At 38.9% G+C, this 72,089-nt stretch overlaps 2 protein-coding genes across 3 annotated transcripts in view; both read left to right on the top strand.

Moving 5' to 3' along the window:
• LOC121319504 (neurotrophin-3-like) overlaps nt 1–17,030 on the top strand; it is a 21,585-nt gene extending 4,555 nt beyond the window's left edge. The window contains exons 1-2 of one of the 2 annotated variants that reach the window (XM_041256992.1): nt 14,310–14,454; nt 16,189–17,030. In XM_041256992.1, the coding sequence (XP_041112926.1) occupies nt 16,210–16,974 (765 nt within the window). In that variant the 5' untranslated portion in view covers nt 14,310–14,454; nt 16,189–16,209 and the 3' untranslated portion in view covers nt 16,975–17,030. Of the gene's footprint in view, nt 1–14,309; nt 14,455–16,188 lie in introns of those variants that run through there. The other variant, XM_041256991.1, reaches the window with a different exon arrangement.
• Nucleotides 17,031–32,810: 15,780 nt separating this feature from the next.
• On the top strand, nt 32,811–47,021 carry LOC121319092 (trichohyalin-like). The gene is made up of 5 exons (XM_041256288.1): nt 32,811–32,859; nt 40,486–40,611; nt 41,304–41,372; nt 43,126–43,221; nt 46,724–47,021. The coding sequence occupies exons 1-5, from the start codon at nt 32,818–32,820 to the stop codon at nt 46,811–46,813; spliced, it is 423 nt and encodes a 140-aa protein (XP_041112222.1). The 5' UTR covers nt 32,811–32,817; the 3' UTR covers nt 46,814–47,021.
• The last annotated feature ends 25,068 nt before the right edge of the window (nt 47,022–72,089 follow it).

Here is a 72,089-nt window from a genome sequence, read left to right as displayed (position 1 = left end):
AAACCTGTACAGTATCTTGTTTGAATATCGTTTGTCATTCATACTAATTATGGAAATAAGAGCTGACTGGTAATAAGTACAGTAATAAGTAATAAGCCTTCTACCTGGCTAAATGGAGCCAAGATGCTTGGTGCTGCCATCTAGTGATACAGGAGGATATGCAATATTGCAAAATTACCTTGGATAATGGCACTTGCTAAATAAATAAATAATCTTCCAAAGATTAATAGAACGATGTACAATTTGGGGTCACCGAGGGTCTCCCCTGGTAATGGCACAGCCATGTGGATGCAGGGTGAGACATACAGTCAGGGGAGCACAGAGGTCCCAGAGTGTCTCCCCCTAGTAAAGGCATAGGGGCCAGTTATACATTTAGGGGATTGCAGGTTCTTGTCCTGGCTGTGTGAAGTTGCAGGTCTTTACTAGAGATTCCACGGGTAACATTGAATTGCGCCAGGGAGGCAGATTTGTCAGGGAGCCGTTCTTCTGACCTGCCCTACTAGACCCTAATTGCCGGAAGCCTCCGACATCTGCAAGACTGGTCTTAATCCTCTGGGGGCCCCTGGCTCCCCTTATCAAAATAAAATATGTTTAAACTGTTTTTCCGTAATTTTCTTGACCTCGCAGTCTATTGTATTGAGCATTTCCAGAGAATTTGCAGTTTGTTTGCCAATATTTGGTCAGGCTTAAACAATGATTTTAAACGTACAAATATGTCAACTGTCTAACAGTATACTTTTATTTTATGAAGTGCTATTAAGTGAGAATTGTATGGTTGATAAATGTGATTGATGTCAAAGTGAGCTTGTTTCCTCTGACTCGTAGGTTGAAAGAAATATAGTATAAACAGGACTGACTGTATCTAATCACAGAACAGAAAAAATGTCAGCATAATGAATGGGTTTCAAAGCCTTGGTTTTTGATTCCAGGTCTGTATATTGTGAACAGGAGCAATGTCCTTCAAACCAAGGTTGTTCTATCCTCTACTTCCCAGAAATTTGAGGGCCATGGTTTATTTGGTCTTTAGAAAAATGACTTAATTAGTTTTAATATCTTTGTGGAAGGGTGGTGGGTAATTCATTGCACACAGGAGACAGATAGATGAACTTGAAACACCGCACAGGTGCCCGGTTTTATTGGGTGTGGGTACTTCCACTTTTTAGCCCGCAGAGGGCGCTGTTGACCATGGTCTGCCTACCAATGATAGTAGACAGAACCACAGTAATACCAAAGGCGGTCCAAAGTTCAAAGTGCAGTTCAAAGAAAAATGGAAAATAAAACACAGTATTAAAACTACAAATAAAAGGTGCTGCACTTAGCAGCGTTACCCCTGTCGTTGCTACCCACACGACCTGGGTCACCGACCTACACTAGTGGCTCCCTCAGCCTACTATAAACAATACTTCGGGGGTCTGCCCAAGGTTTCCCCGCTACTACTATCTTTGTTTTCTTTTCTTTCGTATTTCTCTTTCCGATTTCTTTCTCCCAGCTGTTCTCGGTCCTGGACCAGCGATTCCATGCGCTCAGCATGGCTAAAAGGGCAGACCTGAGGGAACAGCAGAGTGTTATTTTATAGGGCTAACAATTCCCCCAAGACCTGCCTCTCAGCCACTCAAAGAGAGGGAAAGCCACACACCCTCTCTCGCACCTCTTCGTGTCACTGCCATGACCGTCAGACGGGTATTGGACGACTGCTGCCCTCCTCCTGCAGCACCGTGAACACACCAGCAGAGTCAATACAGATCTCCCCCTGTTACAATCCTCCAGATGTGAATGTTTGACAGTGACACTGATTACTTGAAAGCTATCAGGAAACTTCATGCTATGCAGTGCTTAAAAAGCCCTAATATTTTCCTCTCGGTTTCTGGTATGAAGATAATGTTTTTTGTTTTGCTTTCCATGTTCAGCATATTAATATAGCTTCAAATGGCATGTTCCTATATTTTGACAATCTCCCCTATCTTGGTATGGTGTCTGCATTAGAGTGGTTCGTATTGCAATACTGTGGGTTTCTTTTTTAGGAAAACTGAAAAGCAGCTCCTGAACTCCTAGTCAATGCACCTCAGCCCAGATTAAATCAATAATGAGGTCATCGCACTGGGAACCACTCAGCAGAAAAAGACAGCTGGTGTGGTTGAATAGATATACAAACTCCATTGGTTTGAGTGTATTGAAAACAAGACTTGAGAATCTGACTGTTCAAAATGTTCAGTGAAAATATACACACTCCAATCCACGAAGACAACTCAATAGTTTGGCCTCTTCATGCCATATAAAAGTTTACCATGGTAAATTAGCATGGTCATTTTGCAGTTTTTCCATGTTTTTGCTATGCATATATCACACTGTGTTTTGCCATGTTTTATAATAAGCTTTACCATACCTCTCTCTGCTTTACAATGCTTACTTATACTTTAACATCTCTCTGCTTTACCATGCTTTCACTGTACTGTATTACACTTTTGTGACCAGGATGACGGTAGTGGTGAAGTCAGACCCGGAAGAACACAGAAACCAAAACATGTGATGGCGGTGAACCTGAGACGCTATGGCGTCCAGCGTTTTATTAAATAATAATACAAACAAAAAGAGTTAAACAAAACACACAACATTGAAAATAAAGGCACGATGGCCAAACAAACAGACAGACAAAACAGAAAACTTATGTGGACGAACCCAACAAACAAGTACCATGCTGGTTCAGCCAGCACGCTGTAGCAATTGCTATATGATTTTAATTTAACTCTCCTCTCTCTCACCCATTCTCCACTTCCGAACACACAACCCTGAGTGGGTGAAAACATGCAGCTTTTATGCAGCTGTACCAAGACTTGATTGCTGATCAATCATTCAATTGGAGACTCGGTACAACTGCACGTGAATTAATAGAGTGCAATTTCCCATGCTCACATATTATTACATTTTACCTGCATGTGAAGTGCTATGCAATCCTCGTGCCTAAATGCAAACATACATTTTAAACACTCATGCTCGTAACCCATATTTATATCCTGTGTATTTTATACATAAACACCAACATGAACACACTACATACAACATAAAACACTAATAAACATAAAGGGGCGGGACACTCCACCACAACTTTACTATGGGAAACTTTTATAAGTGTTAGTTTATCATGTTTAGTTTTTTAATATGCTTTACTATACCACTGTGGGCTTTATGATGCTTACCTATGCTTTAGCATGCTTTCACTGTGCTTTATTACATGATGTGATGTTTTTACTATGGGAAACTCTACCAAGCTTTCTCTATACTTTATTACACTATACTTTGGGGATCTTTTATAAGGGATCTGTATGTGAAAACATGATATTGAGAGGACCAGAATCTGGATTGAAAGAGGTGCCTGTCTGTGTATCTAAAGTGCATGTGTCACCTCTGTATCATGAGAAGCACAGCTGGAATCTGGTAAGGGCATTTGTTAGCACAGGTTGGGATTGTCAGAAAACTGTGTTTGTGGTACATGCTAAAGATACCCTTATAAAAGTTTACCACAGTATTTCTGCACTGCATTTTTGCATTTCCCATAGTTATATACTGCATTTACTACAGTTTACCCTGGTTTGCCTGGTTTGCAGTGTTTTTTAATATGCGTTACCATATCTTGCTATAATTTACAATGCTTGCCAATGCTTTTACTATACTTTATTATGCAAACTGTGGTGTGTGGTGTAAATAATGTTGCTCTTCCTCTCCCAGCTGTTTGTCTTTACTGTGGGTGTGGGTTTTGAGTTGGCATTGGGCATTAAAGCAGACCTCATTAAAGTTTTAATTTCCTGAGGAGTCAGTCACAGCCCATGCTTCATTCATAAGACTATAATGAAGCTAGTTAAAAAAAGTAGTTACTGTACAAAGCTAATGAAAGAATCCCATGAACCTTTCCTCTCATGCATATCCTACAGCTGTGCGCTTTTGAAAGAAGCACATGTTGCAGCAAACATACTTTTCAATTTTAAGAAGCGATAGCTGGCACCATACTAGGTTAAAGAATGTTCTCCAGTTGCATGCCTGACTTTCAGATCGCCTGTTTCCTTTCCTACTGTAGGTCATCTCTACAGCATTTGTGCATGAAATGCAAAGCATGTCTGTCATTTGGGGAAGCGGCTGGTTGGGTAATAACAAGAAATAAGGTATATGAAAGGGCGGGGCTAACCTAGTTTTCATTTTAATTTTTATGAAAACACGTGTTTGCTATAACCGCATGCATGAAAACTACTTAGCGACTATTAAGTGTATGATAGCTGAGATTTAGGGAATTACTACATAAGCCATAAGCACTTTAAAGAAATGTGCTGGGATTATACTGTAAATATTTCTCTGGGACTAAGATATTATGCAATGAGAAAAGTCAAAACAATGACACCATAATGCAATTTACTGTAGACGCAGAACAGAACACGACATGTTCATTTTATCAGGACATTTTGCAATCCAGTCCTGTCCAGAAACAATGACAAAGGGCATGCTGTGATTGGTAAAGGAGTGCTAACCAAGATTTTAAAAGCCATTTTCTACCTCTTATTGGCAGTTGTAATATAAGCATTGGTCTGTTGCTTATTCTTTTGTGTGTTCATTTTGAAAATGGCAGATATTTCAAAGACCACGCTGTAGAAGTTGCTACTTCTTCCACCGTAGCTGCCATCAGACCATGTCATCTACTTAAAATAAATATTATAATCAACTTTAAAAGTGAAGGTATTAGTGGATTATGGTACCTAAGTAGAGTTTCAAACCCTGATCTTTCACAGTGTTGGCCTGTTTTAGCAAACCTTTCCAAAGCTGAAGAAATATGGAAACATGACAGACTTCTTATGATAATCTGTTCCTAATAACATTTTTAACAATAATAAAATAAACTCCTTCTCGGCAGATGTGAGGTTGAGTCATAACCTACAACACACCACATCACAGCACCTCACCCCACACAACACCACACCACACAACAGCACCTCACCACACCACACCACAGCACAGCACCTCACCCCACACAACACCACACCACACAACAGCACCACACCCCGCACAACACCACACCACAGCATAGCACAGCACCTCACCCCAAACAACACAACACACCACACCACAGCACCTCACGGCACACAACACCACAGCACCTCACCGCACACAACACCACACCACACCACCTCACCCCACACAACACCACACCACACCACCGCACCTCACCCCACACAACACCACAGCACAGCACCTCACCCCACACAACAACACAGCACAGCACCTCACCCCACACAACACCACAGCACAGCACCTCACCCCACACAACACCACACCACACCACACCACCGCACCTCACCCCACACAACACCACAGCACAGCACAGCACCTCACCCCACACAACACCACACCACACCACAGCACAGCACCTCACCCCACACAACACCACAGCACAGCACCTCACCCCACACAACACCACACCACCTCAACCCACACAACACCACACCACACCACCTCACCCCACACAACACCACACCACACCACAGCACCTCACCCCACACAACACCACACCACAGCACCTCACCCCACACAACACCACACACACAGCACACCACAGCACCTCACCCCACACACACACACACACACCACAGCACCTCACCCCACACAACACCACACCACACACACCACAGCACCTCACCCCACACACACACACACACCACACCACAGCACCCCACCCCACACAACACCACACCACAGCACAGCACCTCACCCCACACAACACCACACAGCACAACACACACAACACAACACAACAGCACAGCACACACCCCACCCCACACAACACACAGCACCACACCCCACCCCACACACACACACAGCACAGCACCTCACCCCACACAACACCACACCACAGCACCCCACCCCACACAACACACACACCACACCACACACCTCACCCCACACAACACCACACACACCACAGCACCTCACCCCACACAACACCACACCACACCACAGCACCTCACCCCACACAACACCACACCACAGCACAGCACAGCACCTCACCCCACACAACACAACACACCACACCACAGCACAGCACAGCACACACAACACACACACACACACCACACCACAGCACCTCACCCCACACACAACACACACAGCACAGCACACAGCACCTCACCCCACACAACACACAGCACACCACAGCACCTCACCCCACACACCACACCACAGCACAGCACAGCACAGCACCTCACCCCACACAACAACACAGCACACCACAGCACACACCACACACACACACACACACACACACCACACCACACAACCACACCCCACACAACACCACACCACACACACACACACACACCACAGCACACACACACACACACTCACACCACACCTCACACCACACAACACACACACAGCACACCACACAGCCACACACCACACCACACACAACACACAACACCACAGCACACACACAACACACACACACACACAACACACACCAACACACACACACACACACACAGCACCTCACCCCACACAACACACACACACACACACCACACCACACACAACACCACACCACACACACACACACACTCACACACACACAACACACACACACACAGCACCTCACCCACACAACACACACACACACAACACACACCTCACCTCACCCCACCACAACACCACACCACACACCTCACCCCACACAACACACACCACACCACACCACAGCACCTCACCCACACAACACAACACAACACACAAACACACACACACCACACAACACAACACACACACACACACCACACCACACCACACACACACACCTGACACACACACACACCACACCACACCACACACACACTCACCCCACACAACACCACACCACAGCACACAGCACCTCACACACAACAACACACCACAGCACCTCACCCCACACAACACCACACCACACACAGCACCACACCACACCACACCACACACCCCACACCACACAACACCACACCACAGCACAGCACCTCACCCCACACAACACCACACCACAGCACACCCCACACAACACCACACCACACACACACACAGACACACAACACACACACACCACACCACAGCACCTCACACCACACAACACCACACCACAGCACCTCACCCCACACAACACCACACCACACACAGCACCTCACCCCACACACACCACACACACACACCACACCACAGCACAGCACAGCACCTCACCCCACACAACACCACACCACACCACAGCACCTCACCCCACACAACACCACACCACAGCACACCACACACCACACCACACACACCCCACACCACACACAACACACACACACAGCACCTCACACCCACACACACCACACCACACCACAGCACCTCACACACACAACACACACACACCACAACACAGCACCTCACCCCACACAACACACACCACACCACAGCACACACAACACACACACACACACACACCACACACAGCACCTCACCCCACACAACACCACACACAGCACAGCACAGCACCTCACCCCACACAACACCACACCACACCACACACAACACAACACCACACCACACACCACCTTCACCCCACACACACACCACAGCACACACAGCACCTCACCCCACACAACACACACACAGCACAGCACACACACACAACACCACAGCACACACCTCACCCCACACAAACACACACACACACCACACCACAGCACAGCACAGCACCCTCACCCCACACAACACCACAGCACACCACACCACCCCACCCCACACCACACCACACCACACCACACCACACCCTCACCCCACACAACACCACACCACAGCACAGCACGCACAGCACACCACACAACACCACACCACACCACAACACCTCACCCCACACAACACCACACCACACCACCGCACCTCACCCCACACAACACCACAGCACAGCACAGCACCTCACCCCACACAACACCACAGCACACCACAGCACCTCACCCCACACAACACCACACCACACCACAGCACCGCACCCCTCACCCCACACAACACCACAGCACACCACAGCACCTCACCCCACACAACACCACACCACACACCTAACCCCACACAACACCACACCACAGCACCTCACCCCACACAACAACACAGCACACCACAGCACCTCACCCCACACAACACCACACCACACCACAGCACCCCAGAGTAGTGGTGTGTGTGTGGTGTTGCCGGTGTCGTGGAGTGGGTGTGTACACCACACCACAGCACCTCACCCCACACAACACCACACCACACCACAGCACCTCACCCCACACAACACCACAGCACAGCACCTCACCCCACACAACACCACACCACACCACAGCACCTCACCCCACACAACACCACAGCACACCACAGCACCTCACCCCACACAACACCACACCACACAGCACCTCACCCCACACAACACCACAGCACAGCACCTCACCCCACACAACAGCACAGCACACAGCACCTCACCCCACACAACAGCACAGCACAGCACCTCACCCCACCCACAGCACAACACAGCACAGCACAGCACACACAGCACAGCACCACACCACACCACACCACAGCACAGCACAGCACCTCACCCCACACAACAACACACCACAGCACAGCACAGCACAGCACCTCACCCCACACAACAACACACCACAGCACAGCACCTCACCCCACACAACACCACACCACACAGCACCTCACCCCACACAACACACACACACCACCACAGCATAGCACAGCACCTCACCCCACACAACACCACACCACACCACAGCACAGCACCTCACCCCACACAACACCACACCACACCACAGCACCTCACCCCACACAACACCACACCACACCACAGCATAGCACAGCACCAAACCCACACCACACACAGCACACCACAGCACCTCACCCCACACAACACACACAGCACAGCACAGCACCTCACCCCAAACAACACCACACCACACCACAGCATAGCACAGCACCTCACCCCAAACAACACCACACCACACCACACCACAGCACCTCACCCCAAACAACACCACACCACAGCACAACACCTCACCCTACACAACACCACAGCACCTGCAACACACCGCATCACACCACCCTACCCAACCCCGCACCGTACCGCACCACACCACTTCACAACACAAACAGTCTACTCTGTGAATGAAAATGTCTCTGGCACAATTACTACATGACCTCAGTATTTTCACAGCTCATACTTATAGAAGGAGACCCTTGTTTGGCTAAGAGTGGTCTTTCGGGGAGAGTAGCCCTTTAAAGCCCTTTAAAGCTTTCCTTCTGTTTTCAAAGCTGGACAGTCACTGGACAATTGGGAGTTCATATTTCATACTGTAGTCCCCATGCATATAAGGCATACTGAGTAACTAAGGGGCATTTCCACAAATTAGGCAACTCAGTCAATATTACTAAATCACCCTAATAATACATATGGGGTGTCATTTTTAAGATAATTATCAATAGTTATAGAAGATATGGCTTATTCATGGAATAAGTCAATGGTTTTAACACACATACACGAAACTTAATGGACCATATGATAATGATAATTGTGATTTTGAACTGCACTGTGATTTACTGAAAGGATTCTCCTGTTAAAAAACACTTGTAAGTAATTTTGTTAACATGTTCATTAAAATGAATTTTGTTAAAAGTTATATTTGAATATTTATACAGCGCTATTTCAGACGTGAACATCCATTACCAATACATGTATGCCCGACACTTACCTCTGCTGTAGTGTATTGATAAGGCTGTGATATAAGTACTATACATAGTACAGTACATACATTTGAATAATTTGCACTGGGGTTTGAGATCTTTCCTCTGTCTAAGTCACTGCAGAAAAAACAATAACAAATTCTCTAGGTTTTCTGTTCTGTATCACACTGTTATTGGATTGTTATTGTTGTGTTGCCTGTTTGACAACGTGGGCAATAATCCTGACACTACTAGAGCAGACATTTTGAAAAGAGCTTTGAAACAGACTTTACAGTTATAAGTGGAAAAGGTTGTCAGGACAATGAAAAGAAAAATGACAGGTACGTTATTTAAACAGTTGTAGCAACACCTGGGGACGGGTAACGTTAGATTTTTCAGAACCCTTCTACTTACTCTTTAACACCTTCTTTAATTCTCTCCCACTGTTTGAAAGAAACACAACATCTGTTAATTTAACAGAATTAGAACCAAGCAATAATTAAGATCATGATGTAGCTGCAGAATATGGCCTCTCTGTGGAAGACTACGAATTCCACAGGAACCTGCAAATAACGAGATTTCCGAGGAATTCCGTTATCCGCAGATTTGGATGGCCTCTACTAATGGCCTTCCAAGTGAATTGCTGCAGGAACTGGAATTGCACACACAGTGCTACATTCTGCTGCAGGTGAGCAGCTCAATGCATAGGTCAAATGTCAAGGGTCACAGGGACCCTTTCAAACACAGGATGAATTACTTCAGAACTCAGAGGAAGTGCATGAGATACTTGCATTCCTGTGGTATGCAGTTGGAATTCATTATGAATATGCAGCCATGATTTAAAAGTGTTACCCCTTTTGATATTAAGTTTTGCGGTTGTTTCTCTCAGTGCGGCCATAGAAAGGACAGATGAGGCTACGAGGAGACGGGGTGAATGGAACTTGATGAAACTGCACATGCATTGTGTCTAATTCAATCATGGTGCAGGTTTCATCCAAGACTATAAATACACATTTAGCAGCTGACTGGTTGAGGATTATATATATAATATATATATATATATTATATATATATATATATATTATATATAATATATATATATATATATATATACACACACACACACACACATATAGTACTGTGCAAAAGTTTTAGGCAGGTGTGAAAAAATGTTGTAAAGTAAGAATGCTTTCAAAAATAGACATGTTAATAGATTATATTTATCAATTAACTAAATGCAAAGTGAGTGAACAGAAGAAAAATCTAAATCAAATCCATATTTGGTGTGACCACACGTTGCCTTCAAAACAGCATCAATTCTTCTAGGTACACTTGCAAAAAGTCAGGGATTTTGTAGGCATATAGTCAGGTGTATGATTAAGCAATTATACCAAACAGGCGCTAATGATCATCAATTCAATATGTAGGTTGAAATACCATCATTAACTGAAACAGAAACAGCTGTGTAGGAGGAATAAAACTGGGTGAGGAACAGCCAAACTCAGCTAACAAGGTGAGATTGCTGAAGACAGTTTACTGTCAAAAGTCATACATACTGCATCAGCAAGGTTTCTCCCAGGCAGAAATTTCAAGACAGACAGGGGTTTCCAGATGTGCTGTCCAAGCTCTTTTGAAGAAGCACAAAGAAGCGGGCAACGTTGAGGACCGTAGACGCAGTGGTTGGCCAAGGAAACTTACTGCAGCAATCTGAATATGTCCAGCAATGCCATCAGCTCAGAATTGGCAGAAAACAATGGGACCCTGGTACATCCATCTACTGTCCGGAGAAGTCTGGTCAGAAGTGGCCTTCATGGAAGACTTGCGGCCAAAAAGCCACACCTCCGACGTGGAAACAAGGCCAAGCAACTCAACTATGCACGAAAACACAGGAACTGGGGTGCAGAAAAATGGCAGCAGGTGTTCTGGACTGATGAGTCAAAATTTGAAATATTTGGCTGTAGCAGAAGGCAGTTTGTTCACTGAAGGGTTGGAGAGTGGTACACGAATGAATGTCTGCAGGCAACAATGAAGCATGGTAGAGGTTCCTTGCAAGTCTGGGGCTGCATTTCTGCAAATGGAGTTGGGGATTTTGTCTGAATTAATGGTCTCCTCAATCATCATCGAGTCTATCTGGGATTTCATGAAGAGAGAAAAACAACTGAGGCATTTTGTTAATTGATAAATATAAACTATTAACATGTCTATTTTTGAAAGCATTCTTACTTTACAGCATTTTTTCACACCTGCAAAAAACTTTTGCACAGTACTGTGTGTGTATATATATATATATATATATATATATATATATATATATATATATATATATATATATATATATATATATATTGTCTGGGACTTAACTACGAAATCTTTACTTACCGATAGACTTGTATTCTTGTATTATTTTCAAACCCTTGTTCTCTTTACGGTAAGAAGGGTGTGGTAAGTAATTTTCGTATCTTAGATCTACAGAATCTAGTCTTTTTTTAATGTTCCCAGTGTTTTAGATCTTACTACTTCACCTGGTAAGCTATTCCATGCATTTATAACTCTCTTGGATAAAGCTGTCTGCCAAATAAATAAATAAATATATTATTATTATTATTATTATATATTATTATTATTATTATTATTATTATTATTATAATAATAATAATAATAATAATAATAATAATATAATAATAATAATAATAATAATAATAATAATTGCTTCTGTCATCTGTTCTAAACTTACTTTTACTCAGCTTCCATTTGCCCTCTTGTTCTCTCTGTGCTGAATTTGAAATTTAAATCAGTGCCTTGGGTTAACTTTATCTGGGCCATTTATGTTTATAAAGACTTCAATCAAGTTCTTTCTTTCCCTTCTTTTTTCTAGGCTGAAGAGATGGAATTATTTTAACCTGTCCTCATAGCTCCTGTCATTAGTCCTGGGCTCAGTCTAGTTGTCATTCTCTGTACCTTCTTGTGGCAAAGTGCCCCGCCCCTGGGGTATTTAATTGGTTGTATTGCATGTAGTGTGTTAATGTTGGTGTGTAGTCATTGGTACACGGGATATAAATGGGTCTGTGTAACGCGAGTGGTTTAAAATGTATATTTGTATTTAGGCACAAGGATTGCACAACACTTCAAGTGCAGGTAAAAAGTAATACTATGTGAGCACAGGGAATTGCATTTTATTAATTCACATGCAGTTGTACCGAGACTCCAGTTGAATGATTGATTAGCAATCAAGTCTCGGTACAGCTGCATAAAAGCAGCATGTTTTCACTCACTCAGGGTTGTGTGTTCAGGGCGAAGGAATGGGAGAGAGATGGCGAGAAAAAGTAAGTAATTGCTACGTCATGCTGGAGGGCCAGCATGGTACTTGTTTGTTTAGTGTTCCTGCTCTGTTTGTTAGAGTCTGTTTGTTTTGTTTGTCTATTTATTTTGGCTCAAGTGTCGTGTTCTGTTTTGTTCAGCATTTTTATTTTGTCTTTGTTCATTTATTAAATGCTGAGTGCCAGCAAGCTCTCAGCTTCACCAAAATTCCTCGTCTCTGTCCTGTGAGTTATTGTTCTGGGTCTGACGTCACCACTCGGCCAGCCTTGTGACACTTCTCCAGTGCAATGATGTCTTTTTTGTAGTGAGGTGACCAGAACTGCACACAGTATTCTAGGTGGGGTGTAACTAGGGCACTGTATAATCTTAGCATCACCTCTCCTGACTTGCATTCCACACTTTTCACAATATAACCTAACATTCTATTTGTCTTTTTAATTGGTTCACCACATTGGAGAGATAATTTTAACGATGACTCCACTATAACTCTGAGATCCTTTTCAAAGTCCTTGTCCCCTATTTCCATCCTGTTCGTTTTGTACTTATAACCTGGATTATTTTACCCAATATGCAATCTGTGCTCTTGAGCATTGTATTCAACTCCAGATGTAGAAATGTATATGCATGCCATCAATCTTCTATGTTGACGTATTTCATTTGCAATAATAGCAAGCAAGTTATACCAACATAAAATAACAGTAACCAAGTAATACTGCAAAGAAACTGCTCCAAAATGTATAATTACTATATATACACATTAAGATCGCTGTGGTTTGCTCCTGTATCCTTCTCAATGCGCTCACAGATGAAAGGATGAAAGGGATGTTTGCACGAAATGCGATTGGATAAAAATGTCACCAGACCCCCCCCCCCCAACCCCAATCTGCAAAACAAACGTTCCACAGTAAAAAAAAAAAAAAAACAACCTATAGAGCAAATATGTACGTCAGAAGATCAAAGGACAACTCATGGTCTAGATTTGTCTGGTTTGACGTAACAGTAAATTAATTTTCCCGTTTAGCTGGTTCCCAGATTAAACCGATTCATTGTCCCGTTCTGTTGTTTGAAGTTTGCAAACACCATTTTAAAAATGAAGAAATAAATAATAAATTGGCCTGGTTGTTTGTTTGTTATTTTATGGGGCGTACACTTTGTCCTCGAGGGTAGCACTGAAACAGGCTCGCCCTTTTCCACGCAATCCTCTCTATTTGATGAGTAGTATGTCGCCTTTAGCCATTTGGTTGAGCGTTGAGCCCTTATGTGCAAGCTTCTGATGAAAGACCTAAGCAGCAGGCATTAGGAAGCAAAGAGATCTCGTCTTACTCCAAAATATTCAAACTTGTTTCCATCCATTCACTGAAGTGGAAGTCAACCTATTTTTCTCTTGAAACGGTAAGCACATATTACATTTTTTTTATGCTATTTTCCTGCAAAATTGGCAAACACTCTGTAATATTTTTCTCTTGTGCACCCTCAGGACTAGTCCATGAAGAACGCAGAGAAATTGAAACACGCAGGTTATTTATGAGGTGTGCACTGGAAATGTTCCAAGTTACCTTACATCTCTGTTATAGACATAGTAACTCTACCTCTGCACCAATATCAAATGATGTGCCTACTTTTAAAATCCTTAAATTGAGAAAGGCCTTTGTATGTGAGGCACCTCATCTTGTGTATCCATTGCAGAAAAGCAGCCTCTTCACAATACCTTTAAATCACTCCGGAAAATGGACTATGCACAGTACTTTAGAATTGTCCTGTGTTTATGCTTTTATTGTGTATTCCTTTTAAGAATGCTTAAGTGTTTTTGTCCTGTTTGAATGATTTGTCAATTGATGATTTTGCTGTTGAGTTTATAATGTTATTATGCTACCTTCTCTTGCCAGAACCCCTTGAAATGAGACCTATATCTAGGGTTTTATCTTGGTTAAATAAAGACATTAGAATTTGAAATTTGTAGGTAAAGAAGAGATTGGATTCTTAAAAAAAAAAACTTCTGGGAGTTGGTGTCCCATGACTTTTTAATGAAAGTTTATCACTGAAAATGTTGCAGTTTTCCCATGCTTTTCCTGGGGTTATACTTTACCATAGTTTACCCTGGCTTGAAGTGTTTTTGATATATTTTACCGTCCCCCTCTGTGCTTCACAATGCTTCGCTATGCTTTACCATCCCTCTTTGTGCTTTACAGTGCTTCCCTATTTTTATCATCGTTCTCTGTGCTTTATAATGCTTCCCTATGCTTTACCATCCCTCTCTGTGCTTTACAATGCTTACCTATGTTTTCAATGTGCTTTATTACACTTTGAACCAATATTTCAAATTGCTTAAACCACACCTCGTTTACTTCCTGTCTTTCTGCTAGTTTCACATGTGCAATTTAGTTGTACTTCCTAGGCCACTGCGCTAATTCCCCATAGCATTACAACTGTTATCATTTGTTTTCTTCCTATTTCAAATGGGAAAGCTACACTTGCCAGAGGTTTGAGTTAAAAAGCCTCACTGTCCCAAAGTGTCCCAGTGAACATGCAGTCAGATGGTAATCCTTCCTCTAATCCACAAAGACAACTCAATAGATTGGTGCGTTCGTCCTTTATAAATGTTTACCATTGTAAATTTGCATGGTAATTTTGTAGTTTTCCAATGTATTTTCCTATGTGTTTTACTCTGTATATATCGTAGTTCATTATGGTTTGATTTTTAATATGCTTTACACACCACTCTGAGCTTTACGATGCTTACTAATGCTTTGCCATGCTTTCACTGTGCTTTATTACCCTTTGCAATGCTTTTTCTGTGGGAAACTTTACCATGCTTTCACTATGCTTTATTACATTTTGCTGTGATTTTTACTATGGGGATTTTTGATAAGGGATCTGTATGGGTTATCTGATAGGGATCTTTCACAGACCCTGATTGGCCTTCATTTTGGTCTACCTTACATAAGGTAATGACTGTAGTCAGTCCAAGATTAGTGCTAATCGGAATCTGTGAAACCCTCTGATCCTAATGACAGGCTTAAGACTGATTAACAGCAGGTGTCAAAAGAGGAATTAGCAGCACTTCATGATTATAGGGTTTGGAATTCTAGAAGTGTACCTCCTAACATTCTTTATTTTTATTTTCAGATCTTACAGGTGAATCTAGTGATGTCCATCCTGCTGTATGTGATGTTTCTTGCTTACCTCTATGGCCTCCATGCTACGTCAATGGATAAAAGGAAACTGCAGAAAGACCCGGTAAATTCCCTGATCATCAAGCTCCTCCAAGCAGACATAATGAAAAACAAACAGCAGCCGTCAGAGGACGTTTTTGACAAATACCAAGACACGCAGCAAGAGGGCGACATTCCGGAGGATGCAGGTTTTTTCGAAAGGAAAACGTCAGCCTACCAGCCGGTCTATAGCATTGATGCAGAGTTATTGAGACAGCATAAGCGGTATAATTCACCGCGGGTGCTTCTGAGCGAACGGCCGCCACTACAGCCACCACCTCTATATTTAATCGACAATTACGTGGGGGATTCTGAAATGAGGAATAAAACGAGGAAAAAGCGCTATGCGGAGCAGAAGAGCTACCGAGGGGAGTATTCTGTGTGCGACAGCGAAAGCGTGTGGGTCACAGACAAGTCCACGGCGATAGATATCAGAGGACATCAAGTGACCGTTCTAGGAGTTATCAAAACTGGCGGCTCGGACGTCAAGCAATACTTTTATGAAACCAAATGCAGGGCAGCCAACCCACTCAAAAGCGGCTGCCGAGGAATCGACGACAAACACTGGAATTCACAATGCAAAACCTCACAGACCTTCGTCAGAGCGCTGACCACGGAGAAAAGCACTATGGGGTGGAGGTGGATACGAATCGACACATCATGCGGGTGCGCACTTTCCAGGAAAATCAGGAGAACATAACTACACACATAACTTTCTTTTTGGATTGTAAATATAAATTATTCTGTTTTAACTTATATGAAATGCATGTAGTGTATTATTATTATTATTATTATTATTATTATTATTATTATTATTATTATTATTATTAATAATAATGTGGATATATTTGTGTTATTTATTAAATAAACTTTGGTCAGAGAGTAAGGGATATTCCAACCCACCCAGATAAAATCTTAAGGAGAGATGACGTGCCTTCAAGCTTAATGGTCAGTTTAGATTCCCTTTTTTATTGCGCAGAATTTGGTGAAGTTTTCTCAGTCATGTAAATCAGTATTTTTCTTCAGTATTGTGTCTATTTAATAATATAGTCCTGTTAGCTACTTACTTATAGTTATTTTCCAAAATCTTTATCTCGAAGGCCAAACTATACAGGGGATATTAAGAGTGTTAGGATACAGGATACTGTCCTCTATTACAGTGTCCATTTTAGGAAATCCTCAGGCATCACCCTTAATGAAATCAAGTATCAGGCATTCCCCACTTAAATCTCATGTATCAATACCTTCCTCTATCACTGCTCCTCAAATCAATCGTTAGACTTCACCCCTCCTCGAGTCAATTGTCACTCCTCCTCGAGTCAATCATCAGGCGTCAGGTATCATTCCTCCTCGAGTCAATCGGGGAGGGTGAGGGGTTGGACGTTGTTGTCTGAATCACCCAATCATACAAGAGCAAAAACACTTTCAGTGCATCCATTCGACGACACAGATGTCAGTGTTATGTAGAAATGAAATGATTGATTGATAATCCATCATTAATCATTTTAGATTTAATAAAGTGTGTGTTTGTGTAGGGACTGGGTAAACCCGGAACAGCGAAACTCACAATAAAACTTAAGTTTCCTATAATAACAAAATCATGTCTTCATATTTTCTTTTTTATATTTTGAATTCTAAAAAAAAAAAAAAAGTGGTTTACACATCAAATGTAACAGAAGACAATGTAAATTACACATATAAACCAGGTCTTGCATTATTGAATGGTTCCAAGGATTTTGCCCCAGCACATTACTTCTAATTCCCAAAACAATTGCTCCTTGAAGTGTCCCCTATTAAACTGCAGTAGTTTTGTCCTGGGCAATACTTCCTGAAAGCAGGATTTTGAAATCAAACATTCTATAGATACGCTGTATTATTACATTAGCTATTACCGTTCCAAAGCATTTGTCCCAGGTAAACACACACTTTATTAAATCAAAAAATGATTAATGACGGAGTAATCCTGGGGACCCACTGTGTCTGCTGGTTTTCATTCCAACTGAGCACTCAATTACTTAACTGGACCCTTCATTGAAATAATAATTTGCTTAATAAGACCTTTTTAATTGTTTTCAGCTCATAAACAGTTGCAGATTTCAAGTCAGCTCTGACATTTTATAAGTAATGTGAACTCTGAATCTCTGAATCTTTACTTCAGGAGTTATTTAAAGAAGGATTGGAAAAGTCGTTTTAAATTGATTCAAATACATATCCATACGCATTAACGCTTTCTGGATGGCTGCTAAAGAAACGAGCAGTGGTTTAAAACACTGTCAAGAATATCTAATCTTCTTTTAATCCATCTTCACATTTCTTTAAATAACTTGTGAGTTAATGCTTTGAAGATCTGGGCCCCTAGTCACAAGTCCATGGGACGTGTCCATCCAAACACCAACAAACCCCCCGGTGATGGAAAACTCCCATTGCATAATAAGTATCTGGTAATCTCTTAATAATACGTCACAGCCTGTTAAGATCCAATAAGTGCGGAACAGAACCCATGTCTAGATGTCACTCCACTTACATACTGTGCAGCATAGTTAAAAACAGACAACACTTTTTCTGTTTAACAGCAGTTGCTGCGTGCATTTTTCCTGTATGTGATTTCTAATGAATGAATGCTGGGTGTCACTTATTTTAACAGAAATCCTTTACATCTTCTGCACTTCCTGTGAGTTCTGAAGTCATTCCTTTTAATTCACGTGGATTTAATCACCCGTATTCATTCCACGTTCCTTTGTAGTAAACGATGTTGATCACATGTATAAGGCCTGTATTCATGCATGAATGAACACTCCTCACAATCCCCTGGTGGGAGTCAGAGGATATGAATTAGTGAAGAATATACACTATTTAGAAACATGGGAAAGGGGAACCTAAAGGTTTTTAAATCACATTGAATTAACAGGAGGCTGCATTCAAAATGAATGACTTCAGAACTCCGAGGAAGTGCAGAAGATATTCAAGTGGTATTCCTGTGGGATTCAGCAAGGATTCATTAGGATTTTGCGGCCGCTATTTTAAAGTGTTACCATTATAACATTAAGAGACACCCTTTACACCACGTATTAACTAAACTACCAGGATAGGCAACAAGCCCAGCTGTGGCTCAATCAGCTCGCAGTAAAACCATTTCTTATCACTACAGCCAAATATCATACAGTCACATTTTTGTCTACATATTACGGACAGATGTTCTCTTATAAACCCATGCTGAAATTGTCAACTGAGTAAGCTGTATAATTTCCTTAAAGTACAACATGGCTTAAAATTGAATTAATAGTTTTTTATACCTTGCAAGTGGTGATTTAGCAGGAAGAGTTCCATTTAGTTCCAATATAGCTTGGTGTCCCTATAGTTTGAGGGTAGGTAACTGTCCTGGAGGGCCATTCCATTCCAGTTTTAATGGATATAATCAAATGATTAATTACTTAAGGAACTGACCAGGAGTTTCATTGGTGCAATTTTAAAGGCCAAAGCTGCCTTCTCCCAGCTAAATCTAGCTTACAGGATGTAAACAAACTTAAGGCTTGCTTACACAGGAAGTATGACAAAATGGATAACACTCTGTGTTAACCAGGCTTGCAATTATTACTAGAGATTATACTTCTTGTAAGAGATTACCAGATACATATTACCAAAGCCTCAAGCCTCAACTTTAACCTTTTCAACATTTACAAGGGATTTCTAGACAAGTGAGATTGACATATTATTATTATCTGCCAACTTCTTTTGATTATTGCCCACAGAATATAATGGAGTGAAGAAACTGCTTTGTTAACAGAGACCAAGGAATTATATATTTTGGGGATAATTCAACATCTTTCTATGTATAACATATATTGTATAATGTTACACATGTGTATAACATTTCTGTCTGTCCAATGAAATGTGTACAGTAGCACTCAATCTCAGCTTGCTCCAGTATCCACCTGCCTATTTGCTGGTTCCATTTGTGGTCTACAACACAATGGCCAAAGCTGGTATGTATCTGTCACATTTTTGCATCATTCCCATTAATACATTTGTACACCTACCGCTAATATTCTGCTGATGATAATCTGACAGCCCTGTCTTATTGTACCACACGATTGGTGGACAGAGTCCCAATTCTTGATCTCGGTCTGCTGCCAGTGGAAACAAGCTGGACCTAACTTGTATATGGAAAGGAGACATATAGGTCTTCGATATGTTTTTTCAGTTATTAAACTACCTTGATTGAAATGTGCACATTTCAGTGATAAAGCGCAATGGGTGTAAATAGCATTACAGTAAAACATACATTTTGCTAGTCCCATCATACCAGCGCATAAAAAAATGTACAGGGCTTGAACACAAAATTAAAAACACCTGCAATATTTAACACACACTTTCGTGCAGATTGGTTGCAAGTTACATGTGTGGTATTCTGCGTTGCATAAAAATGGCATATCCCTGTTCCACTTGGACAGCAAATCAGTAGAGGGGTGAGAGGGGCGCTTGATTGGCAGGTGCTTCCAAACATAAGAGGAATCGTCTCAAAACAGTGACTCTTTCATCCTGGAGAACACTACACCTTTAGCAGATTTCCACCCCTAATCCATCTACCCTGAAGGAACTAAAGACTGATAACATGTGAGGTATGGTCCAAAACAATTTAAACAGCTTGTAGACTCATCACGTCAAAACAGTGCTGCTCAGTCTGCCCAGGTTAACCCCACATCCTACAGACACTGTTAAGGTGTGTGTTTCTAATTTTACATCCAATCAAATTGTACATAAATTCAGGTATGTGTTAGTGTTGTGCTTTATGGATATGTGTATGTGAAGAGGAGTGGTAGACAAGCTTGAACATTTTTTTTAAATACAGTATAAGGGTTACTTGTCAAACATGCCAAGAAATTGAAAGTGGCCAAACAGGCTTTCAACATATGGTGTCCCAGCTACCATTTAGTACTGCATTTCAGATCCACAATGTTAGATCCTGAAGTTGCTCTGTTTATTGTACACTGTGGGGCAGCTGCAATATGTCCATCACCAAAAACTATCGTGATACTTGCTGTAAATTGGCTCGGTGGTGTAACGCTGTAGGTTGGTCTCACCCCCAAACAGTGGGCATTAGTTTAATCCAAATCACAACAAACAAACTGTTGGAGAGAGAAACCAGCCCTGGATTCATGTATAATTATAGCGGTACCATAGAAACTATAATGTACTACAATGGCGCAGCCATAAACTTTGATTTATTTTAGGCCAAAGGACAGAATGGCTCTCATTATTTTCTATTGCAGATATGTCCAAGAGAGATAAGGGAGCTCTGTATGTCACATCACCAACAATTACAGCAAGTATTGACTGTTACCACCACATGTGTAACCCTTGACTAATTGGGTGAAATTATGTCAATTGTACCGCTTGTAAATTTGCGCAGTAGTTTTGCAGTGTTTTCTGAAAACTAAAATACTTTGACTTACCATAGGTTTACCCATGTGCTTTATCATACTGAGCTGTGATCCGGCTTTTTTCTTTACCATGCTTTCACACAGCTTTATTATACAGGGTGATGAGAAAGTAAGTTTGCCATATCATTGATGCAGTAAGCCTGCTTTCTATTCACTCTGTACTTGGTTATGCAATTACCATGACACACTGCAATTAAACTGTTATGAGGGCAATGCCATGACATCCCAATGCACTCTACTTCAGTGCTAACCAGCGAGGTATACTTTGGTTATGTTAACAGCTGTAATCAGTAAACAGAGATTATTTCAGTTGGTTTTATAATTGAAACAAAAAAAACAAAAAAAAAAAAAGATGTTTTAATAAGCATTAATGTCACATTCCTTTGAACTGTTTGTTTCGATCTCTGTGTGTGATGATAATTTATTTCACAGTTTTTAACTCAGCAATATTAAGGTTTGTTTTTTAATATGCTAAGAAAGCAAACATTTATTAGAAAATATTATACCTTGTCTGAAACTAATTAGGAGTGTTTTTTTTTTTTTTGTTTAGTTTAGTTTTTTTTAGATAATTGCACTGCTAAAAATGGTTTGATATTGTTGTTGCTGTGTTTTTAAAAGGCACAGCTCCAAATTATACAACTTTTGGACACATTAGGGGATAGGGCTGCACAAACCAATTATTATTATTATTATTATTATTATTATTATTATTATTATTATTATTATTATTATTATTATTATTATCAATAATAATAATAATAATAATAATAATAATAATAATAATAATAATAATAATAATAATAATAAAAAAATTAGTCATTTAGCAGATGCTTTTATCCAAAACGACTTACAGAGACTAGAGGGGTGATTATTTGATTATTCGGATTAAGCTCCTCACAGACAAGGGTCTTTGGTGTTGATCAAACTAATGTAACATTCTATTAGTGAAACAACTGAAGAAACAGCTGCTTGGGTTTGTGTGGATCGCTGTTCTCCACAGAGTAATAAAATCAGCATCATCACAAACCCCAGCAGCTGTTTCTTCGCTCTTTTCACTCTGACTGATAAATCAGCCCACTCGAACACCAGTGACCCTTAGATCAGCGCCTGATTTCTGTGAAAAGCTCTACCCCAATAATCTACCCCGATAATAAATTTGTGCAGCCCTGTTGGTTAAGTTTCTTATGGTCAGTATGCCCCTTTAAAATGTTGATGTGCCAAAAAAAAAAAAAGAAAGAAAATGAAAACGAAATGTGTATGTTCTTAGCATACAGCAAAATTATTTTTTAAAATGTTAAATACTTTGATTATATATATTATTTAAAGCTCTATGTGTGTCAGAAATGTACAGAAAAGACCTCTATTTTAGTACAGACATATTGTGTTGGATGTTTTATTGCACAGTATGTGATGATTATGCTTCCTGGTGTGTTTTCCTGTTTGTAGACTGTTGCCCATGTAATTTTCTCTTGGGGAGTACCTCCTTAAACCCCAATAGTGGCTGAAGTGCTGCAAACTGGTTTACTGTTTCGAATAGAAACATGCTTGCTTTCTGAGGCAGGGGCTGCCTCTTGTCTGTGTTCATTATTTCAGAATAAATGCATAATTATGTTTTATATACTTCTATTCCTCATTTTCTTTTTGGCATTGTTCGATAAATAATCTGAAAAACACCTGAAAAACAGCACATGCTAAACTGTAGGGTATTTTAGTTTTTTATGTCCACCTTTTAAAGACATTCTATTTTTGCCATCAGTTTTTTGCAGAAACATTTGGAACATATACTGTACCTGCAATAGTCTCCAAAAGTTCGGGATCACCTATGAATATCGGTATTCTGCTTTTTTTTTTTTTTCTCATTATAAAAGGATTGTTTCTTTCAAAATTAAATACCAAATACTTTTCTTTGTAAAATGTATGCAATTTATGTGTTTTTCTACACAAGCTGTATTTATGTAATTTTAAAACATTACATTTAGACTTAAGACTTAACAATATAGTTAAAGAGAACAATTAAATAACATGTAGAGATGCCAGTTAAAAATGCTGCAAAAAGTTACAAAGTAGCCTGTCATCCAATGAAGACAATGGCACTGATGGGTTAAGGTAAAAGCTAACAGTGACACTCATGGCTGGTTGCACAGACCCCTATTAGTACTAATCTTGGACTCTCCAATTCTACTGCAGGTAAGGCAATCCTGGATTAGTGAAACCAGCCCAAGAGAAAGAGAAAGGCAATCCTGGATTAGTGAAACCAGCCCAAGAGAAAGCTATTAGAACATGTAATACCACCAAGTGCTGTCAGCAGGCTATCAAAAGACATGGAGCGAACCGATCTTGTAGAAAGCAAGATAAAGCACAAACCACAGCAGACACCTTTTAAGACTGGTGTGAAATAAGACTTGATGAATTGAAGGCCCTCAGACAATCATCATATGGCCTAAAGCTATCACTGAAGAAACTCTGAGTGAAAGTGAGAGTTACCAGATTTCCAGATTTCAAATCACTGACGCTGTTGCAACCCTGAAGCTGATAAAATAACAGTATATAGTAACACAATAATAATTGAAAAATTCAACATAGGGTGTGTTTATTGCAGATCGTAACAGATTAGAAAACATATTCAGCTATTATCGGTTAAACATGTGATATGCACATAGTCAGAATGATTAAACAAACAATCCATAACATTGTTTATTTGATTTTTGAATGGTGCTAACACAACCAACTATATTACTCCATTGTGCTGAGCACAATGATTATTTTTTGTCTCACTGGGACAATCACAGTTTTCCCAGGATGTCTGGTGACACCAGTCATATTGGGATTGGACTGGGTGGAAGAGGGAAGATTGGTTTCACCTCAGTTTAAAACCTTTATTTTTATTTTTATTTTTATAAAGAGAAACAGCCATAGTACTGAAATGCATAGCTGGTCCTGGTCTTTTGCACGCTACTTTACATCCCAAAAGTTTCTCCAAAGAAATGCTTTTGAAGAAAGGAAAGAACAAGCAAATTATATGAGACGTTCTTCGGAAATTTTGCAGACAAAGAGAAATACATCTGGGCTGCACGTGTGAAAAAATGAGCAAGCATTTATTTTAAAGTGTTACCAAGATATTTCTCCAAGATGTTCACAACCACATCATACAATATATTCTGCTGGGTTTTTATCTTTCAAAAATACCACAGTTAATTATGTGGATGTAAACACCTTTAGATCTTGGTAACACTTTAAAATAGTGGTCGCAAATTCATAATGCATTGTGTCTGAATACCACAGGATTATTTCCTTTGTAACAAAGTATGTTGATGACATGTATAGGCATACATCATGATTAATCCACATCCTCTTACTCACCCACCAGGGGATTGTGAGAAGTGTTAATTCATGGAAACATGGAATGAATTTGGGTGATTCAATCCACATGAATTAACAGGGGGCTACATTCAAAATGAATGGCTTCAGAACTCAGAGGAAGTGCAGATGATATTCAGGTGTTATATCTATGAATTCAACTATTTTATAGGTTTTAGCACACTATCTTCACTGTGCATGGCACCTGATACACAGAAAACTTGAATGTTCAATCACCATGATAGAATAACTTCTGGACTGTACAGTGACTTAATGAGGACAGTCAAATTAAAATAAAAAGTAAAATGTGAAAAAAAAGGATTGGTATGCCATGATCACAAGATCATTTATCTAGGCAACCATTTTTTAAATTTACATTTTTTAAAGCTACAATTTTACTGAAATACATTACACTACAGAGAGTCACATCACACTTTGTTAGACAATGTTCATGCCCACTAAACCCCCTATTTAAAGGATCTATTTTGTGGCAGTTTTTAGACCTGCTGTTTAAATTAATTGCAAGACCCCTTAACAAATCAGATGATCAGCGGAGAGAAGGGAATAATGCAATAATGACACGACAGTGATAGCTGAGCCAGCTCTTTGCTTGGCGCTGACCCTGCACATTGTGTTACAGACCACATGCAATGAACACAATCATTTATCAAACTAGGTGTGGCGTCATTTTTATTATCAGCAGGGTGTCACTTTCAGCAGGTAGCCGATGAAATATCTGCAGTGTTTACTGTCATGGTTAAGCCACTGATAAACTAATGAGCTCAACCTCCAGAACTACTGGCAGCCTCACAACCACTGGATCTCCAACAGCTTGCTGCAGGTGAGTCCGATTCAACTTGTGCAATGAGTGCATTATTATTATTATTATTATTATTATTATTATTATTATTATTATTATTATTATTTTTAACTCAATTATAAAGTCCCTTCCAAACCCATGGTAAAAGCATAGCAAAGTGTAATAGAGCATAACGAATCATGGTAAGTCATAGAATAGCATTGTAAAGCACAGAGAGGTATTGTAAAGCATATTAAAAAACAAACCATGCTAAACTAACTCTCATAAAAGTGCCCCATGGTCAAAGCATAGAGTAGTGTAATAAAGCAAAATGAAAGCACAGTAAAGCATTTAAGATTTGTATAGGGTTATCAGATTTCCAGAGTGAAAAGCAATTCATTGAAGCTGTAGTATATATATATTTTGGGTTTAGGGTTTGCCACAAATAAAACTTGCTGTAGAAAGAGATGTTGTTTTATCTGAAGTGAGAAAGCATTGCTGAGCTGTAATATTATGTGACACAGATTGCAATTATAAAAGAAATAGGGTGACACTTTACATTGGATCTCTCTAATTACTGTGTATTTGCATGTAGTTACTTCGTAAATGCAAGTGTGCCTATACATAGTTACAGTGTTATTATGCACAGTTATAATGTGCTTAATGTGTAAATCTTTTTTCCACAATATAACCCTAACCCCCCTAAACCTAACCCTTTTGTGGTATAATTGCTTAAGTGATGTTGTATTAATAAATACAATGTGATTGTCTTTTTTTAATTTGTAAGCAATCAAGCTTTGGGGGGAAAAAAAAAATAAAAAAATCTATAGTTTTGAAAATGTTGCTTCATGCAGCTAAACATTTTTACATTTGGTCTTCGTTTACTACAAATTGATGATGATGATGATGATGATGATGATATTTCGCTCTTTTGGGTGCAAAAAAAACCTAGTCATTTTCTTACTTATAAATGTCATATCCTAAAATATATCGGTACAGTTGTGTTGTTCAATTCATAGATCAGGAAAGCAGTAAAGCAGGTTTTTTATTGTACATTGTATGTATATAGAGTTATTATTTAAATAAGGTTTCCTCATTTCTAAGCTGTACAATAACAGACAAAAAGGTACCAGATCAGGCACAAAAACCCCTGGGTAAATAACTGTCGAAGGGTTATTTGGTGCTACTTTGTGTATATACACATTGCCAGCTGTGGCCATCTCACCACTTGAGTGTTAGAGTTCACTGTGCATACTTAAAATGTTCTAAGATGAGTGTAAGAAATTAGCCATACGGCAGGCATTATGTCTTCATTCCCATGACAAAACAAGCCCCTCACTGCACAGTGCATTAGGCATGCGGTAAATGACAAGCTGTGTGTAGACCGGGAACAAAGGCAATCAAATAATACACCCCAGCCAGCCCCTGCTGACTCGTGCAGGGCGTGCTTTCTAGTAAAGCTCCTGCTTGAGGTCATGGAAAGAAGCAATAATCAGGTCTTTCACATACATACTGTGGCTCCGGGGCAAATATTCTGGGTGACCTGGGGTAGGATATTGGGGAGGGATCCTCCTGCACAGAGGAGGGGTAAGCAAGGTTCTGGTTAATATTTTTATGAGTCAGAGATACTTCATTGCGAAGAAAATATAAAAACTAGACAGAAAGGCATTTGTTTCTGTTTTGTTATTGCAGTGTTATTCAAACTCATTTATTATTTCATTAAACAGATTCCTGGTTTAGTTAAGAAGGTCATATTCATTACATAATCCTTTTTCCAAGATATAAATAGATAAATACTAAGATACAAGAGAAATATTGATAATACTGATAATGCTGTCCCTGACTCATAGACTTGAACTTCTGGTGTAACTTCTGGCAGACGCTTTCTAAACAATGCGCCTGCCTTTTCATTTGATGCAGCTGCAGTTTTTTAGATGTCACCACCCCTTTCTCTGATGTCTCCACCCCTTTCTCTGATGTCTCCACCCCTTTCTCTGATGTCTTCACCCCAAGCTGATTTAGGTACATCGAAAGGAGATTCCAAAGAATGTAGTGTAAATATGTTAAATGTAGCAGTTTTGTATGCTTTATATATATAACACTGTGTAACAAAATGTTTTTGTTCCTTCGTAGTAAGTGTTATTTTCTAATTGCTTATGCCTCAAAAGTATAGAAAATGGCTATTATTCCCCACAAACTTTGCTTTTGTGACCAGGACAGTGATATTTCAAAATATCACTATTTCCAATGGGAAAACGGGCAAATGGGTGTCTTTTCATTCACATAAAGTCAGAAAAAAACAACATATGAATCCAAATTAACATGTATTTATACTAAAGTAATACAAAGATGACTACAAAAGATTTAGAAGTGAGTAGTTTTTCGAGATTTACAATTATACTGTATTTAGTGTAATCTATTGTTTCCTGGCTGAAATTAAAGCTCTTTCCAGTTTTTGTTTTATATATCTCTACACCCTTTTCCTGCACGGAATCTCCTAAGTCAGACCCCTGGTGTTCTTTTCTCATTAAACAGGCATGCTTTGTTTAATCTTTGTTCTCTTTAAAACCATTGACCAAATCCTACATCCAGCCACTGACAGATCCAACTCCCGGCCATCCTCTCCTGTTACCTGTCATGATTTCTCCTCTTTCTTTCTGAACAAAATCATCCATTCTACGCTCACCCACCTCAAACCCAGTTTACTACTTGATCATCTTGATGCTCCTACAGTTGCCCCTCCTGCCCTCTCCTCCTTCTCCCCTCTCTCCATTGCTGATGTTTCCGGCTTACTGTTGAAATCAACTACTGCCACGTGTGCACGACCCCTGGCCTACTAACCTTGTCCATCTCTATGCTTCTGATCTTGCTCCCTCCATTAAGCACACTCTCAACCTGTCACTGGATTCTGGCTTGGTTCCTGCTGCCCTCAAGCTTGCCAGAGATACACCGGTACTCAAAAAACCCTCCTTTGACCCGACTGACTTATCTAATTTCAGTCCCATCTCCAATCTCCCTTTTCTCTCAAAAACGCTCAAAGGGCTGTAGCCAGTCTGCTGTTGAAACATCTCACAGACAACAATCTGCCTGAATACAGTCTGGTTTCCACCATAGATCATGGCATTCTTCTTGACCACCTTCAGAAGTATGCTGGAATCTCTGGAACCTGTCTCTCCTGGATGTCCTCTTACCTATCTGGACTCAGTCACTTGTGGTGTCACCCAAAGATCAATTCTTGGGCCCCTTCTCTTCAATATCTACATGCTTCTCTTGGGTCACCTCATCAGCCAACACAGCCTCATGTTTCACTCCTATGCTGACGACACCCTTAAAACTCGACCCTGGTAGCCCCTATGCCATGGTCCGGCTCTCGGCTTGCATTCAAGACATTGAGGCCTGGATGTCTGCCAATTTTCTTCAACTGAATACTAATAAATCTGAACTCCTTCTAGTAGGATCTAAAACTCAACTTAAGAATCTCAATAGAGCTGTGTGGCAAAGTCCCTTCTCCTGTGTGTATTTTGTGTTGTATGTTGTGTGTTAATGTTGGTGGATAGTCATTGGTACACTGGATATAAACGGGTCTGTGTAACACAAGTGTTTAAAATGTATATTTGTAGTTAGGCACGAGGATTGCACAGCACTTCACAGCAAGTAAAAAGTAATAATATGTGAACACAGGGAATTGCACTTTATTAATTCACGTGTAGTTGTACTGCAACTCCAATTGAATGATTGATTAGCAATCGAGTCTCTGTACAGCTGCATAAAAGCAGCATGTTTTCACTCACTATGGGTTGTGTGTTCGATGAGTGGAGAACGGGATTGGAGACGGAGGTAATAATAATATTAACAGTAATAATAAATAAAATATCAGCTCCCCGTGTTTATTTAGTGTTAGTCCGTCTGTTTATTTTGGCTACCAGTGCCGTGTCCTGTGTTTTTGTTTGTCTTACAACCGTTTATTTTCTGTCTGTCTGTGCACTATTAAATGCTGAGCGAGACCATTCGCTCAGCTCCACCAAACTCCACCTCTCTGTTGTTTATTTCCTGGTTCCTGTTTCTGGTCTGACGTCCCCCACTCCGGCCGTCTTTATGACAAGCTGCAATGAACTTTGGAGACTGTCTAATACTGCCTTCCCAAAGAGTACGAAGCCTTGGTGAATTTCTTCACAGCAACCTCTTCTTTGATGCCCACATCTCCGTGGTTGAATCTTCCCTCTACTATCTTCAAAACATTTCCAAAGTCTGCCCCTACCTTTCCCTCCTAGATGAGGAGATACTTTGTCATGCATTTGTCTCCTCTCGACTCGACTACTGCAACTCTCTATATGATGGTCACCCGGCACTCACCATAAACCGACTGCAGCTACTTCAGAATGCTGCTGCCAGGATCCTTACCAGATGCAAAAAACGTGATGCCATCACACCCTGCCATTTCTCTGTATTTGAAGTATTATGGATTTTATTGTTGTTACTGCATGTTGATGGTAATGGTGGTCCACTTTGAATAAAGATTGATTGATAATCTAGGCATCAAGGAAAGGCAAATGTGTGTGATATGCCTGTAGTAATTGCTACATTAAACAGGAAATGCTTATTTGAAGTCATTGCTGCTCAAGGGGGTGCCACCAGTTACTGAATCTAAAGGTTCACATACTTTTTCACACATGGATACTGAATGTTGAATCATTTGTGGATAAATAAATGTTGAAAAAGTATCACGTTTTTGTGTCATTTGTTTAATCAGGTTATCTTTATCTATTATTAGGACTTGGATTAAGATCTAATAACATTTTAGGTTTGAAATATGTGATGGTACGGAGTTCACAAACTTTTTTTCAGCACTGTATATGTATTAAACATCTCAAAGCACCAGTAGACTGAGGGCTGCGGAAATGTATGGAGATATAATATGTTATTCCCAGAACTACCGGAACTGGCACTTTAACCGTCATAGTAAAAACAGTGAGTTTGATCAAGCTGCTGAGCTTGAAAGCTTCGGGTTTATTTTGAATAGCTACAACAGGAGACTTTTTCAGATTTGTTTATCAACAATGGTAAAAAATAATTTTATAGCCCAGCATTTTTATAAACTTTCAACATTTTAAACGATGAAACCAATCATAACTCCCCTTCCAACACCACCCCCAAGTCTCGTGTTGTAACAGGTGTCCCTCACGTGTACCAAGCAAGATGCTGGTACATGTTTTATATGCATTTTAATACAACGGTTCTAAAGATCATTCTGGTAGTTCTCAATTTATATGTCTGTCCAGAAGTTCTAATGTTAATTACCCCTATTTTAAAATTAACCATAATGTGGTATTGAATCTTTGTACAGGGTGTCAACGTATATTTGTACAGTAACTACTGACTGCGAAAAATGTGAGAGGCACCTCCTTGGTGTTTGAAGTACAGTACATAATCGCATTGTTATAGCACTTGCTTGCATGCCCTCTGTCACAAAGACGGCCGGAGTGGGGGACATCAGACCAGAAACAGGAACTAGGAAATAAACGACAGAGGTGGAGTTTCGTGGAGCTGAGCGAAGGGTCTCGCTCAGCATTTAATGAATTAACAGAACAGTAAATAAAAAGGTTGTAACAAACAAAAACACAGGACACGGCGAATTTGCCAAAACAAAAGAGACAAACAAAACAGACTACACAGACAAACACAGTGAGCTTCTATTTTACTTTACGTTATTATTTTATTATTACCTCCGTCTCCAATCCCGTTCTCTACTCACCGAACACACAACCCTGAGTGAGTGAAAACATGCTGCTTTTATGCAGCTGTACCGATACTCAATTGCTAATCAATCATTAATCGTGAATTAATAAAGTGCAATTCTCCGTGCTCACATATTATTACATTTTACTTGCACGTGAAGTGCTGTGCAATCCTCGTGCCTAAATAAACATACATTTTAAACACTTGTGTTACACAGACCCGTTTATATCCCCTGTACCAATGACTATACACCAACATTAACACACATATAACACAAAATACACACAGGGGCAGGCACTTTGCCACACCCTCTAAAAGCTATTATAAGCCACTTATGAGAGTATAGATCTCACACTCAGAATGTCAATGACAAAGCATTTGAAATATTTAAAAACAGATTCAATAAGTTAATCTCAGGTTTTTATCTGTGTTTTTATTTTGATTTATTGACTTATAACATGTTTGTACTATGGGTGGCTTTCTCTTGCACTCCAAAACACTTAAGGCACACAAGGAATTGAGCAATTGTTCAAACTGTTTCTTCTTAAAATACATTTGAGAGGGACTCAAGTATCACGAGGAGGAAACTGACAATTTGGATGACCAGATTCAACCTGTCAGTACATTTGCAACCCTCTTTCGTGTACCTCATTGCAAAAATAAGAAAGTCAGCATAATTGTATTTGTGGGACACATATGTCCCTTGTTCCTTAACAGGGTAAAGCACGTGCAAAAAATGCACTCTAACTTCATTAGAGGTAACCATCACCTCTAAACACACTGATAGAGTACTTTCCCTTGCACTCTCAGCTTGATCAGAGGCAGAAACATAGAACAGGACTTTAGAATCTTAAAATTTGCTTTAAACGATCCTGTATCTAGCATGTAAGAACCACAGCATAGAACATTGATGATTAATTTTTGCAGTTTAGCTGTGGTCTGACAAAATGTACGATTGTCTTTAAAGCTTAATTTTTAAATCAACAGCACCCCTTGCTGTTTTGTGTAATGCATTTTCTGCTCTCTTTTGCCATCTTGTGGTAGGACTAATGAAATGCAGCTGATTCAATGGTGGTAAGAAAAAACAGGATTGCAAATCTGAGGCATTTCTGCACAACAGGTGAATACCGGGCTTTGGCTACCACTGTAGTCCCATTTCATTATTGTTGCTTCAAAAACTGCTTTATTTCTTTATTTAGGAGCTGACACGATGGACCACACAGAAAGATTTGAAGGGATTCTGATGTCAAAGGTGAGATACCAGGAGCAATTGAGATAGGTGGACCTACCACAACACTGCCAATTGGGTGTAGCATAGGCATGGTGGGCAGCACGGCTGTGGATTTGATGAAGTGATCTGGAAGTGCCATTCCTCTATGAGTTCACCTCTAATTCACTGGTAATTTGTTAAGTTTGGTAATTCATTAACTGTTAACAATCAGCCTGCTATCGTTGCTGTCCCACCTTTGTAATTGAACCTTTGTAAGTTTATATACACTACAGAATAGAGCCTTGCAACCTGACCCAAGCTGACGAGACCCGACTATAAGTGTCGGGTTCGGGTCGGGGAGGGTGTAGTTTGTATATTATAGTTCGGGCTCGTGTCGGGTCAGTGTGTTATCAGTGCGTGGATTACAGTATTAATTTTTTCTCTGTGTGCAAGTGCTTCCTAAAACTCACTCCCTGCTTCCTGATAATTGGGAATAGACTACACAGAAGGTACTTCATTTCAACTGCGTATATTTGGAATTATGGTATTTGTGGAGATGGTCGGATATGCAAATATTTCACAGGTCTCAGGCTTGGGTCAGGTTCGGATTGGGTTTTCAATTTAGGCCTCTAATACAGAACATGAAAGTAAGAATTCACTTAAAGTTGAATTATCGGGATAGCCCAATGTGAAAGATTTTACTTCATTTTAAGGTTCGTAGCCCCTTTTAAGCAGACCCAGACACAAGAATTGAAGTTTTTATAGCACTTTCGTACTGTTTTCGTACCACAAACAAAAAGGTTTACACACCTCGTGCTGGCTTACTCCCGCAGCATTCTGGGGAATGTAGTGTCCCCACTACCTCTCCTCTCCCTAATCTGCCACACACTACCCATAATATGGTTATTTAAAATGAGTCAATGTTTACTTTACTGCAGTACTAGAATATAAGAACATAAGAAAATGCTCACTTAATTTTCCAACTGTGTCCTCTGCTCCTGGTTAACTATAAGCCATATTCACACGGAAAATGCTGGATCAGTACCGGCTCTGATGCTGCATTTCGTTTTCTTAATTCACCATTTACACACAACGATATTGCGGGTTCAGTGTCGGCAATTTGGCGGCTTTAGGTCAATTAAAGGGTAGATGGAGATGTCTTCTTAAAAGAAATGACACGTTGCTGTTTCGTGCTGCATTTTGCACAATTAGAGCACTGTTTCCAGACTGGGAAAGGGAAGAGAATTGCTAAGGACTGCACCAACCAGAGCAGGAAAATGACATTTTCAACGGTGTCTCAGCTAGCGATATATGGGACGCCATTATGACTTCACTATAGTCTAATGTGTGATTGCCCTGTGATGGACTAACGTCCAACGGGTTAGGCTACATCTCGTCATTACCCTCTAAAGCGACTATTGATAATGTATAATGTGTGATACTGCAAACAGTGTTTGTTTTTTTTAAAGTTATAATTAAGAACTTTTTACCACAGTTTTTTTTAAACACTTTTTGAAAACAAAAAGTAAATTTAGAATATTTCTTTAAAAGTTCATACTTTTGTTCTTTAACGAATTTGTTAAAATTTGCATAAGTAATTGCTACACAAATATGTATGCAAAATGTAAATAATAATAATAATAATAATAAAATGTTGGTTTTAATGTTATATTTCAATGCAATGCCTTTTAAAATAAAAGTAATGAATATTAATCAACAAAAACAAAAAATGCTGCTAGTTCTTAAGAACCACCACAAAATATAGCTATAAACAGAGAGCCGATTAGCAAATCGTGGGCAGGATTGCAAATTCCATGTTTGCATTATTTTCTATAATGTCTATAAACCTTCACATAAACCATAAAATAACTTAATAACAATAATCAAACATCTATAAAATAAACCAAAGGCTATATGTGCTGCAACTTATAGCATTCTAACTTTTTGGTGTATTCTATTTCAGAAAAAGTCGGTAATTTGTATTAAACCCCTAAAGGCCAACATATTGCCCCAACAGGAGTGTTTTAAAGTCGCAATAATAACAGTTCTGTGAGCAGTGTTACAAATTGTTATTTTAACACGTATAAACATAGTAGTGCTGTCTGTCTTAACAAAACATCACCGCCTGAACATCTTAAATAAACTGTGTGCATGGCAAGCGTAGGAATGCTTATTAATAAATACATTTTAAAAAATTAACAAATATAACGGTATTTTTCTTTTACTTCCTAAAGATTAACAAAAATCAAAGTTTCTTCATCACCCTATCCATGAAGCTTGATGACAGAGGTGTGGAAGCTAGCGGCTAGGATAAAGTCAGCCTACATTGTTACTGTGGTATGGGAGATGGGGTGAAAGTGCGTGGTGTGTTCGGTGCCCCAGTGGAGTGCTGAACTGTGTTTGGTGTGATGGCATGTGAGGGTAGGTGTTGCGTAACTCGTAGGATTCTTGCAAGGTAGGTTGTTAGTAATGCATGGGGCCATGCTGTGTAGACTGTGCAGTAGGATGTGCTGATGACAATATATTTGCCAATATATTGGTAACAGTCTCACTTTAAATAATTCTCATCTCTCTTGACAATTGCATTTCAGCCTCTCTGTTCTGCCGTTCTACCTGGATTTCCCATTCTCTTGCTTCAGTGTCGAATTGCTTCATTATCACACTGGAAACCGCTTCCACAGCTTTGTTCCAGCTTTGCTTCTTTTTTTATCTTCTTCTTTGGCGGGACAACTAATGCTAGAAAATACACAACAATATATATATATATATATATATATATATATATATATATATATATATATATATATATAATATTATATATATATAAACTATACAAAAGTATAGTTGTTAATTTAAAATGTATTTGACATTATACTTGCAGTTATGCCATTCTGTACAATGTAACGCTAACCTTGATAACCAAAATCATGCAGCAGTCTCTTGACACAGGGGTGGTACCGACAGACTGGAAAATTGCAAACGTAATACCGATCCACAAAAAGGGAAACAAAACTGAACCAGGTAACTACAGACCAGTAAGCCTGACTTCTATTGTATGCAAACTTATGGAAACTATAATAAGATCCAAAATGGAAAATTACCTATATGGTAACAGGGTCCTGGGAGACAGTCAACATGGTTTTAGAAAAGGGAGATCGTGTCTAACTAACTTGCTTGATTTTTTTGAGGATGCAACATCGACAATGGATAATTGCAAAGCATATGACATGGTTTATTTAGATTTCCAGAAAGCTTTTGACAAAGTCCCGCACAAAAGATTAATTCTCATACTGAATGCAGTTGGGATTCAAGGAAACACATGTACATGGATTAGGGAGTGGTTAACATGTAGAAAACAGAAAGTACTTATTAGAGGAAAAACCTCAGAATGGAGTGTGGTAACCAGTGGTGTACCACAGGGATCAGTATTAGGTCCTCTGCTATTCCTAATCTACATTAATGATTTAGATTCTGGTATAGTAAGCAAACTTGTTAAATTTGCAGACGACACAAAAGTAGGAGGAGTGGCAAACATTGTTGTAGCAGCAAAGGTCATTCAAAATGATCTAGACAAGATTCAGAACTGGGCAGACACATGGCAAATGACATTTAGTAGAGAAAAGTGTAAGGTACTACACGCAGGAAATAAAAATGTACATTATAAATATCATATGGGAGATACTGAAATTGGAGAAGGAATCTATGAAAAAGACCTAGGAGTTTTTGTTGACTCAGAAATGTCTTCATCTAGACAATGTGGGGAAGCTATAAAAAAGGCCAACAAGATGCTCGGATACATTGTGAAAAGTGTTGAATTTAAATCAAGGGAAGTAATGTTAAAACTGTACAATGCACTAGTAAGACCTCATCTTGAATATTGTGTGCAGTTCTGGTCACCTCACTATAAAAAAGATATTGCTGCTCTAGAAAGAGTGCAAAGAAGAGCGACCAGAATTATTCCAGGCTTAAAAGGCATGTCATATGCAGACAGGCTAAAAGAATTGAATCTGTTCAGTCTTAAACAAAGAAGACTACGTGGTGACCTAATTCAAGCAATCAAAATTCTAAAAGCAATTGACAGTGTCGACCCAAGGGACTTTTTCAGCCTGAAAAAAGAAACAAGGACCAGGGGTCACAAATGGAGATTAGACAAAGGGGCATTCAGAACAGAAAATAGGAGGCACTTTTTTACACAGAGAATTGTGAGGGTCTGGAATCAACTCCCCAGTCATCTTGTTGAAGCTGACACCCTGGGATCCTTCAAGAAGCTGCTTGATGAGATTCTGTGAACAATAAGCTACTAATGACCTCTCGTTTGTAAACTTTCTTATGTTCTTATGTTCTTAACATTTAACACAGCACATTTTACACATTTGAAACCGATGATAAGCTGGATTCACTGGTAGTGGGAGTGTTGGGTCTATCGGAGCTGACAGAAAGGGTAGGCCTATATGTGGGTTCAGGTCTCTCAATCTTTTGGCCCACATCTTCAGTGCTGTCCGGGTCTTCATTGTTGATATTATCTCTCTCGCCAGCAGGATTATTCACAGTGGCGGTGCTACTATCTTCATCACGAGTATCACTCGCTCTGCCCTGGGCATACCCTAACCAGCCACCCACCAAATTGGCAGGAGTGGCACTTGGTCTGTAACCCCAAATACTGTCACATAAATCATAATGAACCCATCCTTTGGAGGCTCGGCCACTCATCTTATTTAGGTCTTTTATTTTATGGTATTTAGTTTTCAGTGATTTTAACTTAGGAATGACTTGCTTTTTATTATGCACAACACTGCATGTCATTAACTTTTCTATTATTGTGGAATGCACATTAGCATCTCGCACAGTTCCATCAAGTTGTGCATTTATCTCTTATTCTGCTCTGATGGTCAAGAGCGCCCTTACTTCGTTTTTGGACCCAGTTGGAAATTATGTTTACTTGGAAGAAACACCTTTTTTTATATATTTTTTTTTTGTATTGCATAAACACAGAAATATAACAAGAATATACAAGAAGAGGTTTTATTTTATAACATCACTAAAGAAATTACATTAACTTTATACATTGCCAGGAATATTGCGTTCTCAGCTTTTGAATAAATTGAATAAATCAGAAACAGCAGATGTTATTTTTACTTTCCCATTTTTAATGGTCCTGATGGTGCTGATATAACGCAGTGTGGTGGCTGTGAGGGCATTGCAGTTTACAATGAAAGTAATGCGCTTCAGTACCTGCACTGAACCTCCTGCACTGAACCACCTGGAGAGATGGGTCAGTGGTGGAATAAAGTGTGGCTGCATTTTACCGACATTTCCCATTTACACTTCAAGTGATACCGCATCAGTGCCCTACAGACACGACAAATTGCTTCAGTATAAACATGCCTTATGTCAACTCATTTTAAGATTTCAAAGACTTCAGTCATGATCCTCCCCTCCTAATTCTTCTTTGTTCTGGTTTAAACAGACTACTTTTAATCCCAGGGTTAGTCACTCTTCTCCCCTGTAATCAGTGTATTGGCTGGAATGTGCCGAGGGTTACCAGCGGCATCTTGGGAGGGAAGGGTAGGTTTGGGTGAAACCAGCTGTGGTCCATTGCAATCCTCTTTGGAATTTAAGCAAAATGGTTCCTTCTGTTCAAGATTTGGCCAAGAATTTAAAACAACTCTTGTTTTAAATACATTATTTATACTTTTTTTTGTAGTACAGTACAGTACAGTTCAGTAAAAGTTCACAGTAAACCCATCTCAGTAGAAAGATTGCTCCACAATTGGTCATTTACACTTGCTCCTGTTGACAGCAATGCAAAGTCATGTTCAACATTAAGGCCACCCCTGTATTCAGTATTAAAGACACTGTTAAATTACCTCTCTATAAGAGCATCCTGTAAAACTACATTTTTGGTCCCATAATCTTAATTGAATTTCCAAAGAACCATCCCTTTCCAGGGGGCATCAAAGAGCCACTAAACCCTGGGCAGGGAAACATCAGCGTGCAATTGTTAAAAAAAGAAGGTAAACATGGAAGTACCTACATTGTTACGCTATAAGGATGAGACCATGTTTCAAATCTTAACAATGTTTACCATTTATTAGTTGCAAATCCCCACATTGCATTCTACACTGAACTTTATTGTTTGGATACAGTACGTGCCGCTAGTATTAACAGAGACAGGCAATTGATCAGATTACCTGAACTCCTGGAGAGAGCTCTCAGACTGAGTCACTGATGATCCACGATGGTTCTAGAGGTATTAGAGGCTTCTCTGTCTGTGTCGCCTCCATGCCTAGTTTTTATACCATATGGGCTTAAGAGCAGGGGTTCTCAAACTGGGGGTCACAGGGGTGTCTGAAGGGGATCGCAAAGTATTTGGTAGATTCAACTTTCTATTTTTTAATTAAAAAAAAAGAAAAAAAAACAGATTATTACCTTTATCCACATCGACTTACAAGAACAGCATGTCCGCCTTATAATATTATTAATTAGTACATTTTCTTTCCTTCATATCTGTGGGACCCACCTATACCTTTATGTAACCAGGAGTATACTGCCATTTTTGGAGGTTACACACCAAACTGTGAAAGGTGAACGGTGAGTCACTTTAGAATTGGATATGATAATTATTCTGGAGTCAATCATTTAAGCAAAGAAGAGTCCATCTCATATGAAAAAGTAATAAACTAACTGACCATTTTACAAAGACAAGCTTTTTTTGTAGATGAGTTTCAGTATTAGCAAACTGCATTGAGTAATAATATGGATCGGTTTTTGAAAAGGCCTGCTTTTTCTATTGAGTTGGGGTTTACATATGCTGGATCCGTGACTAACCAACAACCGCAATGTGTTCTTTGTGGTGAAATAATTGCTCGTGAAAGTATGAAGCCTTCAAAAATCTACCGTCATTTAGAAACCAAGCACCCTCCCCTGAAGGAAAAACCAATTGATTTTTTCCAGAAGTTAGCGAATCTAAAAAGCAGCAAGATGTAATTTTTCAAGCAAGCAGTGTGAATACCAAAGTAGGATATATTGTGTTTTTGCATTTGAATGTTTTGCTTGCAGTTTAAAATGTGTAGATTACAAAATTAGTCTTTGAGTGCCAATGCACCTTTAAAGTGTGTGATTTGAATGTTTTGAAATCATAAATGTGTTTAAAAATACAGTTGTATATGTTTAGATTTTATTTATATGGAAATTGGGGGTTGCAAGTTGTTCACCCTCAGAAAAAGGGAGAACCCAGATGGAAAAAGTTTGAGAACCCCTGATCCAGAGGCATTGAAAAGCTTCTCTGTCTGTCACCTCTGTGCCTGATATGTATACTCTAGTAGGCTCAGAGTAATTATAATATACATGTTATTAATATGTTACTCCACTCAGGTGCAACCAACCACTAACTACTTTTTTTTAAAAGTTACTGTGATTGACTTTTTGTCATATTTTTCCCATATATTCTTACATTTTCTTAATCACTTCAATCATTCTAAACCAAAGTTACCTCAGTAACTCTACTTATGGCTGAGTCACTTTCAACAAACTGGTTTAACATTACCAACGTCACCAAGGCAGATACTCATATTCAGAGGTTTAAAAGAAAGTCTTTCTTTGATTGGTTTCCATCCAAGAGGTAAACAGAGATGGAATTTAAATGCTGTTGCTCTTTATTCTATATAGGCAATGAGAGCCATTTGCAAAGAAGAGGACTACGCCTTTTTGAGAAGCTTGGATGAGAGACGACACGTGTTGTCAGATGAAATCCAGCAGGTTCAGAAAGAACTGGAGGAAAGGCACGAGGAACGGGTACAAGAACTGATGACTGTAAAAGCACAAACGTTTTAGAAATCCCCTTTTATTAAAATCTAATGTGTTCTATATTGGATCTATGACAATTTATCGCCAACAATTCATGATTTATTATAGCTCTATTAGTTTTTAGCACAGCTTTTATGATATGTTATGGCCTTAATCTGTGAGTTATTGTTCGTGATGAATTGTCGCTGGTGATTAATTGTTGGTGACGAAAAGCTTGTGATATGAAAAGTACGTGACAAATTGATGGGATACCTTCCAGGGTATCTGGTTTGGAAAATATAACACAAAGAAAATTATTGACACTAAAGTAAATATATTATTATTATTATTATTATTATTATTATTATTATTATTATTAACACTAGTATAGATATCTTGATATGCACATTGTCTGAGTTTCTAAAGTAATTCATTTTGAATTCAGCCTTGCTAATTCATGTGGATTTAATTACCTGTATTCATTCCATGTTCCTTTGTAACAAATTATGTTGATCACATGTATAAGGCTTGCATTTACAACCTTTTACTTGCCCACCAGGGGATTGTGGGAAGTGTTAATTCATGCATGAGGGAGTGGAGGGCAGTCACTGGAACACCACAGTGCTCTTAGAGAATGTGGTTTGTGTCAGTGGAAACGTTGTTATCATTAATATTAGGGGATCTACCTTTGTAACCTTTAGGTCCAGCGAAGGAACCAAAGGGAGCGCAGAGAAAAAGAGAGACAAAGAGAACTGGAAGAGATGCAGAAGGTAATTCTGTCAGGACCACTTACTGCAATCAGGTTTTGAGTTGAGCAATGGTCAAGGTAGATGAAACCTACCATAACTTGGTAACACTTCCGTTTAGGCATCAAATACAAGCAATGAACAATGCATCTATAGACGTGTTATAAAGGATGTTATCCCACTTACAGGTTATTTAGAACACAGCTGCTAGAAACCTAGAAAAGTGACCATGTTACCCCTGCCAGCATTTTTACATTGGCTCCCGGTGGAATATGGAATTGATTTTAAGACTTTTCTGCTAACATATGAGGCCCATAATGGTCCAGCACCTGTTTATCTGCAGGAGTTGCTGATCCCATACCATCTTAGCCACTCTCTGAGATCACAGGATGCAGGGCTGCTTCTTGTTCCTAGGGTCACCCAAAGTAATACAGGAGGCAGGGCTATTTCCTTTACAGCACCAAAAATATGGAATGCTCTGCCTATATTTGTCAGGGAAGTAGATATTGTTACAGTTTTTAAATCAAGGCTGACGTATTATTATAAATTGGCCTTTTTATCTTAATCGGTTTAAATGTAACTTAGTTGTTGCTTTTATTGTGCTATTATTGCATCATTGCATTTTATCTTACTTTTTTAGTTTTATAATTAGTAGTATTATTATGTAAAAGTGCATATATGTATGGCCATACTGGCATCTTTACGCGTATATATATATATATATATATATATATATATATATATATATATATATATATATGTGTGTGTGTGTGTGTGTGTGTATATATATATATATGTATATATATATATATATATAATATATATATATATATATATATATATATATATATATATATAATATATATTATGTAATGATGCTTTATATATATATATATATAGATGCATATATATAATATATATTACACTATATTTCTACACTTTGATAATAAGCTGTGTTTTGTTTAGTTCTTTGAGAGACCTCTGTATAAAGGCGTTACAAAAATCAAGAAACTCTATGGAGACATATTTCCGCAATATATTAAATTTAATAATTTATTTTATATATTTATTTATTTATTATTTGTACATATTTGTTATTTATAATATTATTATTATTAATTAGTCATTACACTTGTAATTTATCATTGACATTTTGCTGTTAATAATACAGGTAGTTAAAAAAATTGAGCATTTATACTTGAAAATTACCCTTGTAGGGGGTGTGCCGAGTAGTGAGCATAAACAATTATGCTTAACGAGTGTACACAAGGTTTGTATCTCTGCAAACCTCCTGCTGTATCCTAAATAAATTCTTACTGGTTTGCTAACTAAATATATTGATTAATTCTCAAATCTGTATTTTTTATAATAGTATATTTATATATGGTTTAAAACAAATCTCCCTAATGCCTTAGGTTTTGCAACCATTTCAAGAAGCTGCTTGATGAGATTCTGGGATCAATAAGCTACTAACAGCCAAATGATCAAGATGAGCCGAATGGCCTCCTCTCGTTTGCAAACTTTCTTATGTTCTTAGTAGTTGGCATGGTGTTTTGGTATAGACCCTCGTCTTGACATTATATGTAAATGTGGAAGTCTAACTGTTTACTATTGTGTTTCTCACAATCATTTGTGGAGCTTTTCTTAACATGTTTAGTGCCATCTAGTTGCGGAGCCAGAAGGAATGTTTAATTGCAAATGCACTAAATGAGCAGGGACTCGTCTTGCTGGTTAATATGTAAAATAGTTTGTATTGAGTGTGTATACTCTATCAAAGGAGAAACAGGAGCAGTGGAGAAACCAGGCAGCTATAAAGGCAGCTGCACAGGAGAGAACCCTCAGAGAGAGAGCCGACCGGCTAAAGCAGTTTCGGGTAAGGAAACAATATGAGTTGTATCAGCATTGACAATGATATGAGGTGACATGTGTATCGGCATTGACAGTGATATGAGGTGATGTTTGTATCAGCATTGACAATGAAAGGCATCCTGGCTCTCCACACAGGGCTGTGTCAGGCCAATCCCCTGTAAACAAACACAGCCGACCAATCCCCAGCTCCGATTCCCTGTAAACAAATACAGTGGCAGCGTGTCACAGGCGGAGTGTCTGTCTCTCTCCTGCAAACACATGCATGCATCTTAGAAGCCAGTGATAGTGCACTCTCCCTGTTACAGGGGTGAATTCAAGGCTGGAGAGTGGAAATAGCACATACATGTTTAAGTTAAGTGTGTCAGACTAAAAAGAGTTTTAACTGGTTTTCATGAAAGGGTTTTTTGGGGATACCTTGTGATGAATAGTCGCTCGGGGGTCGCTGCGAGGGGTCCTTGGCAGTTGTCTATCAGTGGGAGGTTCGGGTGCCAGTTCGATGAGAGACCCCAACACACAGACATGCAGCATGTCAGGGAATTCAACTGATTTTATCTCATGAGTTCTACATAACTTCTGTAGTAGTATCAATCATATACACATATAGGTGCTGTCTCTACATCCATAACATAAAGGAGGTACCGAGCAACACAACGGGTCACCCATTTACACCGAATACTCTCTCTCTCCCACTCCCATTAGAATCAAAACATAATCGCCACAACCTTTTTATAAGATCAGCTGAATATGTATATAAAATACACTAGCTTCCTAGACCAGTGGTCTTGAAAGCCTGTATATTTTTTATACACATTTAGGTATCACCCAAACAAACATTTGCTGTACTTCTCATAATTGAACCAAGATGACTTCTCTATTCTACAGACAACTGTTCATGAAACCTTTCAGCCAGAAAATATGAAGGATAGACATGGTTTCAATTAAGCAAAGCAGTGGTTGTGACAGGGAACTTTAACCTTAGATCAAATGACATAAACATCAAGCATATTATAGGCGCTTCCAATACCAGACCAAAATCATCAATCGAATAGAGAGTATCTTATTTTCATTTGATAAAGAATACGTCCAAAGATCAGCAAGAACTGGTTTTATAGCTTACCTCAATCCATTAACCCCCGCTGTGCACCAGTCTCCACCTGCTTCTTGGCTTGTCTAACGGAGAGGGCGGCAACCCTTCCCCCCTGCCCATGGCTTCCCTACAGTCAGCCTCTCCACTGATCTGCAAGCTAATTTATGGGTAGAGGTACCTTGAAAAGCGAGTCCAAAAGGCCAAAAAATGTTGTGTAAAATATGTTTAATGTTGTCTATTGTTTTAGTAAATAATCTATGGCATGCGTTTTTTGAGTGAACTATGTTAACAAGCGGCATATGTGTGACCAAATGTGATGGCCATCATGACTTTAACAAGCTCTGATCTTGTGAAACAGATACTGTTTTGGTTAGCCATGTCTAAATATTAAAACAGACTCAGACACATTCAAAGGCAATCCTTCTTATAAATGTGAGACCAATAATAACTGGGTTTTTAAGCACGGCTTCTGAATTCAAAGAAGTAAAATGTGTTTTGAGAATAGGGCCCTTTATTCTTTAAGGATAGAGTAGCTTTTTGGAAACTTAGGAAATAACAGCTTAGGTAGTTTTTCATGGGAGTCTGCACTACTGTTGTGGAAAAAAAAAAAAACATTCACCACACTGCTGTGCCATTAGCCAGCACCAACTAATAGCCTAGATACTAGCCTACCACCTCAAGTCCTTAAGTGGAGTGTACCTGAGCCCTAGAAGTGTTTTAGAGCATATTTAGGCTGAATAACCAACACACACCATGTGCCTTTATGGAGTATACCGCTTAAACAGAAACTTGACATAATTAACAGACCCCCAAGTTTGAAAGAAAACCTGTTTATTGTGGAACCATACATAGCACTGGCAAAACGTGAGTGTGGTTAATATGTTGTGGTGCAGCCCTTTACCTTCTACACTGTGTAACTACTGTGCAAATACACCATAATAAGAGACACATAATGAAAAGTGTTACTGCTGTTTAGGGTTAAACAGACTTTCTTTTTCTTACGGTATATTTGTTATATAAACTTCAGTGAATGTGCATGGAGTGCAGTGGTTTTCCACTCATGAGAATAAACAGACCCTACATTGGCATCCTCATTCATGCATTTCTACTTAATGAGCATTTGTGAGGTTTCCTCTATAGTAATCTACTATTCTGGATATACAGTGTGCATATGAATCACAGTTCCTTGAAGACACATTGATACGAACCGCATGCTGCAAGCAAGATATAACAGCCTTAGGACCAAATGAACACCAGATGTTTTCACTATGCTGAGAAAATAGTTTCACATTTTGTGGCTAACATTTTACCCTAATCGCATGACTGAATACTGTAAATCCCACAACAATGAATTATTCAAACATACTTTGGCAAACTCGAAATTACACCCAAGACGTGTGCTTGACAAAGGGATCTATAAACAGAAATGCAAGTCAAGCGAAATTCGTACCTATCATTAATGTATATTTACACGTTAATTCTGGGGACATCCCAACATTCCAGCTTGTCTCTTCCTATCAGATTCAGGTCAATTGTCCTAAGAGTGAACTCCTGATGAACTAGACCAGTTTGAGATTTCATTTTCAGATCAATATTTTCATCTGGCAGCTGGCAAATTCACTAAATCCAGCAGGCTGAGAATGCAAGCTCAGATGCAAGCGGTTTGTCAAACAACACTCCTGCCTGGCTTCAAATGAGCAGCCATGGGCTGGTTCAGCTTGTTTTGTGAGGATCACTACAGTCTAGTGAAGTCAGAGCCTCAGGAGGTAAAGCCTATTGGCCACTTCAATAGCTGTCTGCTGTTTAGCTGTCTTTTACCCCTGATTTTCTTCCTAATTTAGAATGTCAAATAATTTTTCACCTCACCGTGTAATTCCCCACCACTCAGGAGAACTGAAGCTTCAGTGGACGTCCTCCGATCCCATGACCGAGCCAGCTTCCTCTTCTACACACAGGAACTCGAGACCTACTGGCCAGCCCTGCAGATGTCCGCTCTGAGCTCACTAGGTGCCTGGCTGGTTGGGTCCACTATAGCGCGATGAGGAGAAACAGTCGCTGCCGGTTTTCCCTCCCTAACTCGCAGGAACACGATGCTCCCTCTGGAATCCCCAGCGAAGACTGGCGACTTCACAAAGCCAGGACCCGAACCTGCACTCCTCCGACTAAATCTCCATTGGAATTGTATTCATTTTTCTATGGATGATATTTTAGGATATGTCGTTTTAAAATACCATTTTCATTGGTTTGCAATGAGTGTTATTGTGTGCTGTCTCTCTGACGTCTTGGAGGGACCTCCTTGGAAATGAGAAGTACATCTCACTGGGTTTACCTGCTCATTAAACTTGAAGGAATTGAATTGAGTTTTAACATAAATCTGAAAACTCCTGTATTCTAATTGTAATGTTTAAAACTTCCGCAGGATTTTCAAAGGCATGTCCTGGAAGAGGAGCTTGGCCTGTCTTCTGGAGCAAACTCAAAGGAGGTAGAAGACTTGCTCTTGAGAATTTAGCTTCATTCCCGATGATTAGAGGCAGTCCAGATCTATGGATAACAGAATTCCTTGGAAATCACTGGATTTGCAGGCTCACGTGCAATTCATAGTCTTCCGCAGATTCACCATATTCTACAGCTACATCTTCATCATAATTAACATAAATAGACTGCTTAAAGTGATCTGAAATATAGAACTTCATTGTTTTGTTAAATTAACAGATGTTTTGTCTCCTTCAAAAAGTAGGAGTGAATTAAAGACTGGAGTTGAGGCTTTGAAAATGTGTCTCAATAAGGAGTCTCATGTGATGTGATGTTTTTGTTTGACAGTTTCTAAAGATCTTCCTGACACATATGCTTGTTATTTTAAATTGGAAGCACTTAACCATTGCATTGTTTGATATCATTATGTTTACTTAATTTACATTTTTATAAGCCATTATTAATACAAATGGTAAACACACAAGATGCACAACACTCCGCAGATACCTACTTAAAATGTCCTCAGTTTTTCTTAGACTGTCTCTACCGATGATTCAAGTAAAGAATAAGGATGATGTGTTAACTACAGAGCTCTTATAGTGAGTATCAAATAACAAAATACACTATAAAAAAAGCTGTGATAAAGATATTGCATGTATGCATTAAAAAATTGTATAATATTGTACACCTAGAGTAATTAATCTGTTCACCCTTAAATATCCTTATTGTTTCTTTTTGATATTATGTTGTAGATCATATAGACCTTGTCATCACAAATAGATACCATTTGACAGAAATCTATGCAGTTTGGCATATTTAGCAAATCAACTATAAATCTATCCATTCCTTGGACCAACAAGATTTACCCCATGCAGAGATGGAGACAATACGCCTGGCTTTGCCTTGCGACAGAGATCTATATCTAACACTTTGAATCCGCAAGTCACTCATGAAACAAAAGGGTTAATCAGGAATATATTTAAACATATTGTATATAATGCTGCGATATGGACAGCACTGGTAACAGGATGTGTTTCTTGTAAACACTGCAGTGTGTTCTGTAATGCTTTCATTTCAACTGGGGAAGGTTGACTTTGTTCCAGCCCTGTTCTAAATTGCTTAATTGAACCAGTCCATCCAAACTCTGAAGCAATTATATCTCATTCTGCCTGTTAAACCTGGAATGGAATAGCCCTTCAGGACTGGGACTGGGACTGGACACCCCTGGGTTAAACAAAGCATTTTAATGAGGAATCTAACAGAAGTTCAAGCATGTGGCTCTTGCTGGTAATTACCAGTGAAAATCTATTAATTTCCTTGGTAAGTAGTTCCAGGTGCCTGAAACCGTATACAGTCAGCACTCACATATCCGACCCTATAAAATGTTGACTTGTGATGGTAAATGCGTGTGACGCATATCTGATTAGTTCATTTTGCCCCATTCCAACCCTTGTATCTTTTTTGTGTTCCCTGAAAAACTGACAATATGAAGAATACATATCTGAAAGGACCGTGTTTTAAATAAGTAGGCTTGCATTTAGATGCACTATATTGGTTTTGTTGGTACAGTCCTATATTTTTAACAGAAGTAGTATTTTAATTCAGAACAATATGATTCTGAAAATATCCCTTGCCAAAACTAAAACGACAACACGTTAACTGTAATGCAGTACATACTTTTAAATCTGGTACGTATTGTAGCGGCATGTAAAATGTCCCATTAACAACCCAACAGCAAAATGAAATCTAAATGTTATCCATGCACAGAACTGCATACAATGTAAAAGGCAATGCAAAATCATTAGCAAAACCAAAAGATTAAAAAAAAAAACACAGTTCCCCGAATTAAAACAGTATCCAAAGTAAGTATTCAGAATTGAAGAATACAGTGCTTGATAAGGCCCTAATGTCACAGTTTACTTGTAAATGAAAATGCACAAAAGCAACAACAGATAATAAAAAAATAAATAAATGTGTCACAGCATCTAAAACTGTTTAATGATTAACTGCTGCATTACCCTGGCTTGTCTCGTTCGCTTTGTTTTGGCTGCATTTTCGTCAGGTGAAACTGGAGGAAGCGCTGTTTAACTGCCCAATATTAGACAGACTGATTGTTGGGGCTGTGACGGATATTCAGATACATTTTAACATTAAAGAGATGAGCTTTGTATCAGTTAACTGGTGTCAGAAATTGAATGTGATGGGTAATTGCATTAATCATTATAAATATAATGGGGATTGATTTTATTAATACAAGGACGGTAAAATGCGACTGACGTATCTGGTTAACGGATATCCAAGTGCTGACTATAATGTATTTTATTTTCCCATCAAGTCTCATCTCTTCCTTTTTGGCAATCCAATTTAATGGAACAAAAGCATTTTTTAAAAAACATTTCTTAGTTTTCCACTTCACCAGTTAGACTATTCTATGCATAAAATAAGTGCTTCTCACTGTACCTTAAGTTCTGAACTTTTACTTAAATTCCAAAGGCTATGTCCTCTCGTCCTACTTTCTGTGTTTAGTTTGAAGTTAAGTACTTGGGTTCACCTTAGCTTGTGCCATAAAGTCCTGAGATCACCCTACATGTAGGATGGAAATGGAATGGAATGAAATATGGTAAATAATTACCCAAGGTAACATTGTAAATGACATTGGTTAATAAGAACATAAGAACATAAGAAAGTTTATAAACGAGAGGAGGCCATTCTGTCCATCTTGCTCGTTCGGTCATTAGTAGCTTATTGTTCACAGAATCTCATCAAGCAGCTTCTTGAAGGATCCCAGGGTGTCAGCTTCAACAAGATGACTGGGGAGTTGATTCCAGACCCTCACAATTCTCTGTGTAAAAAAGTGCCTCCTATTTTCTGTTCTGAATGCCCCTTTGTCTAATCTCCATTTGTGACCCCTGGTCCTTGTTTCTTTTTTCAGGCTGAAAAAGTCCTTTGGGTCGACACTGTCAATACCTTTTAGAATTTTGAATGCTTGAATTAGGTCGTCACGTAGTCTTCTTTGTTCAAGACTGAACAGATTCAATTCTTTTAGCCTGTCTGCATATGACATGCCTTTTAAGCCCAGAATAATTCTGGTCACTCTTCTTTGTACTCTTTCTAGAGCAGCAATATCTTTTTTATAGTGAGGTGACCAGAACTGCACACAATATTCAAGATGAGGTCTTACTAGTGCATTGTACAGTTTTAACATTACTTCCCTTGATTTAAATTCAACACTTTTCACAATGTATCCGAGCATCTTGTTAGCCTTTTTTATAGCTTCCCCACATTGTCTAGATGAAGATATTTCTGAGTCAACAAAAACTCCTAGATCTTTTTCATAGATTCCTTCTCCAATTTCAGTATCTCCCATATGGTATTTATAATGCACATTTTTATTTCCTGTGTGCAGTACCTTACACTTTTCTCTATTAAATGTCATTTGCCATGTGTCTGCCCAGTTCTGAATCTTGTCTAGATCATTTTGAATGACCTTTGCTGCTGCAACAGTGTTTGCCACTCCTCCTACTTTTGTGTCATCTGCAAATTTAACAAGTTTGCTTACTATACCAGAATCTAAATCATTAATGTAGATTAGGAATAGCAGAGGACCTAATACTGATCCCTGTGGTACACCACTGGTTACCACACTCCATTCTGAGGTTTCTCCTCTAATCAGTACTTTCTGTTTTCTACATGTTAACCACTCCCTAATCCATGTACATGTGTTTCCTTGAATCCCAACTGCATTCAGTTTGAGAATTAATCTTTTGTGCGGGACTTTGTCAAAAGCTTTCTGGAAATCTAAATAAACCATGTCAGATGCTTTGCAATTATCCATTATCAATGTTGCATCCTCAAAAAAATCAAGCAAGTTAGTTAGACACAATCTCCCTTTCCTAAAACCATGTTGACTGTCTCCCAGGACACTGTTACCACATAGGTAATTTTCCATTTTGGATCTTATTATAGTTTCCATAAGTTTGCATACAATAGAAGTCAGGCTTACTGGTCTGTAGTTACCTGGTTCAGTTTTGTTTCCCTTTTTGTGGATCGGTATTACGTTTGCAATTTTCCAGTCTGTCGGTACCACCCCTGTGTCAAGAGACTGCTGCATGATCTTGGTTAGCGGTTTGTAAATTACTTCTTTCATTTCTTTGAGTACTACTGGGAGGATCTCATCCGGCCCAGGGGATTTGTTTATTTTAAGAGCTCCTAGTCCCTTTAACACCTCTGCCTCAGTTATGCTAAAGTTATTTGAAACTGGATAGGAACTGGATGACATGTGGGGCATGTTGTCAGTATCTTCCTTCGTAAAAACTTGTGAAAAGTAATCATTTAATATATTTGCTATTTTTTTTTCTTCATCTACGATTTTGCCATTTGTATCTCTTAAACATTTAATCTCCTCTTTGAATGTTCTCTTGCTGTTGTAATATTGGAACAACATTTTGGAATTGGTTTTAGCTCCCTTAGCAATGTTTATTTCTATTTCTCTCTTGGCCTTTCTAACTTCCTTTTTGACTTGCGTTTGCAGTTCCGTGTACCTTTTCTGCGTACTTTCTTTTTGGTCCTTTTTAATGCTCTGTAAAGTGTCTTTTTTGGCTGAATATTTTTTTTAATTGATCTATTAAACCATTTTGGCAATTTAGTTTTACATTTAGATTTGTCTACTTTAGGGATGTAATTGTTTTGCACCTGTAGTGCTACATTTTTGAAGAACAGCCATCATTTTTCTGTGGATGTTTTCTCTATTTTACTCCAATCTACTTCTGTTAGTCTCTGTTTCATACCTTCATAGTTTGCTTTTTAAAATTGTAAACCTTAGCTTTAGTCATTACTTTTGGGGTTTTAAAAAACACTTCAAATGAGACTATGTTGTGGTCTGAGTTTGCCAGTGGTTCTCTGACCTCTGTTTTGGTTATTCTGTCTTCGTTATTTGAAAAGACTAAATCAAGGTATGCCTCCCCTCTAGTCGGTGCCTTGACAAATTATGTTAGGAAGCAGTCTTTTGTCATTTCCACCATTTCAATTTCGTCCTTCATGCTACCCACCGGGTTTTCCCATTTTATATGGGGGAAGTTGAAATCCCCCATTAGTATGGTTTCTCCTTTGCTACACGCATTTCTAATGTCATTGTATAACAGATTATTTTGCTCACCATCTGAATCTGGCGGTCTATAGCATGCTCCTATTATTATGCCCTTTTAATTTTTGTCCGTTATTCTGACCCATATTGATTTGGCTTTATTTTCTTTGTCCAGGTTTAACACCTGGGCTTCAAGACTGTTTCTTATGTAAAGCGCTACCCCTCCTCCTCTTCTGTCCTGCCTGTCTTTCCTATACAGTGTATACCCACAAATATTATATTCGTCCCCATCACTCTCAGACAACCAAGTTTCTGTAACACCTATCACATCATAGTTACTTGTTAGTGCAGTAGCTTCAAGTTTTAGAATTTTGTTTCTGATACTTCTAGCATTTAGATAAATACATTTAATGGTTGTCTTACCTGAGTTGCTGTCCTTGTTTTGATGCGGTCTCCCTTCTGTTTTTTTGTTGATTTCTCCCCCCTTCCTTTCTAGTTTAAATGCTTCTGAACCTGCTCGAGGATCTTTTCTCCAAGTAGACTGGTTCTGTAATGGCGGGTTGCACTTGAGTGGTAACAACTAAACAACTACTTTAGTAACAACTAAAGGGCTAAATTCTATTGATAATTATTAGGATAACAAAGACTGTAGTCACATATGTTCTAAGCCCATATGATATAAATACCGGGCATAGAGGCAACAGACAGAGAAGCCTCTAATACCTCCAGAATCATCAGTGACTCAGTCTGAGAGCTCTCTCCAGGGGTTCAGGTAATCTGATCAATTGTCTGTCTCTGTTAATACTAGCGGCACATATTGTATTTAAACAATAAAGTTCAGTGTAGAATGCAATGTGGGGATTTGGAATTAATAAATTGTAAACATTCAAATTTGAAACACGGTCTGGTCTCATCCTTATAGCATAACAAAAGTAGTTAATCCCATGTTTACCTGAATTCAGAAAACCTTACACTGGCGACTCTGAAACCTTACATATGTGAGCTTCTCTGAAACTTCTCAAGTGCAATTATGTCTTTTTTAGTAGTGAGGTGGCCAAAACATGACACAGTATTCTAATCTGGGTCCAACTAGAGCATTACAGTGACTAAATATCACTTCCCTGGACTGGTATTCCACTTGAAATCAAAACTAACAAGAACCAAGCAAAAGGAAGAGGACAGCAAATGGGAATGGCTGGTTAGTGGGCATGGAGAGACGTGCTTCACATTGAGAGATAGTTATGCTTGGAGAGACATGCTTCACATTGAGAGATAGTTATGCTTGGAGAGTCGTGCTTCACATTAAGAGATAGTTATGCTTGGAGAGACATGCTTCACATTGAGAGATAGTTATGCTTGGAGAGTCTTGCTTCACATTGAGAGATAGTGATGCTTGGAGAGTCGTGCTTCACATTGAGAGATAGTGATGCTTGGAGAGACGTGCTTCACATTGGGAGATAGTTATGCTTGGAGAGACGTGCTTCACATTGAGAGATAGTTATGCTTGGAGAGACGTGCTTCACATTGAGAGATAGTTATGCTTGGAGAGTCGTGCTTCACATTGAGAGATAGTTATTATGTTTGGATGGAGTGCTGGTTTAAATAAGACTCCTCAGTCTGTGTTTGCTGTGAAAATCTTTGTTTATAGCAAAAAATTATTAGATCATGTCCGTTCCAATCTGTCTAGTCTTGTGTCCTGGCCGTTACAAGCTCCTCATCCATAGGGTTGCTCCATAAAGCACACACTTAATGTTCTAACATGTCACATTATAACTCTTCATCATTATATAAACCTGGTTGTTTTATTCATTCAAAGATCTGATATTTTTGTATTGAAGATTTTCTTGAGCATTGGGCTTTCCCCATAATGAGTGCAGTCCCGAAAATGTAAACTACATGGCTGTGTATGTAGGGAACTTAGGCACACAGAGACACACAGCAGGGTTAGAGTTCGGAACCCCCTCCACACACCCCACACACACACACACAGCAGGGTTAGAGTTCAGAACCCCCTCCACACACACCCACACCCACACACACAGCAGGGTTAGAGTTCAGAACACCCCCCCCCCCACACACACACACACACACACACAGCAGGGTTAGAGTTCAGAACACCCCCCCCCCCCACACACACACACACACACACAGCAGGGTTAGAGTTCAGAACCCCCCCCCCCCCCCCACACACACACACACACACAGCAGGGTTAGAGTTCAGAACACGCCCCCCCCCCCCCCCACACACACACACAGCAGGGTTAGAGTTCAGAACTCCCCCCCTACACACACACACCGCAGCCCTCTGCAGCCCCCTTGTTCAATGCAAAGGCGGCAAAGCCAGGGTCCTGTGATGTCAATCTTGGATGTAGTGACCACAGGCTATGAGAGCTGGTAGAGTGTGAGAAAAAAAAAAAAAGGTTTGCTTGTTTGTTTGCTTTTTATAAATTTGAAATTAATTACTTCCTGTGGTAAATTGTTGTGGTAACATTTACTTTGTAATAGCACTTATTGGAAAAAAGGACTCTTTTGAACTATAGCTAAGTAAAACAAAAAATGTAATTAAACTGGGTTAAGATTAGATTTTTGTTTTTTTTGGGGGGGGCGGGGGGGGGGGGTTCTGTTAATCATTACAGATTTACACGAGTACAATAACTTACTTAAGCTCTAAAAACATAAATCACTAACGCTGCATAAAAGTTTTTTTGTTGTTTTTTTTTTAACTGAAGACATTCAGCTATTCACAGATGAAATGGGTTTGTGTTTAGTTGTCTGTTTAAAATAAAGTTTCATTTTAAAATGAATATGTATGGTAATTCTCTGAAGGTGATTTTATTTATTTTATTATACTTTATCCTGTAAGTTGTACTCCTCAGTGGGAGTATCATCAGTAGTGCTGGCGGGTAATCTGAAAACACCAGAAATTAAAAACTCTGCTTTCTTAATTCATATAGATCTCAAGTATGGATAGCAAAGCTATACGGAAGAAAAAAACAATACTAGGTCAGTGTGAGTTCATGACATATTAAAGAACAACAAAAAGTACTGGGAATATCACTAGTTTGTTAAAGAACTTCGATTTGATGAAGAGAATTTTCAAATCTATTTCAAGTTAAATCCTTATTTCAGGTTAGATATTTAGAGTTGTGTTGTACAACTCTGGGTGCTCAGACACTTACAATATCAACTTTTCTTCCACCATTTTAATTGTTAATTCATTCTCTGCGAGCCCACTGTCTTCTCCTGATTGGCTGCTGGTAACGTACGTCATGAAGCGACGCGGCAAAAGCTGAATTATTTTTATCTCTTGCACACTGCCTCTAGTGCCGCCCCTGCGCCCACCTTCACTGTGAATGACTTGATTGAAAACAATAGCTTTTAGTTTTTTTTGCCGCGTTGTGTTCAGTGTGAACACCCTTTTAGGGTTCAGCACGCCACTCCACACACACACACTCTGCAGGGTTAGGGTTCAGCACTCCACTCCCCAGACACACACACACACACACACACACACACACACACACTCAGCAGGGTTAGGGTTCAGCACTCCACTCCCCAGACACACACACACACACACACCCACACCCACACACCCACACACACTCTGCAGGGTTAGGGTTCAGCACTCCACTCCCCAGACACACACACACACACACACACACACACACACACACACTCAGCAGGGTTAGGGTTCAGCACTCCACAGACACACACACCCACACACACACACACACACACTCAGGAGGGTTAGGGTTCAGCACTCCACTCCCCAGACACACACACACACACACACACACACCCACACACCCACACACACTCTGCAGGGTTAGGGTTCAGCACGCCACTCCACACACACACACTCAGCAGGGTTAGGGTTCAGCACTCCACTCCCCAGACACACACCCACACACACTCTGCAGGGTTAGGGTTCAGCACTCCACTCCCCAGACATACCTGCACTTCATTTGATATTGCTGTTCAAAAATAAATGATGGCTGGGGATCACATGACCTGCTGTCAGGAATGGACGCCTGAGTCTGCTGTTCCCTTCCACCCGACAGTTTTTTTTTTTCCTTTAAACTTTATCTGGGAATTTTGTAGCCACTTAATTCGATAAAAATTATTATAAAATATCAGATGGCAATGAACCTCACCATTAAAGGAAAATTTAAAGGACATGACTAACGACCTCCCCGAGTCACAGCTGTGTGCTACCGTTGCGGAGTTGCTGAAACAACAGCTTGGGGGTTTAGAGATCAGAGCGTTACCTTGCTGTGTTGGCGGGTCACGGATCAGCGAAGTTTTATATTTTTGGCAGATAAGAGAGTAATGTAAAAGTCTCTGTTGACTGCCTTGTGTTTATTGTTAATATGTCTCAGTGTTGACTTTCTACAAATCTGTTCATTATTGTTGTTCTATTTGCCTGTGTTTGCCTACAATTACACTGTACTGTTTTGCAAACCGTATCTGTCCGATTTCTATTTTAATTGGTATATTATCTTTTCACACAATGTGGTCATTGCTGCAACTAGTAGAATGCACACTATGTCTGTCTTAATTTTGTTTGTTTTCAAGAGAGAGAGAAGTTTTCGTTTGTTTACTTTGATCCACCATGAAGACTGATATAAATATTTTATCTTGGAACGTCCGTGGCTTAAATACTCCTGTTAAACGCACAAAGTGTTTAGATTTTTTGCACCGTAAAAGGTTATCAATTGCATTAATACAGGAATCTCATCTTAAATCTGATGATATTCACCACTTTCAAAATAAACACTTTCCTGTTGCAGCATAGTCTTCTGCAACTAATAAAACTAAGGGGGTTCTTATATTGGTAAATAGGAAACTAAAACTTTCTGTTGAAGGATCTGGGGGTGACGACTCAGGGCGTTTTGTTTATTTGCTAGGTTTCTTGAACAATGTTAAATTTGCTTTTGTTGCTGTTTATGTCCCTAATGACTACGATATTAACTTTCTTCCTGGTATAGCAAATGTTTTTCTAGATTTCTCTGAGCACCAGTTAATAATAGGAGGAGATTTCATTGCAGTAAGTAATCCGGTTTTAGATCGATCTAATCCCAGTTCATCTGATAATTGTTTGAATTCGTCAGCGGTTTTTAATCATTTTATTAGAGATACTTATTCGCGGGATATTTGGCGTTTGAAGAATGATAATGCAAGGGACAACACCTTCTTTTCTGCTCGACACAAAACCTGTGACTATATTCTTACCTCATCTACACTTACTGAATATGTGACAAAAATTGACATACTGCCAATATAAATTATGGATCATTCCCCAGTACTGTGTAATATATCACCTACAATATGCCCTCCACGTGCAAAGAGATGGTGTTTTAATACTTCTCTTTTACAAATGGCAGAGTTTATTACACAACTTAATAATAAACTACAAGAATGCATTAAATTTAATCTCAGTTCTGCTAAGAATCATCAGGTTCTTTGGGAGGTTGCTAAGTGTTTTCTGAGAGGTAATTGCACTGCATTTTCTTCCCCTATACACACCTCAAGAAACTAACAAATTATTAACCTTGAAACCCATATTCAAATTTTAGAGAAAGGACGGAAGCAGGCATTTTCTGATGATAGAGCAAAACAATTAAATATTCTCAAAACCAAAATTAAAGTCCTGACATTGTCGCGAGCAGAATTCCTCATTCATCGCAACAAGCAAAATTACTATTATCACGGGGAAAAACCTAGTAGATTACTGGCTCTGAGACTAAAGCATAATGAATGTTTGGCAGCAATTAGCACGATTAAAACTGTAAATAATGTATTGGTTACAAAACCTAAAGAAATTAATAAAACATTTCAAGAATACTATTCCAAATTATATCCATCAAAGACCACTACAGATCACGCTGCTTGTAAAAAAATTCTAAACAAACAAAATTTACCTAAACTGGATCCTGTTCACAGTAAACTTCTTGATGCACCTATTACCTAGAAGAATTAAAACAGGGAATTGAATCTATGCAAAAGCATAAGTCTCAGGGCTTAGATGGCCTCCCCCCTGAGTTCTTGCTAGTAATATGGGATATAGCTGGTCCTCTTATATTGAACTCTATAAACTACACAATTGAAACAGGCTCTTTCATAAGGACCAAAATTATTGAACGATTATTGAAAAAATGATTACGATTATTGAAAAAAATAAAGATCCAAATGAATGTTCCAGTTATTGTCCAATTTCCCTTATATGCAAGGATGCAAAGCTCTATGCTAAGGTCATGGCTTCTAGATTAGAACTATATAGTGGTAGTTCAATTCACTTTGAACAGACAGGCTTCATGAGTGGGCGTCTAGCTTCTGACAATATTCGTAGATTACATGTCATTTGTGATGTTGACTCCCACTTTGAATCTTGTGCATTTTTTTCCCTGAATACTTTTGCAAGGCACTGTGTGTCTATATATATATATATATATATATATATATATATATATATACACATACATACACACACACACACACACACACACACACACACACACACACACACACACACATATATATATATATATATATATATATATATATATATATATATATATATATACATATACTACAGGCCTTTGCATTATTGAGACATTAATTAACATTAACATTAATTGAATAGACCCGTTTTACTGAAACCCATTCGGTATGGGGCAGATCTGGGGTTCTTGAGTCCACCCAGATCTGTGAAGCCCTCTACTGACAGACACAAAAAATGTACTTAAAGTATTGATCAATTCAAAAAAAAAAATTTTGATAAACTTTATGTTGTCTGCATGTTTCTTTACTGTTAAGAAATTCTCAGCAGCTGTGCCTCGTCCTTCCAACCAGAAAACACACATAAGGAAGTCCTGTCCCCCCAAGAAACATGTTTTTGTCTGGTCTACTAGAACAGAACCACAAATTACAGAGTGTGGTTGTGTGAGACTGCACCTAAATTACTCTATCAATTGTGATCCACCACAATACAAAAATAGGAGTTGTAAGGAGTTGGCAGAGGACGAGGACCAAAGAACGCAGCTGGAAAATAAGGACAGAGGGCAGGCGATGCTTCGTCAGGCAAAATGACGAGGGTATGGACTGGGTTACCCAGCCATGTTGTTGATGCTAAATCAATGGGGTCCTTTAAGACCTGAATTTGAATTTTTTAGATCAATCAGCTGTTAGGAACTGGATGAGCACTGATGGGCCAGTTGGTACTCCGTACCGGGTCTTATTTTGATGCCGGTACCGGGTACCGGGACTTATTTAATCTGCTTTTCATCCAGCACGGATGAATTCCATCCACTCACGCAGTCCACTAGTGCAACGTTTCTAAAATGTGATTTCATTCAGTACGGGTCATGCTGCTTGCATTCTGTTTTCTCACACTGCTTCTGTTTCTGTTAACAGCTATTGGCCACCATTAACGTCAGTGTAATCACTGCATGATGTTGATTGGCTGAGCTTTCATTCTGATCAGATTTCATTTTGGCATGAGTCAGTGCTGATTCATTGAAGAACGAGAGAAGACCTTAGCAGTGCAATGTGAAAATAGCGGTGTGGAGTAATTATCATTATTATGAAGTAATAATTATTTTCTTTAGCGTGGCGGAGAAACTATCTGAAATATTCGAAACGACCACTGCTGCACATGAATTTGAAGGCAAAAATCCACGTCAGTGTTCACTATAAATTAGATAGTTGATAAATATTTGAAATAATTATCATAATGCGCTTTGCCTTGCACCGATTTACCACATTGCCAGAATTTGTGCAAAATTTTCTAAAATGGCAAGTTATGTGTGGGACAGTAGAGATTATCATTTAAAGAAAGAATCAACAAAGTGCTGCTCCAGATTTGGTAAGCGAGTCAGAGTCGGGATACAGGTGGAGGTGTGCTTCACGCTTATCAAACTGGCCCAACTTGGAAGGTACATGTTAAGCATATTGATCAAAATTTTGTTTTGTTGTGATCGTAGTATTTTAGGTTAAGAGGACTGTAATAAACGAAAACCAAAACGGTGAGATGTTTTTTTGTTTGTACAATGCCCCCTTTTAAATGTGAGTTTTCACTTGTGTGTACATCTAAGAAAAAGGCAGAAGTAAACCACAATAATGATATTACTTTATGAAAATGTGTCTTTTGCCACTTTGTTTCTTGTGCAGAAACCACAATACCTGGGATACATTTTCATAGTCTACTTTATATACTGTTCCTGCCTGAAAATTTTTTTTCTGGAATATGTCATGGTGTGGCAGGAATGGCTTTGTGGTGACGTCAGGCCAGATGCAGAAGGAAAGCACACAGGCAGTACTGCAGGGCAAAACGATACGGCTGCACCATTTACTTTTAAAGGAAAAAGAAAATATTTTTAACAAAAAAAAAAAGTTTTAAATAAAAAAAAAATACAAACACCAATAGGTCAGGCTGGGCAAACTGATCCTATGTTTACTTTTCGTCTCTCTCTCTCTCTCTCTCTCTCTCTCTCTCTCTCTCTCTCTCTCTCTCTCTCTCTCTCTCTCTCTCTCTCTGTCTCTCCTCTGTACACCCACATCTTGAAGCCAAAGCTGCAGGTCTTTTATATCATGACCGAGGGGTTAACTGGCTATTAATTCCCTCATTACCCCTCGGCCATAGTCTGCACAGGTAGAATTATTATGAGTGACTGCCAGCTAATTCATAAATTATGAACTGACAGTCATGCATTCACACAAGGTATTTTAAAAAACAATACATCATGACCTACGGCACCTTGCTCGTCCTCGCCAAACAATGCTATGGCTTTTCGCCATCGCATTTAAACATAATACATATAAATAAATCATAATAATAATAAAATAAAACAAATAAACAATAAATTGCTCAGGGGAGGAGGGGTACCCCGTTCTAAAATAAACAAATGCATGTACAGGGCTCCTCGCTCTGTTACACGTCGTAATTAATCTACACAGAAACACAACAGAGAAGCTCACAGAACATATTATTGTAAGATAAGTAGTAAGTGCAAAATAAATATAAGAAACAGGGATAGATGTTCCAATCTAAGGCTATTACTGTAGCAGTGTCAGGTCTTGTTGTAGGTGAGTACACAGGGTCTGGAAAGTATGGGGATGATTTCAAAGAATACTATGGGGATTAAAATGGCCAATTTCATCATTAGTAGTAATAGTGCTTGTTACATAAAAAGTTTTAGGGGTAAAATTGCCTACTTTTTTATGTTTACACCTGGCTGTGCATATGAGTATCTGCACTTTTTTGTTGAGAATTTCACCCCTGCCTGAAACTAATTGATTCTCTTTCTCGCTGGGCTTCTGAGTTGCGACACAGCGGGAGTCTGGATGCTGGGATTTGTCGGGATTTGTGTGCGTTGGTGGAGATTAGTTTCACAGCAAATCTTCCCATGGTGTTTTTTGGAGAATATGAGTGCCAGATGACAGAGAAATCATTCTGAGAAGATTTACTTAACAGGTCACTAAGGCAGGTTGCTCGACCCCTTGTCTCAGTGGCAATCCATTGTTTTTTGGTGGAAAGTTGTTAAGGAACACTTTAGATTATCCCTGGCTTCGTCACATCCTGGTCATTGTTTAATACTCACAGAGTCACAGTTAACCTCCAAATGCTGCCCCTTGTGGATGGGAGACATATTTGTTCTTGGTGGTTGAGCAGGTTTCTCCAGGCTTCAACCCTTTGTGGTCCAATGTCGGAACCTGTCCGACATTATAAAAAAAACCTTCCTTCACAGGTCCCTAGTTGTTTTTTTTTCTCTGGAAAATTCGCAAAATGCATAGTCCCATCACCACAGACATAACTTTTGGAGATGTTATAATAATAATATAACATTACTGTGGAGTTTGGTGATAAATCGAGTGATTAGGAGATGATTTATCAGTATGTACGACTCAGAAGAGGTAAGTGATAAATACAGTGAACAAGGAGTGGGGCGGGGCTGGAGATGCAGTACTGAGTGTCCTGTTGATATGCAGTGCCCTTTGAACCTGTTTTACTGTGACTAAGATTACTTTTCAACAGCATGTTTAATATAAACAGCGCATGGAAAATCAACTGGACCCGTTGAGCGCGACGGGTGCAGAATTCTATGGACCGCAAAAGGGTTAATATTATTGGGCACTTTTTTTTTTTTTTTTTTTTTTTTTAGTAACAAAATAGCTCCAAACAATTGTTAGGATTATTGTAAGCAAACCAAAAGTATCCACCCTTTCATTTTTGTAAACCAATGAATGTGACCTTAGCTGGGAAAGATTTACCAACACCCATCAAAAACTCACTTTGCATAGAAAAGGAGTCTTTTCACTCAACTAAGATAGCCCAGCAATGGGAGGAGGAATATAAGAGAATCTGGATCAGATCAGATTAGCGGTCAATCCCAGTTCATATTAACGAGAAGCTAGAGGCAGTGTCCATTAAGAGATTGCTCTTATTCTTGTGTTGGTTGTACACTGATGGAGGACAGCTCCTAGTAACATGCAGTCGTGTAGGCACAAGAAGAGGTGGCTCTGTGCCAACACAACGATCTGTCTTGAGCTGTACAGCCAGCACACCTTCTGACTCCTCTCTAATCCCTCAACAGACTTATTCATGGGATAGCAATGGCAAAACAGGCGTGACAAGGAGCATAAAGGTGATTCTGACACAACTTTCTATTTGCTTTTTTGCTTGCTGGAACAAAAGCTTTGAAAACTACAAGTGCAGATTTTATTTTGAAAATTATTCATCTGCTGTATCACGGATTTGAATCTTGTTTATGGCTCATCTCTGTGGGTTCACTGTGAAATATATAGAGAATACTGCACGGGGTAGTGTGTGATAAGAGAATGTATCACACACTCAAGGGTGTGCATTAAATTCTCATTTATCACACATTAACCAGTGCCGGATTTCTTTTTTTTATAATCTCTTTCTTTCCTGCCAGAGTTCAAAAGTGCTGTGTTGCTTGTTGTGGGGGCTTACTCTACTTAGTTAGTTATTAGACAAAGAGGGAATTGCATGAATAATTTTTTATTTTACTATTTATTTAAAATAGTAAGCTGTGCTCAGGTTTTCATAGCAACTGTTTTTTTTTTTTTCGAGGAGGCTGAAAAAAGGTTAGGGAGCATGTTCAAATGACACACTTTTTTAAATTAACTATTTTGCCATTTTTGTCTTCACTAGTTTGTTACGAGGGTGTTTGTGTTTTCATATGGTAACCACACTCACTCATTTCTATTTAAATCTATTAATATGTTTGTAATTTACTACATAGTTACTGTTGTAACAATCTACTATTCCTTTCTATTTAAATCTTCAGGCACCATGGTATTGAGTCTAAGTATCCATTTACTTTTCTTTGCGTACAGTACATTATCTCATTTAATTTCTTCTAAAACCACAAATTGTAGGTCATTCATGTTGTGTTCATTTTATGCAATGTAACATTATTGATTCAATTAGTTTTGTATTAATTATGCTTGAGAGGTGATTTTGTATTCTTTTAATTAATAATGTACCTGTTCCTCCTACATATTTAATTTTGTTACATGTTTGATTGTAACACACACGCTATATATATATATATATATATATATATTATATATTATATATATATCATATAGATATATATATATATATTCTCCTATATAGAGAGGAGAGAAACCTGACTCCTCGAGAGGAGCGCTATAGTGGAACATTATTGACCCGAGGGAAGACTATTGTTAGCGACAAGGGGCATAATAAATCTTCGTCGCGGGCTGCAAAACTTTTGGCCATAGCTGTATATATTGTTTAAATAGGATGTGTTGGGAAGTCTGTATATTCAGCACTCTTTTTTTGTTAGCTTTTTATTGCTGTTCTCCACAGGGTTCTGGAACCAGGTTTTTTTTTCAGGGATATGCTCTGAATGTAGGCTTGGAACCCCTTTGATATCTTGTAGTTGGTATGAGCGGACTGTCACGCAGATACATGCTAGCAGCTTGTTATAATCACATGGAATGAATGCTGTTTCACCGGATCAATACAGGCATTAGGAATTTGAATACAGATGGTTCCTGTGACTTTTTGTGACTCTGTGTAAGAATCAAGTCAAGTCCCCTCTTTCCCTTCTTTTCTAGGCTTACAGAAAGAAAATGAAGTTGACAATGATTCAGGGTAAATCGCTCAGAGAATGTAGCCCACAGTATTTGTAAAGGCCGACAAGGTGTTTAGAGCATCAGATTCTATACAGTAATAAAAGGAATGCGGTGGGATATACAATATAATCCAGCAGGAATGTTAGTAAGATCTTTTGCTATAGCTTCACAAACCAGCCCTAAGCTATGTATCCTATTCAATGATTTCAAGAGGCGAGGCTCAGGGCGTGTTGGCTATATAATATAACCAGCTGGATATAAGATATTTTTCGATTGTCTGGTGGTTCAATGGTACAGGGCTAGATTTACTGAGCTCCAGTGCAGCGTCTGCCCCGCAAATACAAAGTGGAAGAGAATGATTTTAATTTATATTACAAGCATGGTGTTAGGGTGGTTCAACTTATACTTTAGGTAGATAATATAATCTTTCCATACTGTCCACTATGACCAAGAGTGAGTGACAATCAGCTGGTGTACTACAAAGTATTTCAGTGGGGTGCAAACTTTTTATATGCCGCCCCAATTTGTTGCACCCCCTGCCTGCCGACCCCCCCCCCCCCCCCCCACCAATATCAAAACTTTAGAATTTAAATTTATATATTTACACATGTGTTTTTTTCTCCGATTTTATGTATATTTTATGTAAATCACATATTTTTTCTAGACTTAACCCCAAAAAGTCCAGATTTAGCTAAATACATAAACATATCACAAGTTCAACATTTAAAATCAGTCTATACAATATACCTTTTTTTTTTTTTTTTTTACATTTAGCGAGTGCACATTTAGCTGACATGTTAAATCTGGGTTTCTGACACATAAATCAGTGAATTTCAATATTTTTTACACTTGGCAAGCCAACATTTAGCTAACATTTCTAACTAATAAATCCGTGAAAAAATACATGTAACTTAAATCTTTTCTTTTTTTTTTTTTTTTAACTTGGCGAGTCAACATTTACCTAACAGCTACATCTGAAAAACATTATCGTTCAACAATTAAATATAAAAAAATGAATCTGAAAAATAAATCTAGGTTTTAACAAAAAAAAATGATTTTGTCAGCTAAATCTGAAGCTAACATGTAGGCCCGTGCCCACTGACGCTTTTGATTTGGCATTGTATGCTGCAAAACTCTCCTTACACTTTTAAGAATGTGTTTAACATTTATGTATTTTGTTAAATCTGGAGTTTTTGTGGTTAAATCTAGGAAAAAATGTGCAATTTACATTAAATCCAGGAAAAAACTTGTAAAACATTAGTGCTTTTTTTCACACTTGTCACCGCATACATGGTAGCCATCATTTCGGCTCTGTTCACTACAGTTTCATCACACGTCACTTGAAACAGCATTTCTCCGGTTCTACAAGTCCTAGAGTGACCTTCAATGGCTCATTTGAAAGGTAAGAACTTGGACTAACTAGTTGTTTATGTATTTATTTAAAATGTTCTATCCTTTAATCATAGTCGCACCACCCTTACTGACTCTCTGCACCCCCCACTTTGCACAACACTGCCCTATTTAATATATATGTAAATCAGAATAATTAAACAGTAAAACTATTGTCAATGTGATGGAATTTCTGTCCAATACAAAGACATTGCAGATGCATATATTACAACCGTCTCAGTATCTGGGTCTACTATATATTATACTTTGATTAAATGCTGCCCGTCTGGTAATAACACCCTGTGCTCTAGGTCTGTTTGCAGCTAGGCAATTGGCTTTAGAGTCCCTTATAAAAGTTTCCCACAGTTTAAGCATAGTAAAGTGTAATAAAGCACAATGAAAGAATGGTAAAGCACAGGCAAGAACTGTAAAGAATAGCAAGTTATTGTAAAGCATATTAAAAATAACCCACGGTAAACTACCCTTATAAAAATTTCCCATCATGGTAAAACACATTAGTGTTCTCCTGCTTATTTCTAATCTATTTTTAGGAACAAACATGTTATTTTCCATTATTATTGACAGGAAAATGCAAAAAATTATAAAAATCCCAGAAGTTATACAGAAGACAGTAAAAAATCATTTTAAAAAGCAAACTTTTGAGATTTATGTCATGCATGTAGGATATTACTTCAAAAAGATATGCAGAAACAGCTGTAGAATACCACCTTAGTAATACGTTACTTCAGAACCCTTAAGTTTACTGTGCTGTGCTGTATATGAAAACATGTGTTTCTGAACTTGAATGCATTCTCCCCTGCACAACAAAACAGCGACCAGTGAATGTTTCCAGTACTAAAACAAATATTCAAAAACTTAGTTAACAAGCCTTTATAAGTCAAGGGGATGTGGATTTTGATGAAATGTTTGAACAAATCTGGACATTGCTGGATTGAGGTGAAGGGGTTGCAGGTGAAAAGAAGACAATCTTTAAGTAGTGAGCAGTTTGAAATGAGAACACTGGCCAGCGATAACCCCCAGACTTGTGTGAAATGGGATGTTACAGTACTGAGAAGTCGTCTAGAAGCTGTGATAAATCTAAAGAAGGTCAGACCACATTTAAAGGACAGATAAGATATCTGTCAGTACTTACTGTATGCTCAAGACTTTTCTGTGCTCATTTTTATTTTGGACTAATGGTAAACATCTGCATTGAATACTGGGTCAAATGATATTACAGAAACAGTCTTTTCTAACCCTGTCATGCAGCTCCATGTATTATGAGCTTCACAAGTGAGGTCTATCCAGGTTTGTTCTTTGAAATCCATCATTTCTAGACCTCCTCGCATCCAGTGGCTTGTTCCTCCATTGGCACAGTTCAATGGGGATTGCTTTAGAAATTTTTGGCTAAATAAATCTGGTGTGCATTTGAAAAGTTGTAATTTGATATCAGTTCTGCTGTTCAGGGATAGCGCAAAGGTCAGGTTTGAAGCTTGAATAAGGACAAGTTTAAGTTTTTGGGCTCCTATCCAATTACTTGCATTAGTGTAAACAAAATACTACAACAAATAGGTTTTTGGATCAGATGAGCAGCAGGTTGAAAGACTAGGGCTTCCCTAGTCTTATCCCGTTCATCGCTCTTACTAAATATCCTTGTCAAAATGTGTTAATGATCAGGGGTTAAACGGTGTCCCATCAGCAACCAAATATGGCCCTATACCTGAAGCACAATAAAAAAAAAATGCTGTCATCCTTTTTATTTAAATGAAGAAAAAAATGCAGTAAATGTTCACTGTGTCTTATTTTTTCAATGAGCCACTACGGGTGGCTTAAAAAACAGCTGCTCGGTTTTGTCACGACTGCTGTTTCTCCAAGGCTGGAGGTACACAAGCAATTTTTTCCTACAACTCAAAACGACAATTAAAAAAAAAAAAGGCCTTGATCTGTTTTTCTCAAAACAGCACCTGCGTTTTACCATTATATTGCCATTTCTTATAGACTGGGGCAGTTAGCCCTGTTGAAACATGACTGCAGTCAACCCATGCTTCTGTTTGAAAACTGAACAGGCATGCTGCTTTTTGAACTTGTAATCCATAGGTCCCAAGTTTCATGAACTGGAATGCTGGTCCAGACTATTTGCTAGAGGGGGGGGAGGGGAGGGGAGGGGAGGGGAGGGGAGGGGAGGGGGGGGGGGTCTTCTACTTCCTCATGAAAATTTTGAGCAAATTTAATTTTTGAGCAAATTTAATTCTGACTTGATTTAAATTATTCATATTACATTTCAAATCAGTAAAAAAAAATGAAAACAACATTTGTTGATTTAAAATGACATAACTTGAATTAAGAACCCATCAACGAATGGAGTGTACAGACAATCGCATGCTGATAATGACAAGCTTCAGTTTTTTTACATCACCCAAACAGCGATCTTACTTAGAAGTTGTATTTTGTGGATTGTACAATGATTGAGGGTTTTAATGTCAATGTGCAGGTCTGACCTGTGAAGTGCGGGTCACTTGGGTGTAACGCTTTTTTTAACACCACCCAGACTGCGATTATGGGACTGTAGATATATGGGACTGTAAAGGTACTGTAAACATACTGCAATGCAATGGTGCAGGCGAGCTGGAATGCTGTTCTGGTGTGGTGTTATTTCGGGTTACGCAAATGATTTTAGCTCAGAAAACAAGGAAACACTCATCTGAAAGGGGTATGATGCCTTGAGTTTCACCCTTCAAGTTATTTTTAATATATATATTTTTTTCACAATTCAGCAAATTTATGTGACTTTAACTGATGAGCAAAAAATTGTGTTATCAAAAATTATAAACACACACGATTTTAGTGGCATTGTGCTACCTTTAGTTTTGGGCTACACCAGTGCTGCAAACACCACAACATGCTACAGTTCTACAGTAAAGTATCGTATGTGGAGCATCAAAATGGGTTTCCCAAGGTCATAGGACTTCTGCTACGGTTGCTGACAATGGTATGTTTTTACAACAGGATTTACAGCCCTGAAAGTGTGTCTCACCACAGGTAAGGTGGGTCAGCAAAGGAGGAGGGAGTAGCTTAGAAAGGTTAACCACTGGCCAACTGAGCACAGGGAGGAGCTGGTGCATGAAAACGTATTGGAAAAATCACATGAGAGTAGAATGCATGGGTAATGTTAAACAAGTTTACTGAAGGTTACTTTTGGCATACATGGAGTAACTTAGGTTTAAAATGTTTGTATAAAATGAAATATGCTATAGAATGAATATGGTAGCAACCAGGTTCAGGTAATCTGATCAATTGCCTGTCTCTGTTAATACTAGCAGCACATATTGTATCCAAACAATAAAGTTCAGTGTAGAATGCAATGTGGGGATTTGCAACTAATAAATGGTAAACATTTTAAAGATTTGAAACACGGTCTGGTCCTTATAGCTCAACAAAGCATTTAATTTGGTGTTTGCCTTCATTCAGACGCCTTACAGAGGTTCCAATGGAATGCCGCGAATGTGGTGTGAAATGGAATGGAACAGACGGGGAGACAATGTAGTGTCATTGCTTGTGCTTGAATTTTACAGCTTTGTGAATGCAGGTAGGCAGGTGGCCCTGAGCAACTGAGCAATCCTGTGGAAGTTGTTTTGTAATCGCGCTACTGCGAATGGGTGTGGTAGGTCAATGGCCTTACATATATCTTGGCCACAAAACCAGGCATGCAAGCAGTATTAGTGTCCAAACTAAATGGATATGCATACACTGGCAAACCAATTTACAAGATTTCAATAATAAACTTAATTTTGAAATAAAAAATACCTTGCAGAAAGTTTGTCTGGGAGACAAAGCATCCAGCAATCTCTAAATGACTGCAGAGGTTTGCTTCATTGACCTAACCATTAGGAGCCATGGAAGCATTAAATTCATAGTAAAACCAGGAACAGATCTAACTGCTATGCAATGGTAGCTTTATTTCCATCCCTGGTTCATCAAATCAGATTGTGTGCAATGGGTAATTGTGCCTTTTCATCCTTTGCTCTGAAACAGCTCTACATAACAATCAATTCATTCACCTGTTCAGTATTGTCTTTGGAATGTAAATGTTGGCTGCTGGTGCTTTTGTAAAGGGCTTCTATAGAAACACTACATAAAAGCTTTTGTATAATCATTGATATAAAACTGCTTCCTGCTTCCTCCAGTGCAACCGATCTAGCTCCTGTCATTAGGGCAACCAGGCTGGTCCCAGGACTTGATGACATCAGCTATGTGGAAATGTTAAAATAATTAAATCTCTTCAGTCTAGAAAAAAAGAAGGAAAAGAAGGGACTTGATTGAAGTCTTTAACCACTTCAACAACATGCCATACACATGCAAGTCAAATGAAAATCCACTTATTGTACTATGCTGTACGTGCGTATGTCAAGTTTCCCATTCTATTCTGTGAGTGGTTTCTCAGTCTAGCGTTTCAAGTTTCATTCACTATGGCAGTGCTAGTACTGTGGAATGTGCAATAAAAGTTGGGGGAGAGTCAGGTGACATTTGTATCCAATTGCGTGTCATGTAGCAATTCCAATCTATCTGTGGGCATTTAGAAGACTGAGATATATTGCGGGGAGCCATTCAACTTTTACAATATATATATATATATATATATATATATATATATATATATATATATATATATATATATATTAGTTGTAGTTTATATAGTTTTAGTGAAAGCTAAACATGGCAACATACGTTGTCTTTCTATAATGACCAACAGGAGTGAAGTTGGTTCAGATCATTTCGATACCAGCGACAGTGATGCTGACTTATCACTCAGCGATGATGATGAAGAGGATGTGGAGCCAAGAACAGTACAAACTGTACAAACAAAAGAGCATGCAGCTACTTTACAGGTAAGCCAACTGCAAATGGGAAGCTGTTTGGTTAGAAATGTCTAGAAGCTGATTAAACAGCATAATCATTACACAGGTGCACATTGTGCTGGGGACAATAAAAGGCCACTCTAAAATGTATAGTTTTGTCACACAACACAATGCCACAGATGTCTCAAGTTTTGAGGGAGTGTGCAATTGGCATGCTGACTACAGTAATGCCCACCAGAGCTGCTGCCAGAGAATTGAATGTTCATTTCTCTACCATAAGCTGCCTCCAATGTCGTTTTAGAGAATTAGGCAGTACGTCCAACTGGCCTCACAACCGCAGACCACGTGTAACCACGCCAGCCCAGCACCTCCATGTGGGAGTGGGACAACATTCCAAAGGCCACAATCGACAGCCTGATCAACTCTATGCGAAGATGTGTCGTACTGCATGAGGCAAATGGTGGTCACACCTGATACTGACTGGTTTTCTGATCCATACCCCTACCTTTTTTTTTTTTTTTAAGGTATCAGTGACCAACAGATGCATATCTGTATTCCCAGTCATGTGAAATCCATAAATTAGGGTCTAATGAATTTATTTCAATTGAGTGATTTCCTTATATAAACTGTAATTCAGTAAAATCTTTGAAATTGTTGCATTTGTGTTTATATTTTTGTTCAGTATATATAAATTGAACATGGGTATGTAGTACACAGGAGCATAAAGGGTTAATGAAAAACACAGTTTAGGAAATTTATTTATGTTTTATTCATCATATGTTAACATTATATAGCAATTACAGGTTTGAAATAATTATTATTATTATTTTCAATATCTGGTACAACACAGGGTTTCGTGTTTACATCTGGAGTTGAAGTGGTTAAAATGATAAAGGTAACATAAGAATATAAGATGAACATAAGAAAGTTTACAAGTGAGAGGACGCCATTTGGCCCATCTTGCTCCTTTGGTTGTTAGTACCTACCCAGAATCTCATCAAGCAGTTTCTTGAAGGATCCCAGGGTGTCAGCTTCAGCAACATTACTGGGGAGTTGGTTCCAGACCCTCACAATTCTCTGTGTAAAAAAGTGCCTCCTATTTTCTATTTTGAATGCCCCTTTGTCTAATCTCCATTTGTAACCCCTGGTCCTTGTTTCTTTTTTTCAGGTCGAAAAAGTCCCTTGGGTCAACATTGCCAATACCAAATTTTGTATGCTTGAATCAAGTCGTCGCATAGTCTTCTTTGTTCAAGACTGAATAGATTCAATTCTTTTAGTCTGTCTGCATATGATATGCCTTTTAAACCCAGAATAATTCTGGTCGCTGTTCTTTGCACTCGTTCTAGAGCAGCAATATCCTTTTTGTAGCGAGGTGACCAAAACTGAACACAATGTTATGGATGAGGGTACAGTTTTAACATTACTTCCCTTGATTTAAATTCAACACTTTTCACAATATATCCGAATATTTTGTTGGCCTTTTTTATAACTTCCCCGCACTGTCTAGATGAAGACATTTCTGAGCCAGCATAGACTTCTAGATCTTTTTCATAGATTCCTTCTTCAGTTTCAGTATCTCCCATATGATATTTATAATGCACATTTTTATTGCCTGTGCACAGTACCTTACAGTTTTCTCTGTTAACTGTCATTTGCCATGTGTCAGCCCAGTTCTGAATATTCTCTAGATCATTTTGAATGACCTTTGCTGCTGCAACAATGTTTGCCACTCCTCCTATTTTTGTGTCATCTGCAAATTTAACAAATTTGCTTACTATACCAGAATCTAAATCATTAATGTAGATTAGGAATAGCAGAGGACCTAATACTGATCCCTGTGGTACACCACTGGTTACCTT

This window comes from Polyodon spathula, chromosome 8 (assembly GCF_017654505.1).
Source record: "Polyodon spathula isolate WHYD16114869_AA chromosome 8, ASM1765450v1, whole genome shotgun sequence".
In the NCBI taxonomy this organism is placed as follows: domain Eukaryota; kingdom Metazoa; phylum Chordata; class Actinopteri; order Acipenseriformes; family Polyodontidae; genus Polyodon; species Polyodon spathula.
Note: the sequence above shows the minus strand (reverse complement) of the source record. Positions and strands in the feature narration are given on the sequence as shown.

Bases quoted from the DNA above. Each gene is read 5' to 3' on its own strand.
- LOC121319092 (XM_041256288.1), top strand. From the start codon at position 32,818: ATGGACCACACAGAAAGATTTGAAGGGATTCTGATGTCAAAG. The intron at 32,860-40,485 runs GTGAGATACCAG...TATTCTATATAG, and splicing joins AAGGGATTCTGATGTCAAAG to GCAATGAGAGCCATTTGCAA. The intron at 41,373-43,125 runs GTAATTCTGTCA...ACTCTATCAAAG, and splicing joins AACTGGAAGAGATGCAGAAG to GAGAAACAGGAGCAGTGGAG.